Genomic DNA, 72,089 nt, shown 5'->3' on the forward strand with positions numbered 1-72,089 from the left:
TGAAACCTCAAAGAGATTTGAAGAAGTTTCTAAGCTCACTGCACTCCTCCTTAGTCATGTCTTACAGGACACACTGCCAGTGGAGCCCCTTACCACAATCACCCTCCAGAGATGGGATAAAGGAGCTCTGAAGGAAATACAGTATGTCCTCTCTGGGAAGTAGTCAATGAGGATGTGGGAACTATGAGGGTCCATGCTCATTTTACTACTTAGCAGAGTATAAGAAATATTTGGGAAAATTTTCTAACGACACCTCCAAGTCTCTGGAGGAATTAAAAAACCTGGTCCTCACTTATAAGTTCACTGGGGAGACATCCAAGTTATTCTCTCCTCCTGCTGCACTCCTGAGGAGAAATGAAGGATTTGGATAGAAGCCCAAGGGCATGCAGGCAAGGTGCATAGAGAACAGCAGGGACAAACACAAACAGGGGAGACTAGTGAAGTCTATAAAAAATATACTAATGTAGGAAGGACAAATCATGGTAAAAGCTTACTTTATAAGCCAATTAGTTTCTGACATAAGCTTTTGAAACCTCCAAAAGATGTTCTCAGGACACCAAACACCTATAAATGACCTTAATAACTGAGACAAGGCTTCAGAGGAGAAAGCAAGGAGAGACCAGAATAAGGCATGGCTCATAGCTTTGGCTATGAACAATAACCAGCCACCTCAGGGCCACTCAGGGAAGAAGCCACTGGGAACCTGTCATCGATGTAGAGAGTTGGGGCGCTAGCCAGCAGGAGTGCCCCCAAAGAACAAAAGAGCCCTGAAGATGGAGAGAACCTCCAGGGCCTTGTCCACAAAGTGTGAAGGCAGGACACTGGACCTGAGAATGCATCGATTCCCCAAAGGGGAGCAAATCCTCTCCAAAACTACTGTTGGCCACCTCCAATGAGGGTTGCAGGGACCCAGGGCTGATAACTCCCCTGTGAATCTTGCTAAAGAGTATTGAAATCACGGAGCCCAAGTGTCTCTAGATGTAGTGGGAAAGATCATTAATTTTTAAATTCAGAAGCCACATATTCTGTCTTGACCTCTCACTCAGGCCTCTCTCCTATAAAACCTGTCCCATAGTGGGAATAGATGGGATGTTTTGTGCTCTAGCCTTTACACCACTTCTCCCCTAATGAACAGTCCTAACTTCTGTTGGATTGTGCTAGTGCAGGACCTAACCCTCCTGCATTTGGAGTCCAGCTCCTTCCTTCAGTATGTAGATGATTTATTAATATGCAGTCCTACAAGAGAAACCTCCATCAGAGACTGTATTGCTACCATTAATTTCCTAGACAAACAAGTTACTGGCTCAAACTGCCATATAAAAAGTTCTTTACCTTGGGTTTGCCCTCACCCCAGGGGAGCACTCTTTGTCATCTAAAACAATCCAGTCTATACTTTCAATGCCACCCACTGAGATGTAAACCCAAACCGAAACATAAAAAGCTAAGCATTAAAGGAAAGCAAGGAAGTGGTAAATAGAAAAATTTTTAGTGTTTCAGAATTCATTAAGTACATTCTGACAAGTTTTATTCTGATGATAATTGTATATTGTGAGATGTTTGCTTGGAGAGAGTTTCCAAAATTATTTTGGTAACTTAAGTATGAAGGATTTAAAGAGTATGCTTTTTTATTAAAAGGAAAAAAGTGTAGTTTTGTCCTAAGAGCCAATGGGTGGCTGTTATAGAATGAGGAAAATGTAAGACAAAACCTGAATGGGTATGGAAGGTTTAGAAAGTTAGTGGAGAGAGAAATTGTGGTCAAGGTTAAAAAAACTTTAGTGGGTCTATAATATACTAATGCAAAAATAAACCTTAGTTTTCTGTTAAAGTGACAAAGTATTTTTAAAATTATTATTCCATCTTCAGTACAGAGTTTTCCTTAAGTAGTAGTGCAAAAAGCAAAAAGTCTATAGCTTGGCAAAATACCTTCTTATGTCTGTTGATATTAGCATAACCTTAGTTGTTCAAAACAAAACTTCTAAGTCTTTCTTAACTTTGATTAAAATATATATATATATATATATATATATATATATATATATATATATATATATATTCAACTGGACCTTTAACACTTAAGGTCAACCCTAAAATATATATATATATCTTTTATTCCAAACAGTTGCAAAATCGTATTCTTTTGCCTCATAAAAATTAAGTGCTAAAATAGTTACATTCACTTAATATATTTGAAGTTGCATACAAAATGTTCAGTGTTATAATTCAATTTCCCTGTTGATTGCACTGTTTCACGCTAATGCTTCTCTAAAAGTCTTTGCACTAAATTACAAATCAGAAATTCATCTTCAGCAAAAAGAGACGAAAGAAAACCAGGGTGGGTGCAAGGGTAATTCAGTGGTAGAATACTCACCTGCCATGTGGGAGACCCTGCTTTGATTTCTGGCCATGTACTTACCCAAAAAGCAAACAAACAAAACAAACAAACAGAAAAACCAAACAAATAAAAATTCAACAAACGGTGCTGCAGTAATGGGATACTCACAAGGAAAAAGAATGAAATATGACCCCCACAATACAGCATACCAAAAAAAAAAGAAAGCCAGCAAGTATATAAATTGTGTTCTATCTATTAACTAATATAACCCTAGTTATGCTTTTTTAGAAAATAAACCTCTGTTAAAAGTATTTTGCAAATGCATTCCATCTTCAAGTAACTCTAGCCTCACATGGAATATTCTTCCACTGTCTTCAGTTAACTGAAGTAATTAAATAATACCTGTCCATCACCAATGTCCCGCAAAACGGCAGCTGCCTAATTCTAATACTCTCTATAACTATTCTTTCTCTGTTCTATATGTTATCGCTATTGTCAGCATACATCTAAATAGGACCCGCCTATCTGTGACATCTGTTCAGAACAGCTCAATCTGGATAATTCTTAAAAGTGGCATCCTGGGCACCAAAACTTCTGATTCAACTGCACACCAGCACATAGGATGGCTGCCCACATGAAAGTGTGCCTGGGGCATCATTACATGACAAAATAAATGAACGGGGTTGGGGGGACGTGCAAAGCATCTCTAAGCAAGCCAGAGCATACTTCCCCCAAATGCTTTTTTTTCCCTCATTTCTCAACATTGCAAGCTGTAAACCTGTTACTTCCCATTCCCACACTCAGGGACTTATGCAGAAGAGGTGGCAGAAAGATTGTATGAGTGTTGGGATGTGGCAGATTGTAACATAATAATGTTTTTGCATTTTTCAATGTCCCCCAACACTTCCTACACTGTCAGCAATTATGCATATTCCTCCATGTGCTTACTCAGCTGTATAAATATGTCAAAAATTTATCCCTCAACCTCCCTTTGAGATTAAAAGGATTGAACTCCTTTAGGGCGAGATTGAGGCAGGATAAAATAGGATAACTGTAAGTCCCTGGTTTCTTGTTCAGCTTGAAAGAGTTAACAGACAACTCCAAGTCCCTTGTTTCTTATGTAGCTCTGAAGGAACTAATACAGAGATGTAAACTTCAGCTGCAAACTTCCTGGGACAAAAAAATTTCCCTAAAATCCCCAAATCTCCCCAAACCAATGAAACTTCCCCAAACCATAAAAGCTTGTAAAATTCTAGGCCCAAAACAAACTCTTAGTTAATAGTAGGAAGTATAGGGTCATAAAGATTATTAAACTTTTGCCCAAAAACAAATTTCAGGTATGTGACAACAAACCATGAATTTTGCTAGCTATCTCCTCCTATAACAAAGAAGACACTTGTATTCAAAGGTTACTATGGAAACCTGCTACCAACAAAACTTTCCTATAAAGCAAGCTAGCCCACTTCACTCAGCATGTGTCCCTCCCTTGGGCATGCCCACATTAACCTCTCTAACATGTATTCTGTCTTTTTAATAAACTTCTCTTTTAATAAACTTTAGCACTTATGCTTTAAAAAAAAAGGTGACACCCACAATTGAATGAATCAATCTCCATGGAAAAGATTTGCAACTACAATTTTCAATCAGGATTAAAGGATTTATCTCTTCTGGGGTACACAACACTTTCAAACCAACACATTCACCCTGTGGACCCCAAAAAGACATGTTTTTTCCACACACAAAGTGCATTCATTCCATTGCAATATGACAAAGCCTTAAACCATTTCAGTAATAATAGAAAAACAATACAAAGTCAAAAATAATACAAAAATCTCATCAAGTTCAAATACAGACATGGTCTATTCTAAGACAAATTTCTTCTCTAGCTGTTAACCTGTGAAACTCAGCAACAAGTTATCTGCTTGCAATATACAAAAGAGGAACAGTCATAGAATACATGTTCCCATTGACATAGAGAGAAAAAGACAGGTAAGAAGGGGTGTCTGTACAAGAACAGTTCTGAAAACTGGCAGGGAAAATGCCATTGGATTTCAAGTCTGAGAGTCATTTATCATTGGGGCTTTAGAAAGTGGCAGTCCTACTTTTTCCAAGGGCTTATGCATCAGCCCTGCTCTCAGCAAGTGTTGGAATGAGGATTGTAACACTGGGGAACATTGGAAGGACCACCTTTTTCTTGGCTACACCCTCTCCAAGCATCAGGGCAGCATCTGGGCTCTCTGCCATCTGCAGGGCACATGCTCAACACTTCCAGAACAATGGGGCAATTCCCAGGCTCTCCCCAATCCCTGGTCTATGTGATCCACTCTCTCTGAGGCCCAGGGCACAGAAACTCTTCCTGAACATTGAGGCAAAAGGCCCACCCTCTGATCCTGGGGCAAACTCACCCTTCCCATATAGATGAGTGGGTCTGCTCTCCTGGCCTCCTGGCCTGAGATTTCTGGGTTTAAGACCTTAGCGTCCATGGATCTGCCTTTGAAGTAATTTTTCCTTCAAGCTATCTGGTTTGTATCCCTTTTAACCCAGACTTGCAGTGGAATACTCACCCTTCCCATACAGATGAGTGGGTCTGCTCTCCTGGCCTCCTAGCCTCCTGGCCTCCTGGCCTCCTGGCCTGAGATTTCTGGGCTTAAGACCTTAGCTTCCACGGATATGCCTTTGAAGTAATTTTTCCTTCAAGCTATCCTGTTTGTGTCCCTTTTAATCCAGACTTGCAGTGGAAAACTCACCCTTCCCATATAGATGAATGGGTCTGCTCTCCTGGCCTCCTGGCCTCCTGGCCTCCTGGCCTGAGATTTCTGGGCTTGAGACCTTAGCTTCTATGGATCTGTCTTTGAAGTAATTTTTCCTTCAATCTATCCTGTTTGTATCCCTTTTAACCTAGACTTGCAGTGGTTCTGGTCACACAGATCTCACCAAAAAATTGTCAATTTTCCATGTAGCACACAGGGATCATAGCCATCAGACAATAGGACTTTCCACAGATCCTTTCTAGATAACTCAATTTTCAATCCTGGCTTTTTCTGCAATGGTTGTCTGTTTCTGTGTTTAGTTAAATCCTCATTTGGGTCACTAACTGCTGGGATCTCCCTTTCTGGAAGCCCAGAATTTTCCACTCCATCAATTTCTGCTTTCTTTGTACTCAAGAGTTCAGTTCTCCACTTATCTTTTTCTTCCCACATTTTACTGTAAGCTGCAAGGAGCAACCAGGCTGCATTTTCCACATTTAATTTGGAGATTTCCTCAGTTAAGTATCTGGGGTCATTGCCTTTAAATTCTGACTTCCATCTAACATCAGAACACAATTTTCCCAAATTCTCTGCCACTTTAAAACGTGGGTTGCCTTTCTTCCAGTTTGCAATGACGCATTCATCAATTTTGTCTAAAGCCTTGTTGGAGGTATCTTTAGACTCCACATTTCTACCAACTGTCTGTTCAAAGCATTCTAGGCCTTCTCCATTAAGATTCTCACAACTCTTTCAAAATCTTCCCCTTATCCATTTAAAAAGTTATTCCAACATGTTTGACATTTGCAAACCACAACACCCCATTTCTCTGGTACCAAAATCTTTGTTAATTTGTTAAATGCTGCCAGAACACAATATACCAGAAATAAAATGGCTGTTAAAAAGAGAATTTATCGGCGGGCCGCGGTGGCTCAGCGGGCAAGAGTGCTTGCCTGCTATGCCGGAGGACCCCGGTTCGATTCCCGGCCCCAGCCCATGTAAGAAACAAACAAACAAACAAAATATAATAAAACAAGAAAATGTTTAAAAGATGTTTCCCTCTCTTCCTTCCTTCCATCCTTCCTTCCTTCTCTCTGTCTTTCCTTCCCTTCCTCCCTCTCTCTTTTAAAAAAAAAAAAAAAAAAAAAAAGAGAATTTATCAAATTACAGTTCAAGAGTTCTAAGGCCATAAAAATGTCCAAACTATAGCATCCAGAAAAAGATACCTTGACTCAAGAAAGGTTAATGTCTGTCACATGGGAAAGTACATAACTGGTGTCTCCTGGTCCTTGTTCCCAGTTACATTGTTTCCAGCTACTGATGCCAGTGGTTTCCTCTCTAAGCATCTGTGGGTCCTCACTTAGCTCCTCTGGGATACAACTCTGGATTCTTTCTTGCTTTGCATGTCAGGGAAGGGAACCTGGCAATGTCTACTTGGCTCTGCATCTCCAAATATATGTGTCTAAGTGTCTGCTCTCTCTATCAGCACTTCAAGCATCATCAAATCTTCATGTCTCTGTTGGTGCTGAAACAACTGTGTTTTGTTTTCTCAAAGTGTACCCCTTTTAAAGGACTCTAGTAAACTAATTAGGACCCAACTTGAAAGGGTGGAGTCTACCTCCATCTAATAAAAGACCATACCAACAATAGTGCATGCCATGTGTGCATGGAAGTAATCTAATCAAAAGGTCACAGCAACAATTGCATGGTTCAATCTCTGTGTAAACAAATCTAATAAAAATTTTCCACCCTACAATATTGAACCAGGACTAAATAGCATATGTTTTCTGGGGTGCACAACACTTTCAAACCAGCACAGCCATGAAATGGGTTGAATTAAACAATGGAAATTTCTTAGCTTACAGTTTGAGGCTAAAAGAAATTCTATATCAAGGTAGCATCAAGGTGATGCTTTCTCCCTGAATACTGGTGATCTAGGGCTGGCTGTTGATGATCCCTGGCTTCTCTGTTGCATTACAAGGCATTTGATGGCATCTTCTAATCTCTCTGCATTCTTCCAATTTCCATTTATTTCAGTTTCTGGCTGCTTCCTGTGGCTTTTTCTCTCTTTGTCTAAGTTTCCTTCTCTCATAAAGGACCCCAGTAGTAGAAATAAGACCCATCCTGAATGAAGTGTGTCACACCTTAACTGAAGTTGCTATTAAAAGGTCCTGCTTACAATGGGTCCACACCCAAAAGAACAGATTAAATTTAAGAATATGTTTTACCAGTGTACATACAGCTTCAAACTACCACAGTACACATCACATTTTTTTCTACAGATTTCTTGTTTAAATCACCAAGTTAAGAGTACTAGTTTTTATTGATTATTTTCCCTCCAATATTACAATCTTTGTCTGCCTCCCTCATTAGAATATCTTATTCATTTAATTTCTAAAATACTATAGGTGGAATCATTTTTACTTTTGTAGTTTTGCATAGGGCTGGGTTTTTTTTGTATGGGCAGGAGGCACCAGGAACTGAACCCGGGTCTTCAGCATGGCAGGTGAGAACTCTGTCTGTTGTAGAGTATTCATTTTAAAAATATGTACAATAGCTCTATGTATTAGTTTAACATTTTTTCTAATATCTCTAATGTTACTATATGCCACAGAAGATGACATGTCCTCTAAGTTTAAAGAATATATGTATATACATATATATATTTGAGCAGAATATACTCTGTCTCCATGAACTACCTTTCTAGAATTTGAATTTGCAGAGAGAGTAGTGTTCAATTCAATTAAGGAAAGACCAAAGAGAAGATTAAATGTTAAAAATCTATTCTATTACCTTTGGTCATACTGAATTGAAACACAAATATTACATTTGCAATTTCTATATCACAGTGGTATTGATTTCTGTGAGGAGTCAGTGAGGGTAAGTTAAGGGATAAAATAAAAGGAGTATTTTTCTATTGTGCATGACACATTTTTAAGCATTATCATCCCAGCTTTGATGTTACTGTTAGAAATAAATCTTGAGGCCTCAAGTGTTCCACCATGGACACAGAGCCATCTTCCAAGGATAAAGGTTATTCAAAAGTAGCATGGTGAATCAAGTCAGTTTAAGAGCAGTGTATGTGAAACATGCAGTTACCTTTAAAACTTCTGTTAAGAATGATATAAGACTGTAGAAGAACAAAGAATCTGAACTTCCTAGTAAGCCATTAATGAAAAGGCTCCAAGAAGGCCCATCATGTATGTAAAGATGGTTGTCTTAGGTTCCCAGTTGCTATGGCCAAGGTTGTACAATGTATTGGTTCAACAGTAGGAATTTATTGGCTTCAGTTTCAGAGGCTAGAAGGTTTGATTTTTCTCAGGGTCAGTTGCACTCTGGCTCTCCAATAATCCATTGGGTTCCTTGGCTTTTTCACATGATGATATCATCTCCTTTCTCTTCCTGGTTTTTGCTGACTTCAGGCTTCCAGTTCTTTTCCATGATTTTCTTTTTTTAAAAGGCCTTCAGTAACAGATTTAAGACCCATCTTTATTCCTTTAACCACAACTTAACTAAAAATAGCATCTTCAAAAAGTCCTATTTACAATGGGTTCATATGCACAGGAATAAGAATAAGAAATTTTTTTTCTGCAGTACATAATTCAGCCTTCCACCATGTTCTTTCCTTGTGGTCAAAAATATTTTCCAGTAAAATTAGGGAAAAGTCTTTGTTATTGTTTGAGTTTGGGGACTAGATAAAATCCTAGTTTAAACATGTAAGAGAAATTAGATAAATCCAGGAATAATCTTTCAAGATATTACGTGATGAAAGAAATCCTTTCTTCATCTTTTCTGTGATTCCAGACAAAATAAGTTTATACTAATATCCAAATATACAACATTGACATCCCCCCATTTCTGTGCTCATGCAGTTCCCATTTTTAACTGCATTAGTCAAGGTTCTCTAGGAAAGAAGAACTGAGAGAAGAGATCTGTAAATATTATGATATTTTATAAAAATTGTCTCATGTGGTTGTGGGAATGCACTAGTCCAAATTCTATCAAGCAGTTTTCAAATTGGGAACTTCAATGAAGGTCCTTAATGAACTCTCCAAAAGAAGCTGGCTGGCTGAAGTAGAGATGGAAATTATCTACTCTGATGACTGAAATTGTCACTTCTCCTTTCAAAGTCTGCAATTGATTGGATGAGATGTTTTATCATTTTTGAAGGCAATCTGTTCAGTTGATTGAAATATACTCAGCCATAGATGCAATCAATTTACTGATGCTTTAAGTCCATAAAATATGCTCATGGTTACAATCAGGCCAGTGTTTCCTTCACCAAACAACTGGACATATCACCTGGCCAAAGTGACACAAGAATCTACCCATCACAATTCACCCCTTCTTAACTTGGCTGCCATAAACGTTACCTTAAATCTAATTAAAAAAACATGTCATATTTTTTTTTTGCTTAAAAATACTGAACTGTCCTGTGTACGACTGGAAATTCATGAAACCTCTCGAAAATAGGGTGAAAGCCTGTGGGTGATATTCACACATGAACTTGATATCCTATAATTTAAATACCAAGAATGAAACTAATACAACTGATGTCATATGATAAGAAGATAAGAAAGGAAAGAAAACAAAAATAGTTTTTTCTTGCATATATACAAACATACTCCTAATAAAACAACGAAGGAATATTCATAACCATTACAGTCCTCATTTCTGTAACTTCTGTAATAGTTCATATTTATCACTACCTTCTTCCACTATCCATTCCGTATTCCCTTTAACCTCAGCAAGCACTTCAGATGGCATGGTTCTTTGCCTTGTGGGGTTATCTAACCTTAATTACTGAAAATTCTGTGCCAATGGTAGTCCTGCCTGATTGGGCTGTTGCAGTTTTCCATTGACTTTAATTAAATGGTGTGTGGTAGTACTAAGGATACCCTAAGGAACTTCCTGTACTCTAGGCAAACTCTTCTTTGCCTTCATTGTGTAGTTGCAGTCCTATTTCCCCCTGATATTCTGGATCAATTACCCCAGTCCATGCAGAACCCCCCTTCTTTGCCTGTTGACTAAGAGTCATGAGGAGCCCAAAGTGGACAGGTTTCAGTCTTAAATTCCAGTTCAATAGAATCATTGTTGCATCTCCCAGTGGAAACACTCATTCCTTTGGAACTAAGACCTCTAGAACAGTAGAACTTATGGTTGCAGGAACAGGTATCAAACTTTTTTATTTAGTGGATCTCTGGGGCTAATAGTGAGTGGGACCACTCCCATTTCCACCCCTTGATTCCTGGAACCATGAATTCTGCCTCAGGAAGAAAGAGCACCATAGAGTGGATGCTGATTTAGAGTACGCAATACATCATGGAGAACATTGCTGCAGCACTGCAAGGTATTGCCACATGCTAGGAGTTGTAACTGAGCCTACAAAAGGCCACTCACCATTTTTTCAATCATGCTGCTTCAAGATGATGGGGAACATGGTAAGTCCAGTGAATTCCATGAGCACATGTCCATTCCCACATTTCATTTGCTGTAAAGTGGGTCCCTTGATCAGAAGCAATGCTGTATGGAATACCAAGATAGTGATAAGGCATTCTGTAATTCAATGGATGGTAGTTTGGGCAAAAGCAAAGCATTCAGGGAAGGCAAACTTGGAAACCCAGATCTGGAGTATGTGCTTATTTCATTTAGAATAAAATGGTCATCTTCCATAATAGACGTGGGCCAGTGTAATCATCCTGTCATCCAGTGTCAGGATGATCACCTCAGAGAATTGTCTCATATTGTGCACTGGGTATTGGTCTCTGATTCTGCAAGATTGCACACTCAGAATGGCTATAGCCAGGTTGGCCTTGGAGAGTGGAAATCCATGTTGCTAAGCCCATTTATTACCTCCATCCCTACAATCATGGCCAAATTGTTCATGTTGGGCAATGACAGGAGTGCCAAGGGAAAGAGGGCAAATAGCATCCACAGTACTGGTCATCTTATACATTTAATTATTAAAATATTCCTCTGCTGAAATCACCTTCTGGTGAGCATTCATATGTGACAGACTTATCCTCATGTTTGTTGTCCAGTCATAAAGGTCTATCCACATACCTCTTCCCTAGACCTGTTTGTCACCAATTTTCCAATCATATTCTTTCCAAATACCTTACTATTCAGCCAAACCATTGGTAACAGCCCATAGATATGTTCACAAACACACTCTGGCCATTTCTCCTTCCAGGAAAAATGAACAACTAGGTATTCTACTTGAAGTTCTGCTCACTAGCAGGATTTACTTTAACCACTCTCCTTCAGGGACATCCAAGTAAGAGACTGTAGTGCTGCAACTGTCCACCTTTTGGTGATACCTGCATACCATGTCAAACCATTGGTAAACTTGCCTGAAGTTTCCTCTTCCTCAGTCAACTGATTTTCAGGAACTCCCCAAAGGGCCATAGCTATGGACTAGGAAAGATAATGTAATGTGGCAGGAATGGGTTTCATGGGAATATGGGCCATTTCCTCATGTAACTGATTGTGCCTTCAGGACTCACTTGTTCCATCTGTCTCTTTCTTAAAAAAAATATTTTTATTGAGAAATCTTCACACACATACAGTTCATCATGGTATACAATAGATGGATCACAATATCATTACATAGTTGTGTATTCATCACCATGATCATTTTTAGAACATTTGCATTACTCCAGAAAAAGAAAAGAAAGAAAAAAGAACAAGCTCATATCTCCTGTACCCCTTACCTCTCCTTCTCATTCACTGCTAGTATTTCAATCTACCCAATTTTTTATCTTTACCCCTATTATTTATTTATTATCCTTATGTTTTTTACTCATCTGTCCATACCCTGGATAAAAGGAGCATCAGACACAAGGTTTTCACAATCATGTGGTCACATTGTAAAAGCTATTTAGTTATACAATCATCTTCAGGAATGAAAACTACTGGAACACAGTTGAGCCCTATCTCTTATATATCACTTCCATTTTATGATAAAGTGCTGCTGTACATGCCCAAATTTATGACTTGGCAGGCTAGACAACACCCAGCTAATATTATGAAACTTGGTGGCCTGTGGTTAAGCATTCAGTCTATACTATGGTCTAGTAGCAGGCCAAAAAAGTGTTTCCTAAAAGGAGAGTAGTTATCTTCAGAGGACGGCAGAGCTTACTCCAAAGTCCTAAATGTCTGCATCATTATTTTCCTATAGGGCCTACCAAATCCTCCAGATAACATCTCTATTTTCCATGGATGCTTCCAGCATCATTTATTTGTTGGATCATTTGGCTGAGCAGCTTGCACAGAAGCCTGGATCTGTCACAAATCCAAATGAGGAAAATTTTGTCTCCAAAATCCAAAGTAGCACACCCAAATGAGGAATATTTTGTCTCCAATATCCAAAGAGGCCAACTATGCATTGTGACACTTTCTTTTGGTTGTTAAGAGGGCCAGACACAATAACTTATCCTTCACTGGAGAAGGGATATCTCTCTTCTGTGCCCCACACCATTGGACACCTAGAAATTTCGCTGAGATTGATGGCCTCTGTATTTTTGTTGGATTTATCTTCTACCTTCTGACATACAAATGGCTTACTAATAAGTCTAGAGCAGTTGCTACTTATTACTCACTACATCAAATCAACATATCATCAATATAATAGACCAGTGTTATTTCTTTTGGGGGGGAGAGATGCAAGGATCCTGTACACTAGATTATGACATATACCACTGAGGCAGGACAGTGAAGGTGTATTGCTGGTCTTGCCAGCTGAAAAAAACTGTTTCAGGTGGTCTTTACAAAGAGCAACTGAGAGAAAAGCATTTGCTAGATCAATAGCTGCATACCTGGTACCAGAGTATCTGTTGATTTTCTCCAGTAATGATATCTCCTCTGGAACAGCCACAGCAGTTGGAGTTACTATCTGGTCAAGTTTAGGATAATGCATTGTCATCCTTCAAGAACCATCTACTTTCTGCACAGGCCAAATAGGAGAGTTGAATGGGGATATGGTGGAAATCACCATCCCTGCATCCTTTAAGTTTTTGATGGTGGCACTAATCTCTACAATCCCTCCAGTAAGCTGACATTGCTTTTGTTTTAGTATTTTGCTAGGTAAGGCAGTTCTAGTGGCTTCCCCTTGGCCTTTCCTACCATAATAACCCCCACTCCTCAAGTCAGGGAATCAATATGAAGATTCAATCATTCAAATTATGCATTCTGGAAGTGTGAAAATAACCACTGAATGTGTCCCAGGACCCACTGGACCCACTGTGAGACAGACCTGAGCTAACATTTCATTGATTATCTGAATTTCATAAGCCCCTATTGTGACTAGTATACAAGGTTGACTTTTTGGGTCTCCTGGAATTAATGTACTTCTGAGCCAGTGTTTAAAAATCCACAAAATGTCTGATCATTTCCTCATTCCAATGCACAATTACCCTGGTAAAAGATCATAGGTTTCTTTGAGGAAGACTGGGAGGAGGATTTACAGTAAAAATTTTTGGCAGTGTAACAGGATCATTTCATTAGGGGACATATCCCTCCCTTCATCCAAGGCACTCTGGGTCTGTAAACAGTCTCAAGACTGGGAATTGATAAAAAGGCCATGACTCTCTGTTTTTATAATTCAAGTTAAACTTTTATTCACTTCACCTAGAACTCCTCTGCTTAAACAGATCAACTATGGGTTTAGTAGACTGCCCATCAATTTTACTTGTAAGTACTCCATCATCTACAAGCCAATGCCATAGGTCTCTGCAAGTCAGACAAATTTGATTGCTGCTTTGTGTTTGCTGTCCATTATTATAGCCACATCCATCTTGTCTTTAGCAATTAAGTGCTGCCACTTGGCTTCTGCCAACCTGAGATCTAATCATCCACATTTTGTTTAAGAATCCCAGTTCAGTGATAGCAACTCCTACAGTAATTTCTGACCTGCACAGAAGAGTGACCACAGAGCTCTTCCAAGTTCATGAGTTAGTTTAACAAATTTATTCTTCACAGTCTTGCTAAAAGGTATGTCCTCTGGATAGTCCTTTGATGGGTAAACATGTCTTACACAAACCCAGTATAATATTCCAATCTGTCTAAATCTTTAGATCCCCTCATCTACATTATACCAGAGAAGTTCTGACATTTTGGCATCAGGCAATATAGAATGACTTTTAGTCCATATTTCAGTCAACCTCCCAAACAAACTGTTAGAGCCTTTTCTAGTCCCTCAAGCTACAACATTGAATCCAGAATCTCTTCCTAATGGGCCCATATCAGTATATTCAGCCTTATCCAGCTTTATATTCCTTCCACCCACCATTATCCTGTACGCTTATTATATATTCTCACACATATTTCCATTGCTTTTGCTATATAAATTGGAAAACCCATGCAGTTCTTTTAACACCTCTCATGGTTCATGCTTTGTACCTTATCTTTTGGGGCCTGTAGAGCTTCAGTCTAGTTATAGGTCTGAAAGTAAAGAGTGGTGGTGGAGGTGGGTGATGAGAAGATTTAGAAGTGTTTTGGAAGCCAATTATCTCAGGGAATTCCACTGCAGTTTCATCGGGTGAAAGCACATCCATCTCTTCAGACAGAAAGTGAGGGCTCTTTGATCAGGAGGTAGTCACAAGTTTATCATGCACAACAAGGGTTAATCTCTTCAGGTGGAGGTTGGATGGCAGATTCCTGAGGGCAGACTGGAGGCTTGGTGGCTGGTTCTCATGGCTACTGTTACAGATTAATCTGACAAAGACTCAGCAAGAATCTAGGGTTTCAATGTCCCCACCTCTGTTTTTATCAAACCATATGTTCCCATTCCAATTTGCAGGATCCCATTCCTTTCCAATCAATGCCCTCACCTTAAGAGCAGACAACATGACCTACATAAGCCCCTATTCTGACTGGTGTACAACATTGACTTTTTGGGTCTCCTGAAATAAATATACTTTAATTTAGTCTACATTGTAATTCCACTCACACACTAAGACTATAGGCGTGGTTTTCAGAAATCTCAAGTGTGTGGCTACACAAGATAAATTTTTTTTCAGGGCACACATAAACACCTTTCATGTCCTTCATGCAGCTCTTAAGTTGAAAATTTGAAGCTTTCAGCTCATTCCTTTATTTTGTTACTATATCTGGCATATTTAAGAGCAACCAGTATATACCATTATATCTTACTTCACAAAACTGTTAAGGTGTCACAAGCACTCTTACTTAGGGCCTTACCTCTTATAAGCATTCATGTAGCCCTATTCAGTGGTGATATTTTGCATATCTCTATTGTCAACTCATACCATAGAATATCAGTGCCATCTTGACTATTGGAAATAGAGTCATTGGTGCTTTTGAATCTAATCAGATTAGAGAACTAATTCCAAAAATCCCAGAAACAACTCAGAAATGTCATCCTTAAGGTTCCGTTTCTCAAGAATCACCCCTGTTACCAAAGCTATATTAATCAGAGTTTACTAGGTAAACACAAATAATAGATGATATCTTTAAATATGACATTTTTATAAGAATTGTCTCCCTGAACTCTGGGTATGAACAAGTCCAAATTCCATAGGAAAGGCTGCAAGTTAGGGACTCTGATGAAGAACCTCAATGAATTCTCTTCTGAAGGTGGAAATCATCAGTTCTCCTTTTAAGGCCTTCAAATGATTGGATATATCTTTCTTTGTTGAAGGCACTCTCCTCAGTTGATTGTAGATGTACTCAGTCCTAGGTGCAATCAATTTATTGATGATTTAAATCCATGAAATATACTCACAATAGCAATCAGGCTAGTGCTTCCTTCACCAAACAACTGGACACATCACCTTGCCAAGTTGACACGTGAACCTTACCATGACAATAACCGTATCAGAAATATTTTCTCCATCCTTTTTTGCTCATGCATTTGTTGCTCATATACCTTGACCCTTCGACATGACTTAATTCTTGCTGACCACTCATATTTACAGGTGACTTTTTCACTTATTTAATCTCTTGAGATACTAATCTGGAATATTCATTTACCTTAAACCTTATGCCTATTATGTGCAAACAAAATAAAATATTTATCTTTCCAATTATATTATTCATTTAATCATTTCAGATATTAAATATTAAATCTTTTGGGGTCCTCTAAGAGAGTGTGTTTTTCAAAATGTGAATTGTGCCCATTAGTGGATTATGAACTTACTTTAGTGGCTCATAACCAGAAATTTTCAAAACAATATTGACTCTACTATTATGGCTACTATAGAAACTTAAAGAATAAAATTAAAAAGTCATCCCAAATCCTATGCCCAGAAATGTTCATACTTAACATAAAACTCTGATATTCCAAACCTCAGTGTAAGTACTCTCTTTCATAAAATTGTTTCCAATAACTTTACTTATATTGCTACCTGTTTTTGTATGTGGTGCTTATACAGTAAGGGAATCTTATTCTCTGTGACCACCCTGGATTTGATATGGCTTAATATTGTAATCAAATCCCTGAAAAATGTTGCTTTGGCTTACTTCCCCATGGGAACTGAATATTAAAATTTGTCTATAATGAAAAATTCCAAGGATACATAAAAGTAGACAGAATAACACAGTGGATCTCTGTTACTTTGAACAAGAGTAAACAATTAATAAGTTTTTTTCATATTCAACTTATCTAATTGTTTGTTTGTGGACTTCACTGAAGTAATTTAAAGCAAATCCCAGACATATTGTCATTTTTACCTCTATATATTTCAGTATGCATCTGTAAAAATTATGGGCATTTTCTTAAATAACCACAGTACTATTCTAGTTTAAAATTGTTATGTACCTGAGTAAAGCCATGTTCTTTTTGTGTGTGACATTTTGATTAGATGGAGATGTGATTCCACACGTTCAAGATGGATCTTGATTAGTTTACTGGAGTCCTTAAATAAGCTAATACAGAGCTCAAGTCACAGTCAGTTTGGAGATGCTTGGAGACAGATAGAAGCTCAAAGAGGAGCCCCTGGAACCAGGAACTGAAAGGTGAAAAAAAAAAAAACCAGGATCAAAGAACCAGCAGACATTGCCATATTTCTTTTGCTGGAGAGATGCAAATATTCAAAAAAATGATCATGGTGATGAATACACAACTATGTGATGATATTGTGAGCCATTGTTATAGCCATGTCAAGAATGTTTGTATGTTTGTTCATTGTTTACAATAAAAATATTTAAAAAAGAAAGGTCACAAATCCATGAACTCAGTTTGCACCTTAGGAAACTAAAAAACAAAACAAAACAAAAACAAAAACAGAAAGATCACAAAAGTAAGCAGTAGAAAAGAGATAATGAAGTTCAGAGTGGACAACAATGGAAACAGAAAGCAACAGAAAACATTAATGAAAATCAAAGAAACAAATAGAAGGATCAGGAGAAAAAAAGTAGAAGACACAAATTTCCAATATCAGGAATTATAGAAGCAGCATGACCATAGATTTTGTAGATATCAGATATCAAAAATATAATAATATTATGAACAACTTTCTGCCAATGAATTTGAAAAGTTATATGAAATGGAAAAATTTCTTGAAAGATTGAAATGGCTAACATTTACTTAAGAAGAAACAGATAATTTGAATAATCCTTTATATATAGTAAACAAATTGGTTTTGTTGTTAAACTTCTTACCACAAAGAAAATGAATGGGGTTGGAAAAATTGGATATCCATATGTCAAAAATAAAATTTGATGCCTACATATATGTACATAAATTAAAATTATTCAAAAATTCTAAAAGAAAAGATAGAAAAATCTTTGTGAACTTGAGGCAAATATTTCTTAGATGCAGCACCAAAATTGCAATCAATAAATGAAAAATTGATAAATTGATTTAATCTCAATTAAGAACTTCTATTCTAAAAGGGTATGAAAAAACCCCAAGGAGATACTGCAACATATGTGTTTGAAAAGTTTAAAATGGAAAACTGATTATACTAAGTTGATCAGGATGTAGAGCAACTAGAACTCTCATACATTCTTGTTAAAATTGTACAACATCTTTGGAAAACATTTTGGCAGCTTCTTCTAAAACTTAGTCATATATCTACCATCTGTCCTAGTCATTCCTTTCCTAGGTATTTATCCAATAGAAATGGCAGCACACATCCATACAAAGACTTGAACATGCATACTCATAGAAGATTTATTTATAATAGCCAAAACTAAAAAACATTAAACAATGTCCACCAACAAGTGAATGATCAACAAATGGGGTAGAGCCACATGATAAAAACTACTCAGTAACAAAAAGGAATGAACTATTGAAAAAAAAATAAAACAGGATCAAAGGGCCAGCAGACATTGCCATGTCCCTTCCCATGTGACAGAGAAACCCCAGGTAAGAATCAGCCTTTCTTGGGTGAAAGTTTCCTCTTGTTGATGCCTTAATTTGGACATTTTCATGGCTTTAGAACTGTAAACTTAATAAATTCCCTTTATAAAAGCACTCCATTTCTGATATACTGCATTCTGGCAATATTAGCAAACTAAAATCAACCAGTTATCACATCTACTAAAATTAACACCAATTCTTTAATGTCCTAATACACAGTCTATAACTAACTTTCCTTAATGGTCTCAAATTTTTCTATGCAATTGATTTGATTGACTGATTGAATTTTCCCATAGAATCATCCATATCATTATTTTGGAAGTTTACTCTTTAAAGTTTCATTTAACTTTTCCATCTTCGTCCCTTATTATTTTATGTAAGTGGGAGCTAGTACTTGAGGGTGGATTGCTTCACAGGCTTGATTGCTTGATTTCTACCATTAGTATATAATTATAACCTTTTTCAAAATATCAAATAATATAACATAAAATGAAAGAAAGAATAAAGCATACTTTCTAGTAAAAAACTATATATATTTATGTATTATGCATGTAAATTTGAGGAAAAATGCATGGAAGAAACAGATTAGTAATAGGACACCTTTGCATATCTTCTCAACCTAAGAAAGGTTAAGTGGATATAAAATACTTAAGGATATAATAAACAATTAATAATGTATATCTGTGGTGGTTTGGAGCTATGTACCTTAGAAAAATAAGTTCTTAAATTTAAGCCATTCCTGTAAATAGGAGTGTTTGATGAGATTACTTCAATTAAAGTGTGACCCAACTCAATCCATATGGGTTCTAATCCTATTACTGGAGTACTTTACAACACAGTGATATTCAGGCAGATAGAGAGAAAGCCACAGAAGGAGCAGAGAGAGGCTGAACATCAGTGGAACCCAGAAAAGAAGGGGAGGTCAGGACCAAGGATTACTGGCAGCCAGCCCCAGAAGACCAATCTTTAAGAAGAAAGCATAACCTTGGTGATGCCTTAATTTAGACTTCTAGCCTCAAAACCATAAGTCAATAAATTCCCATTGTTTAAGCCAACCCATTGCATGGTATTTGCTTGAGCAGCCAAGAATGCTAAAACAATATTCCATTGCAAACTCTGAATCTGTATAATAATAATAGAGAATATGTTTTCTTCAAGTGTACTCTACTCATTAAAATTCACTACATTTTAAGCCACAAAAAACTTTAATGAAATCCAAGAATACAATAATACAAAAATATTCACTGATAATGGTGCAATAAAACTATAAATTAATAATAAAATTAAAAAAATCTTCCACCCCAATTTTTTAAATCCCAAAAATCCTTAAAACAAATCCTGACTCAAATGGAAAATACAGACCAAAGTTTGTAGAATTCTTGAAAATTACAGTAGTGAAAATATGATCTATCAGATTCTGTAGATAAAGTTAAAGAACTTATCAGAAGAAATTTTGTAGCTTTAAATATTTATGTAAAATTGATATATGTTTTCATCTGCTAACTGCTTCAACAATTGCAACCTTAGTTTAGTAAATTGGTTGCCAGGGCTGGAACTTGATCTTATTTAAATTTTTTGGTGTTTTGTTCATTGTGAGCTTTTATGCATTCATTTTAATTTTTAAAATTATTACATTAAATATGATCTATGTTGATTAGTGAGTTTGTGGCGCCTTCTTAAATTTTTTGCCATGAGTGCCTAATTTTCATCACCCTAATCCCACCACAATCTGGCTTCAGAAATCATCACTTCTTTTCACAATACTGTTGAGAATGGGCATCCCCCACCACTCTAAAATCAGTGAATCCCTCAACTGTACCACAGAAGCTATCAGAAATTCTGCCTTGACTGAGTGGCTGGAGGGTTTGGAGATGGAAGTGGAGGCAGATGGGAGCAGTCACAACCAAGAATAGCACAGACTCTTATTTTTCTTACCTGAAATCCATCTGTTCTTCAAGCACAAATTCTTTTCAGACTATTTAATTCCTTTCATTAAATTCCAGAGCTCTTAAACAGTTATTGTTTTTTCAATAGCTATAGATAATAATATGTGCTATGACAATAACAGTTGCATTTTTGTTTTTTAAATTTATTTATTAATTAAAAAAATTAGTAAACCAAATAAAACATCAACATATATAATCAGTAATTCACAATATCATCACTTAGCTGCATATTCATCATTTCTTAGAACATTTGCATTAATTCAGAAAAAGAAATAATAGTGGGAACAAATGCTAAAATAAATTTAGTTTGAAATAGTTGCATTTTTGATAAAGCTCATGTCCTCATTTGGCTAAAGGCCAAAATCCAGCCTTAGGTTAGTATATTTTATACTTCTTATGTCAACAAAAAGATTTCCAAGAATTAAAGGGAAGTAACAACAATAATCAAAGACAAAAAATATCCAGACCTTTTTAGAGAAGACTTCTCAAATACTTATTCCTCATTTGGGGGTAGAGAGTATGCTAATTTTGTTTTCAATGTTTCTTTTGGCTTTTTAACATTTACTATGAAGGCATTGTGTTGGTTTGGAGCTGTATGTACCCTCAGAAAAGTAGATTTTTAAACTCAATCCACTCCTGTGGGTCTGAACACATTGTAAGTAGGACCATTTGATGAAGTTAACGTTCAGTTAAGGGGGATCCCATCTCAGTCAAGATAGGTCTTAGTCATATTAATGGAGGGCTTCATAAGCAGAATGAATTTCACACAGAAAGAAAACCACAGGAAGTAAGAAAGGTAAAAGTCAATGAAACCTGGAAGAGAAGGGAGAGGCCAGAAGAGGCTGCCATGTGAATTGCCATGTAAGAGAGGAGCCCAGGACCAAGGATCACTGGCAGCCAACTTCATAATGCTAGCCTTTGGAAAAAAACATTGTCTTGATAATGCCTTGATTTGGACTTTTCTTAACCTCAAAACAGAGACCTAATAAATTCCCATTGTTTAAACTAATTTATTGCATGATATTTTCTTAAGCAATCAAGGAAAACTAAATCAGATATAAAAGTTGTTTCCTTCCATCTCCCTTCCTTTCCATTTAGGGTTTGTGTATTTGTTTTCATGTGTGTGTGTGTGCTTTAATCTGCTTTTTTTGATTGTCCTAATGATGGTCTTATCTTTAACTTTATGCAACATATATTAAGCCTTATCTTCTCTTAACAAATTTCAATAGTTCCTGTTGACTTCCTCTTATAAAAGGTGAGAAAGTCAACAGTTACATGTCTTCACACTTTTTCTTTCCTGTTCATCTTCCATTTTGTTATATTATTTTTACTTTTCTTGTTGATTTTATATGACTTTAAATAATATGCTAGAATTCATATTTTTATAAATCAGATTTGATCATTTGTATTGGTTTTGTTAAAAATATGATATCATCTTCCTACTCTTCATCATTCCATTTTCCCATCCATCCATTTTGTAGTTATATTATTATTTAATATTTGGCAAGCTTTATAATATTAACATTCTGAAACATAGTTACAACTGTTGCTTAACCATACTTGCATTCGTAAATGGGTTTAATGTTCATTGTCTCTCATTTTATGTGATGTCACTGTTGATCTTTGCTTGAATTTTATTGTTGGTTAGATTTTTCAAGATGTAACATGGGCTACATATTCATTAGTTCTTAAGTGCTTGGGAATATCTCTCTGTTAGCTTTCAATAAAATATCTTTTGTCATACTTCCTTACTCTCAGAAATTTGTGGATTGCTCAATTGTTCTTTTGGCATTAAATGCATTAAATAGTTGCTTTGCCCATGCTTAACTGGTTCAGTGTGGAGGTGGCAAGTATTTCCAGGGCAGATCCCTGGTCTGAGTTCCACAGGGAGCAGAGTAACCTTTACACACGTACTTGGAGTGTGTATGTCTGGCCCAATCTGTCCTGTGTGCTTCCAAGAAGTTGCCCTATGTATAGAAATCAGTGCAAAGAGCTCTCTTACTGAATGTTCTGGGAAAACAGTCAAGTCAATGCCAGGGCCAAGGGATTGCTGGCTGTAGCTGTTTCCATTTGCTAAAGCTGCCAGAATGCAATATACCAGACATGAGTTGACTTTTTTCAATGGGGATTTATTAGCTCACAAATTTGCAGTTCTAAGGCCATGAAAATGTCCAAACTAAAGCATCAAGAGAAATATACCATCTTTGAGGGAAAGTTGCTGACATCCAGGGCTCTTCTGTTACATGGGAAAGCACAAGGCTGGCATTTACTGGTCTTTCTCTTCTGGGTTCTGGTTGCTTTCAGCTTCTGAATCCAGTGGCTTTTTTCCCAAACTTTTGTGGGCCTTCTCTTAGTATCTCTGGGGTGTTTTTCTCTCTCTGAGCTCTCTTTCCAAACTCCTCTCATAAAACGTTAAGACCCACCTTAAATGGGGTGGGTCACATCTCAATTGAAATAACATAACCAAGAGTTCCAACCCATGCTAGATCTTTACCCACAAGAATGGATTAAAAGACCATGGCCTTTTATGGGTTACATAACAGCTCCAAACTATCACACTTCACCCTCTCGATACCTAAAAGACATGTTCTCTTTTTTCAAAGAGCAGACAGAAAATTTATTAGGTACACATGTGAGAAGACATGTGGGCACTCTTGCAAAGATAGAGGTAATAAAGGTGAGAGGCAATAAGCAATGTGAGGCCATTTGATTTTTTTTAACTTTTTTATTGTGTAGTATAACATATATACAAAGCAAAGAAATAAAAAAGCAATAGTTTTCAAAGCACTCTTCAACAAGTAGTTACAGGACAGATCCCAGAGTTTTTCGTGGGCTAACATATGATCCTCTCATATTTTTCCTTCTATCAGCTCCAGAATATAGGAGTTTAGAGGGGTTAAATATTTTTTTTATCATCACAATAGACTTTTTTTTTGTGAAAAGTAACATATATACAAAAAAAGCTATAAATTTCAAAGCACAGCACCACAATTAGTCGTAGAACATATTTCAGAGTTTGACATGGGATACAATTCCACAATTTTAGGTTTTTACTTCTAGCTGTTCTAAAATACTGGAGACTAAAAGAGATATCAATTTAATGATTCAGCATTCATATTCATTTGTTAAATCCTATATTCTCTAAATAACTCCACCATCATCTTTCATCTTTCCATCACTCTCTTTATGGGTGTTTGGCTATGGTAGTTCTAAATTTCTCATATTGGAAGGGTCCATCACTTATATGGGGTAGGAAGATGGAATTATCTGATGTTCTGGAGAGGCTGTGCTAGGTTTCAGGGCTTATCTGGACCAGGGACCCATTTGGAGGTTGTAAGCTTCTGAAAAGTTACTCTAGTGCATGAAACACTTGTGGAATCTTATATATTGCCTTGGCTGTTCTTTAGAATTGGCTGGAATAGTCCTGGATGAAGGCTGGCAGGTTATGATAGGTAGCAAGATCTAACTGAAGCTTGCATAAGAGTAACCTCTAGAGTAGCCCCTCAACTCTATTTGAACTCTCTCTGCCACTGATACTTCATTAGTTACACTTCTAGTCTCCCTTTTGGCCAAGATGGAATTATTGATCCCATGGTGTTACATCTGGATTCATCCAAGGGAGTCATCTCCCATATCACCAGGGAGACTTTCACCCCTGGACATCATGTCCCACATAGGGAGGAGGGCAATGATTTCATTTGCAGATTTGGATTAGAGAAAGTGAGAAAACATCTGAGCAACGAAAAGATCCTCCAGAAATAAACTTAGGCATGCCTATAGTTAGTCTAAGCTTCTCTGCTACCTACATAAGATTCACAAGAGTAAGCCTAATGATCAAGGGCATGGCATATTGATTTGGGTGTCCCTAAAGTTTGACACAATATCAGGGGTTCCCTGATGGTAAGGTTTATTAGTTACATATTCTTTCTCCCATCCCTCAGGGTTTTTGACAATACATTTGATTATCTGCTTAATATACTCTAGGGTGTATCCAGGCATTACATAATCTATACAAGATTAAAGGACCTCTTTCATGTTCTGTGCTCCCTGGGTTTCAATTGTTCAAATGAGTTATATAGAAATGTTGAATTAGATTATGCACTACAGAAAATTTCAGTTCCAGACCAAATAAACCTTTCTTCCATTGGTCTCAAAGAGTATGTGTGGTTCTAAAATATAGACACTGTCTTCTTTACCCCTTTGTTCTGAATTACTTTAAATGCAACCTGTTCAACTTCATTCTCATCTCTAAGTATCAGATTACATATACAACACAGCCTCTCAAAATCCATAAATAATAATCACCACTCCAGACTTAATCTGTCTGCTCTAAAAGCTTACAATCTAGGCCCCTGTTTTCTTATAAGGAATTTCTGAAGATGACAAAACCATGTTGTTCTTTATTTCTGGCTTATTTTGTCTCACCGAATCTCCCATATTTTCATTCAGATCCCTGCATGCCTCAAGACGTTCTTTTTTGCAGTCTCACAGCTCTCTTTCATAAGCAAGGACCATCGCTTGCCAATCTACTTCTCTGCTAGTGTATCCTTCAGCTACCTGCATTCATAATGCATCATGTATTGAGACCAAAGTCCACAGCCCATCAATGTTCTCAATTTTAGATAATTTCATTGTTTCCAAAAGAAAGAAAACCAATAAACACACGATTGCCAAATAGGAAATCTAAACAGTCTCTTAATTCTTGTCTTCCTCCCATTATTTACCTCTGCTGATGCTGCGGTAATGCTGATGGTTTCCTTTTGAACATAGCTCATAGCATGCAATAGCATTTACCCCCTCCCATACCCTGGACTTAAACATTCTTTGTACAAGAATCATGTCTTTGAAGTAATTCTTACAAGAACTAATTCATATTTCTAGTGTTAATCAGTGGGACAGGTAAGTCTATACAATCCCTTTCAATCTCCTTCATCTTCAATATGGTAATATTACTTATAGAACCACTAGAGAACCACCTTCATACCTATCTAATCCCTTACATTGGAGTTCAACCCCATTAGCTAATGACTCACCCATCTTTAGCTTCTATATTCCGTATTATAAGCCTCTGATTATACTTTTATGCTGCACATAAAAGTGGAATCATACAGTATCTATCCTTTTGTGTCTGGCTAATTTCACTCAGCATTATGTCCTCAAGGTTCATCCATCTTGTCAAGTGCTTCAGGATGTTATTTTTTCTTACTGCTGCACAGTATTCCTTCATAGGTATATACCAAATTTTGTTGATGCACTTGTCTGTTCATGGGCATTTGGTTTGTTCCCATCTTTTAGCAATTGTGAATAATGCTGCTATGAACATCAGAGTGCAAATGTTTGTTCGTGTCATTGCTTTCAGCTCTTCTGGGTATATACCAAATAGTGCTATTGTTGGGTCATAGGGCAACTCGATATTTAGTTTCCTAAGGAACCACCATTCTTCCATAGTGGCAGCACATTGTACATCCCCACCAGCAGTGCATAAGTGTCCAAGTTTCTCCATATCCCCTAAAACATTTATAGTTTTGTATTTGTTTAACAGAGTCATTCTTATAGATGTGAGATGATATCTCATTGCAGTCTTGATCTACATTTCCCTTATAGCCAATGAAAATGAGCATCACTTCATGTGCTTTTGAACCATCTCTATTTGCTCTTCAAAAAAATGCCTATTCATATCTTTAGCCCATTTTATAATTAGGTTGTTTGTTGTTTTGTAGTTGAGTTGTATGAATTCTTTGTATATACAGGAAATCAAAACTTTGTCCAATATGTGATTTCCAAATATTTTCTCTTATTGAGTTGGCTGCCTCTTCACCTTCTTGACAACATCTTTGGAGCTATGGAAGCATTTGATTTTCAGGAGTCCCCATTTATCTATTTTTTCTTTTGTTGCTTGTGCTTTAGGTCTAAAGTTTAGGAAGCTACCTCCTATTACTAGGTTTTGAAGATATTTTCCTACATTTTCTTCTAGAAGCTTTATGGTGTTAGCTGTTATATTTAGGTGTTTGATCCACTTTGAGTTAATTTTTGTGTAGGTTGTAAGATAGGGGTCCTCTTTCATTCTTTTGCCTATTGATATCCAGTTTTTCCCACCCAAATTATTGAAAAGACTATTTTATCCCAGTTCAGAGGATTTGGGGGTCTTGTCAAAGATTAGTTACCATAGATTTGGTGGTCTATTTCTGCACCCTCGATTCAATTCTTTTGGTAAATGCTTCTATCTTTGTGCCAGCACCACGTTGCTTTAAACCATTGTGGCTTTGTAATCATTTTTAAAGTCAGGGAGTGTTAATCCTCCCACTTCATTCTTTTTTAGGATGCTTTTAGCTATTTGAGCTCTTTCCCTTCCAGATGAATTTAGTAATTATCTTTCCCAAATCTTCAAAGTAGGTTGTTGGAATTTTGATAGGTACTGTGTTGACTTTGTAGATCAGTTTATGGAAAATTGACATCTTAACTGTATTCAGCCTTTCTATCCATGAGCAAGGAATGTCTTTCCACCTATTTAGATCTTTGATTTCTTTTAGCAATGTTATGTAGTTTCCTGTGTATGAGTTCTTTATGTCCCTATTTAAGTTCATTCTTAAGTACTTGATTCTTTTAGTTGCTATTTTGAATGGATTTTTTTCCTTAACTGATTCCTCAGTTAGCTCATTGCTTGTGTATGGAAATCTTACTGATATATTTACATTAATTTTTTTCCTGCCACTTGTTGAATTTGTTTATTAGCTCAAGTAACTTTGCTGTAGATTTCCCAGGATCTTCCAAGTATAGTGTCATATCATCTGCAAATAATGAGAGTTTTACTTCTTCTTTTTTAATTTGGATAACTTTTATTTCTTTCTCCTGCCTTATTGTTCTAGCTAGGAATTCTAGCACAATGTTGAATAATAGTGGTGACAGTGGGCATCCCTGTCTCATTCCTGATCTTAGGGGGAAAGCTTTCAGTCTCTCTCTATTGTGTATGATTCTGGCTATCGGTTTCTCATATATTCCCTTTATCATATTGAGGCAGTTATGTTTGTGTCCTATCTTTTCTTTGTTTTTTTTATTTTTTTGCATGGGCAGGCACCAGGAATCGAACCTGGGTCTCCAGCAAAGCAGGCAAGAACTCTGCCACTGAAATATCATTGCCTGCCCTGATTCCTATCTTTTGGAGTATTTTTTTTTTTTACCAGAAAAGGATACTAACTTTTGTTGAATGCTTTTTCAGCATCAATCGAGATGATCATGTGATTTTTCTCTTTCTATTTGTTAATGTGCTGTATTACATTAATTGCTTTTCTTGCATTGAACATCCTTGCATTCACAGTATAAACCCCACTTGGTGATGGTGTATAATTCTTTTAATGTGTTGTTGAATTCGATTTGCTAATATTTTATTGAGAATTTTTGCATCTATGTCATTAGGGAAATTGGCCTGTAGTTTTCCTTTTTCATACCATTTTTACCTGCTTTTGGTATTAAAATGATATTAACTTCATAAAATGAGTTAGGTAGAGTTCCTTTTTCTTCAGTTTCTTGGAAAAGTTTGAGCAGGATTGGTGTCAGTTCTTTTTGGAGTGTTTGATTAAATTCACCTGTGAAGTCATCTGGCCATGGGATTTTCTTTGTAGGAAGATTTTGATGACTGATTGAATCTCTTTACTGGTGATTGGTTTGTTGAGATCTTCTATTTCTTCCTGAGTCTGTTGAAGCTTTTTGGTGTATCTCCAGGAATTTGTCCATTTCATTGAAGTTGTCTAGTTTGTTGGCATATAGTTGTTCATAGTATCCTCATAGGATTTCTTTTATTTCTTCAGGGTTTATGATAACACACACTTTCTCATTTCTGATTTTTTGTATTTGCATCCTCTCTCTTTTTTTCAGTCTTGCTAGTGCCCCATCAATTTTAGTGATTTTCTCAAAGAACCAACTTTTGGTTTTATTCATTCTTTCTGTTGTTCTTTTGTTCTCTCATTCATTTATTTCTGATTTAATGTTTGTTATTTCTCTTCTATTTGCTTTGGGGTTAGTTTGCTGTTCTTTCTCAGTTCCTCCAGGTGTTCTGTTAAGTCCTCGATTTTTGCTCTTTCTTGTTTTTTAATATAGGCATTTAGAGCAATAAATTTCCCGCCAGCACAGCCTTTTCCACATCCCATAAGTTCTGATAACTTGGATGCTCATCTTCATTTATCTCCAGATAGTTACTGATTTTTTTAGCAATTTCTTCTTTGACCTACTGGTTGTTTAAGAGTGTATTATTTAATCTCCATATATTTGAGAATGTTTTCATTGTTTGATGGTTATTGAGATCCAGCTTCATCCTATGGTGATTAGAGAAAGTGCTTCAAATAATTTCAATGTTTTTCAATTTATAAAGATCTGCTTCATGCTCCACCATACGTCTTATCCTGGAGAATGTTCCATGAGCACTTAAGAAGAGAATGTACATCCTTGAGCTTCGGGATGCAATGAGCTATATATGTCTGTTAGGTCTAATTCATTTATCAGGTTATTTAAGTTCTCTGTTTCCTTCTTGACCTTCTATCTGGTTGTTCTAGCTATAGAGGAGAGTGCTGTATTGAAGTCTCCTATTATTATTGTTGAAACATCTATCACTCCCTTCAATTCTTCTAATGTGTGTCTCATGTACTTTGAAGCTTCTTGACTGGTAGATAAACAATGCAATATCTTCTTGGTGAATACCACTTTAATTAGTATATATTGCCCTTCTTTGCCTCTTTTGATGTCATTACATTTTAAGTCTATTTTTTTCTGATATTAGTATGGGTACTCCTGCTTTCTTTTGGTTACAACTTGCATGGTAAATCTTTTTTCCATCCTTTCACTTTGAATCTATTTGTATCCTTGTTTCTAAGATGAGTTTCTTGTAAGCAGCATATTGCTGGATTATGTTTCTTAATCCATTCTGCCAATCTGTAACTTTTAATTGGTAAATTTAGCCTGTTAACATTCAAAGTTATTACTGAAAAGGTGTTTCTTGAATCCACCATTTTATCTTTTTTATTTTATTTTTCAGATCTATATATTCCTTTCCTTCTTTTTATTTGTATTCTTTAAATTACCCTTAGTGGTACTCTCCAATTCTGTGCCCTCCTCCAGATCTCCTTCTCCTTTTTTTTTTTTTTTTCCAGCTGGCAGAACTCCTTTTAGTATTTCTTGTAGGGCTCTTCCCTTTTTGAGAAATTCTTTCAGAATTATTTGTCTGTGAAAACTTTAATCCCTCCCTCAGTTTTGAAGGACAATTTGGTTGGGTACAGAATTCTTGACTGGAAGCCTTTCTCTTTCAGGATCTTGAATATACCATAAAACTGCCTTCTTGCCTCCAGGGTGCTAGTTGAGTAGTCTATACTCAGTCTTGTTTGGTTTCCCTTGTATGCAGTAGATTGTTTTTCTCTTGCCACTTTCAGGATTTTCTGCTTCTCTTCAGTATTTGACAGACTGATTTAGTATGTGTCTTGGGGAATGCCTATTTGGATTTATTCTATTTGGAGTTTGTTGGGCTTCTTTGAGTTTCATATTTATGTCCTTTATTATGGTTGGAAAGTTTCCTGCCATTATATCCTCAACTACTCATCCTAGCCCTTTACTCCTCTGTTCTCCTTCTAGGGTACCAGTGATTCTTATATTTATGTGCTTTGTTTTATCTATAATTTCCCTGAGATCCAGTTCAAGTTTTCATGTCTTTTGCCATTTGGTGTTTTGAGTCTTTGAAGTCAGTTATCCAGTCTTCTATATCACTTATTCTTTCATCTCTTTATTCAAATCTGGTGTTGTCTGCCTCTAGTATGTTTTTCATTTGGTCAACAGTCTTTAATTTCTGTGATATCTGTTATTTTTCTATTTATTCTTTCAAATTTCTCTTTATGCTCTTCTTTTGTCTTCTTGATCTCCTTATATCATGCACTATCCCACTTATTTTATTAAATAGAGCTGTATCAACAACTTTGATGAGTTGTTCCAATGTCTATGTCTCCTCTGGAGTTTTAATTTGGTCATTAGACAGGGTTATATCTGTCTGCATTGCTATATGCTCAGTTATCTTCCACTGTCATTGTGGCATGTAAATATCTTGATTGATTTAGTTTCAGAGTTAATTTATTTCAGTAGTCTAAAGCCTTGTGTTTGCAGGATGGTTGTATAGCAGGGTGCAGGGTACCCGGTGGGGCACTCAGTGTGGTGATTTGTTTCAAGGCAGGTATAGGCATAGGTTGAGGATGTTATGCTGATGCTTGTGAACGTGGGCATGCAGTGTCCTTGGAGGATGTAGCTGTGTGGGTGCACCGGTCATGGGTTGTTCACTGGTCTAAGGCCCGGGGCCCTTTTTGCACATGCAGAGATATGTGGCATTATGCCTTTGTGGATTGGGGACAGATATGATCTGGCTGCACAGGTCAGCACTTTCTCACTGCTGGTGTGGCTGAGGGCTGTGTGAATGCATGGTCTAAAGATTGCTGTAAACTGAGGTTCTCAGAGCTGAATGACATGATTGAGGCCCTGTGCACATGTGTGGATTTAAGAGAGCCATAAACTGATGCACAGATTTCAGGGGGTTGGGGTGAGGCTGTGCGAAGTGGTGCCCTGGGTATGGAGGTTAGTGCCCACAGCCTTTATGCAATAGCAACAGCCTGCAGGGAACAGGGAGGGGGAAGTAGTGCTTGGGAGGGGTGCAGGAGGGGTGGATTGGGTTGTGGGGCAGAACATGCGCTGGGGGCTGCTGTGCTGGCAGCACCTGGTGTGTGGGGAATATGAGCAGGTGATGGGGTTCAGGTACATTAGGTGTGGGGTTAGTCACTGATCTTGGGGCTGTGCTCATGAGGGTAGTGCACACAAGGAATGTGACCTGGTTTAGTTCCTAGTCCCTGGCTCCCATCCATGTACTCCCACAGCCTCGTTCCTCTGTGCCAGGGTCCAGCTTTCTGCCTCTCAATTCCTCAGCCTCTGCAATCAGGGTTGCCTCATATGGGGCAGATGGCTCTCCCAGGTCAGCTGCCCTCTGGAATTGCCACCTCAGTTGCCCTCCTGTCCCTTCTCTAACTTTTCTGTGAAGCAGGGCTACTATTGAGCTACTCTATTTGGCCATCTTCCCAGGAGTCCCTGCCTATTTGCTTTTATAGATTTATTTTACTTACTCACCCTTCCCCTTTCTTGTTTGGGGCTTTTTCTTCCCCTCTTTTCTCTCCATGGTGGTGTCTGGTGGTAGATACTGCATTTGGGTCAGTTGACTCCACCCTTCTCCATAGATGATGGGGGCCATTTGGTGCCTCAGGTTCTGTTTATTGCTGTTCTTCTCAGAGACATTGTTCTCCTCAAGGCCTGACTGTTTTATGGAGGTTGCCCTTTGCTTAGCCAGCCACCACCCTAATTCTAACCCTGCCTATTTCCCCCTCAGAGACTTCTACCTCCCCTTAATTTTAAGGGAATTTGGGCTGATGGCCCATCTTCTGTAATTGTTTCAAGCTGTCAGTGAGTCATCAGTTTTAATTCCCTATAGAAGTCTCTGTCTATATATATATATATTTTTTGTTTTTTTTTAATTAAAAAAAGAATTAACAAAACAGTTAGAAATCATTCCAATCTACATGTACAATCAGTAATTCTCAATAACATCACATAGTTGCATATTCATCATTTCTTAGTACATTTGCATCGATTTAGAAAAAGAAATAAAAAGACAACAGAATAAGAATTAAAACAATAATAGAAAGAAAAAAAACAAAAACAAAAACAAAAACAAAAAACCTATACCTCACATGCAGCTTCATTCGGTGTTTTAACATAATTGCATTACAATTGGGTAGTATTGTGCTGTCCATTTCTGAGTTTTTATATCCAGTCCCGTTGTACAGTCTGTATCCCTTCAGCTCCAATTATCCCTTCTCTTTTTTTTTTTAATTAACGGAAAAAAAGAAATTAACCCAACATTTAGAGATCATACCATTCTACATATGCAATCATTAATTCTTAACATCATCACATAGATGCATGATCATCATTTCTTAGTACATATGCATTGGTTTAGAAGAACTAGCAACATAACCGAAAAAGATATAGAATGTTAATATAGAGAAAAAAATAAAAGTAATAATAGTAAAATCAAAACAAAACAAAACAAAACAAAAACCTATAGCTCAGATGCAGCTTCATTCAGTGTTTTAACATGATTACTTTACAATTAGGTATTATTGTGCTGTCCATTTTTGAGTTTTTGTATCTAGTCCTGTTACACCGTTTGTATCCCTTCAACTCCAATTGACCATTATCTTACCCTGTTTCTACCTCCTGCTGGACTCTGTTATCAAGGACATATTCCAAATTTATTCTCGAATGTCTGTTCACAACAGTGGGACCATACAGTATTTGTCCTTTAGTTTTTGTCTAGACTCACTCAGCATAATGTTCTCTAGGTCCATCCATGTTATTACATGCTTCATAAGTTTATCCTGCCTTAAAGATGCATAGTATTCCATCGTATGTATATACCACAGTTTGTTTAGCCACTCTTCTGTTGATGGAGATTTCGGCTGTTTCCATCTCTTTGCAATTGTAAATAACGCTGCTATAAACATTGGTGTGCAAATGTCCGTTTCTGTCTTTGCTCTTAAGTCCTTTGAGTCTATTCCCAGCAATGGTATTGCTGGGTCGTATGGCAATTCTATATTCAGCTTTTTGAGGAACCGCCAAACTGCCTTCCACAGTGGTTGCACCATTTGACATTCCCACCAACAGTGGATAAGTATGCCTCTTTCTCTGCATCCTCTCCAGCACTTGTCATTTTCTGTTTTGTTGATAATGGCCATTCTGGTGGGTGTGAGATGATATCTCATTGTGGTTTTGATTTGCATTTCTCTAATGGCCAGGGACATTGAGCATCTCTTCATGTGCCTTTTGGCCATTTGTATTTCCTCTTCTGATAGGTGTCTGTTCAAGTCTTTTTCCCATTTTGTAATTGGGTTGGCTGTCTTTTTGTTGTTGAGATGAACAATCTCTTTATAGATTCTGGATACTAGACCTTTATCTGATATATCATTTCCAAATATTGTCTCCCATTGTGAAGGCTGTCTTTCTACTTTCTTGATGAAGTTCTTTGATGCACAAAAGTGTTTAATTTTGAGGAGTTCCCATTTATTTATTTCCTTCTTCAGTGTTCTTGCTTTAGGTTTAAGGTCCATAAAACCGCCTCCAGTTGTAAGATCCATAAGATATCTCCCAACATTTTCCTCTAACTGTTTTATGGTCTTAGACCTAATGTTTAGATCTTTGATCCATTTTCAGTTAACTTTTGTATAGGGTGTGAGAGATGGGTCTTCTTTCATTCTTTTGCATATGGATATCCAGTTCTCTAGGCACCATTTATTGAAGAGACTGCTCTGTCCCAGGTGAGTTGGCTTGACTGCCTTATCAAAGATCAAATGTCCATAGATGAGAGGGTCTATATCTGAGCACTCTATTCGATTCCATTGGTCGATATATCTATCTTTATGCCAATACCATGCTGTTTTGACCACTGTGGCTTCATAATATGCCTTAAAGTCAGGCAGCGCGAGACCTCCAGCTTCGTTTTTTTTCCTCAAGATGCTTTTAGCAATTCGGGGCACCCTGCCCTTCCAGATAAATTTGCTTATTGGTTTTTCTATTTCTGAAAAATAAGTTGTTGGGATTTTGATTGGTATTGCATTGAATCTGTAAATCAATTTAGGTAGGATTGACATCTTAACTATATTTAGTCTTCCAATCCATGAACACGGTATGCCCTTCCATCTGTTTAGGTCTTCTGTGATTTCTTTTAGCAGTTTTTTGTAGTTTTCTTTATATAGGTTTTTTGTCTCTTTAGTTAAATTTATTCCTAGGTATTTTATTCTTTTAGTTGCAATTGTAAATGGGATTCGTTTCTTGATTTCCCCCTCAGCTTGTTCATTACTAGTGTATAGAAATGCTACAGATTTTTGAATGTTGATCTTGTAACCTGCTACTTTGCTGTACTCATTTATTAGCTCTAGTAGTTTTGTTGTGGATTTTTCCGGGTTTTCGACGTATAGTATCATATCATCTGTAAACAGTGATAGTTTTACTTCTTCCTTTCCAATTTTGATGCCTTGTATTTCTTTTTCTTGTCTAATTGCTCTGGCTAGAACCTCCAACACAATGTTGAATAATAGTGGTGATAGTGGACATCCTTGTCTTGTTCCTGATCTTAGGGGGAAAGTTTTCAATTTTTCCCCATTGAGGATGATATTAGCTGTGGGTTTTTCATATATTCCCTCTATCATTTTAAGGAAGTTCCCTTGTATTCCTATCTTTTGAAGTGTTTTCAACAGGAAAGGATGTTGAATCTTGTCGAATGCCTTCTCTGCATCAATTGAGATGATCATGTGATTTTTCTGCTTTGATTTGTTGATATGGTGTATTACATTAATTGATTTTCTTATGTCGAACCATCCTTGCATACCTAGGATGAATCCTACTTGGTCATGATGTATAATTCTTTTAATGTGTTGTTGGATATGATTTGCTAGAATTTTATTGAGGATTTTTGCATCTGTTTTCATTAGAGAGATTGGTCTGTAGTTTTCTTTTTTTATAATATCTTTGCCTGGTTTTGGTATGAGGGTGATGTTGGCTTCATAGAATGAATTAGGCAGTTTTCCCTCCACTTCGATTTTTTTGAAGAGTTTGAAGAGAATTGGTACTAATTCTTTCTGGAACGTTTGGTAGAATTCACATGTGAAGCCATCTGGTCCTGGACTTTTCTTTTTAGGAAGCTTTTGAATGACTAATTCAATTTCTTTACTTGTGATTGGTTTGTTGAGGTCATCTATGTCTTCTTGAGTCAAAGTTGGTTGTTCATGTCTTTCCAGGAACCCGTCCATTTCCTCTAAATTGTTGTATTTATTAGTGTAAAATTGTTCATAGTATCCTGTTATTACCTCCTTTATTTCTGTGAGCTCAGTAGTTATGTCTCCTCTTCCATTTCTGATCTTATTTATTTGCATCCTCTCTCTTCTTCTTTTTGTCAATCTTGATAGGGGCCCATCAATCTTATTGATTTTCTCATAGAACCAACTTCTGGTCTTATTGATTTTCTCTACTGTTTTCATATTTTCAATTTCATTTATTTCTGCTCTGATCTTTGTTATTTCTTTCCTTTTGCTTGCTTTGGGATTAGTTTGCTGTTCTTTCTCCAGTTCTTCCAATTGAACAGTTAATTCCTGCATTTTTGCCTTTTCTTCTTTTCTGATATAGGCATTTAGGGCAATAAATTTCCCTCTCAGCACTGCCTTTGCTGCGTCCCATAAGTTTTGATATGTTGTGTTTTCATTTTCATTTGCCTTGAGGTATTTACTAATTTCTCTTACAATTTCTTCTTTGACCCACTCGTTGTTTAAGAGTGTGTTGTTGAGCCTCCAGGTATTTGTGAATTTTCTGGCATTCCGCCTATTATTGATTTCCAACTTCATTCCTTTATGATCCGAGAAAGTGTTGTGTATGATTTCAATCTTTTTAAATTTGTTAAGACTTGCTTTGTGACCCAGCATATGGTCTATCTTTGAGAATGATCCATGAGCACTTGAGAAAAAGGTGTATCCTGCTGTTGTGGGATGTAATGTCCTATAAATGTCTGTTAAGTCTAGCTCCTTTATAGTAATATTCAGATTCTCTATTTCTTTATTGATCCTCTGTCTAGATGTTCTGTCCATTGATGAGAGTGGGGAATTGAAGTCTCCAACTATTATGGTATTTGTGTCTATTTCCCTTTTCAGTGTTTGCAGTGAATTCCTCACATATTTTGGGGCATTCTGGTTCGGTGCATAAATATTTATGATTGTTATGTCTTCTTGTTTAATTGTTCCTTTTATTAGTATATAGTGTCCTTCTTTGTCTCTTTTAACTGTTTTACATTTGAAGTCTAACTTGTTGGATATTAGTATAGCCACTACTGCTATTTTCTGGTTGTTATTTGCATGAAATATCTTTTCCCAACCTTTCACTTTCAACCTATGTTCATCTTTGGGTCTAAGATGTGTTTCCTGTAGACAGCATATAGAAGGATCCTGTTTTTTAATCCATTCTGCCAATCTATGTCTTTTGATTGGGGAATTCAGTCCATGAACATTTAGTGTTATTACTGTTTGGATAATATTTTCCTCTGCCATTTTGCCTTTTGTATTATATATATCATATCTGACTTTCCTTCTTTCTACACTCTTCTCCATACCTCTCTCTTCTGTCTTTTTGGTTCTGACTCTAGTGCTCCCTTTAGTGTTTCTTGCAGAGCTGGTCTCTTGGTCACAAATTCTCTCAGTGACTTTTTGTCTGAGAATGTTTTAATTTCTCCCTCATTTTTGAAGGACAATTTTGCTGGATATAGGAGTCTTGGTTGGCAGTTTTTCTCTTTTAGTAATTTAAATATATCATCCCACTGTCTTCTAGCTTCCATGGTTTCTGCTGAGAAATCTACACATAGTCTTATTGGGTTTCCCTTGTATGTGATGGATTGTTTTTCTCTTGCTGCTTTCAAGATCCTCTCTTTCTCTTTGACCTCTGACATTCTAACTAGTAAGTGTCTTGGAGAACGCCTATTTGGGTCTAATCTCTTTGGGGTACGCTGTACTTCTTGGATCTGTAATTTTAGGTCTTTCATAAGAGTTGGGAAATTTTCAGTGAAAATTTCTTCCATTAGTTTTTCTCCTCCTTTTCCCTTCTCTTCTCCTTCTGGGACACCCACAATACGTATATTTGTGCAGTTCATATTGTCCTTGAGTTCCCTGATCCCCTGTTCAAATTTTTCCATTCTTTTCCCGATAGTTTCTGTTTGTTTTTGGAATTCAGATGTTCCATCCTCCAAATCACTAATTCTATCTTCTGTCTCTTTGAATCTATCATTGTAGGTATCCATTGTTTTTTCTATCTTTTCTACTTTGTCCTTCACTTCCATAAGTTCTGTGATTTGTTTTTTCAGTTTTTCTATTTCTTCTTTATGTTCAGCCCATGTCTTCTTCATGTCCTCCCTCAATTTATCGATTTCGTTTTTGAAGAGGTTTTCCATTTCTGTTCGTATATTTAGCATTAGTTGTCTCAGCTCCTGTATCTCATTTGAACTATTGGTTTGTTCCTTTGACTGGGCCATATTTTCAATTATTTGAGCGTGATCCATTATCTTCTGTTGGCGTCTGCACATTTAGACAGATTTCCCTGGGTATTGGATCCAAAAGTTTGGAAGATTTTCCTGTGAAATCTCTGGGTTCTGTTTTTCTTATCCTGCCCAGTAGGTGGCGCTCGTGGCACACGTTTGTCTGCTGGTCCCACCAGTAAAAGTTGCTGTGGGACCTTAAACTTTGGAAAACTCTTGCCGTCCGGGGGGGGGGGGTTCGCTAGCCGAATTGGCTTGAGCCGGCCCGGGGTCCGAACGCAGGGAGGGTTGCTGGTCGCCGCAGCCCGGGAAAGAGCCCGTCCGAATTTCCTAGTTGGCCCGGGGCGACAAGCGTGGCGGGAGGGCGCCAGCGGCAGCGGCCCGCCCGGGAGAGTGCACGTTCCCCGGGAGTCACGGGTTTGGAAGGGGCCTCCCCCACCCGTCACCGTTCTCCACAGCCTGGGGATTTCCGATCCAATTCTCTCAGTTGGTCCGGGGGGCTGCGCGTGGTGTGGGCGCCAGCCGGCTTGGTTTCAGGGGACCGCCTCTCCAATTCTCCCAGCCGGCCCGGGAAGGGGGAAGGGAGTAACTCCGGCCGCTTGCCACCCCGCCCGGTGAGGCCCGCGCGCCTCGGCGATCTCACCCGAGCTGCTTCTCTCAGCCAGCCAGCCGTTCCAGGATGGGGTACGCTGTCTTTTTTATCTCTGTTGTGGCTTTGGGCGCTTTCTGTATCGTTTCTACTCCCTAGTAGCTGTCCTGGAGAAGAAACTAAGATCCGCGCATCTTACTAAGCCGCCATCTTCCAGGAAGTGTCTAAAACTCTCTGTCTACATATTGATAGTGGCTGGTTGAGCATGGGAAATAGTAGCACAGCCTTTGTAAAGGAGAATTTGTGAGAGGTGTCTAATCTGGAAGAAACAAACTTGGTAAGAAGTTTAAAAATGCAAGGAGTGATCAATAGCAAGAGGACAGAAGTGAGTGGACCTAGGAGAGGCATTAGCCAAGAGAGTCTGGAGAAGAGAGAAGGAAATGACTATCCTTGAGGTCTAAGAGAGAATCTTATTTGGGTGACTCATTTCTGCTTAACTGGAGAATAAGATGATGCATGAGGCAAGTTAAAGGGTGCAGAAATGTGGCTTAGAAGGGGCTTGATTTATCAGGCTGTAGCTTTGCCTGCCATGTTGGTCTGGTTATTTCCTCAAAAGTTGTTAGTATTATTTTGTGATAGCCAGGTCAATGAATTACAGCTATTTCTGTTAGCAAGAGCATGACATTTAAGAAGTTTAATATTTCATGGGGGTTTTTAATTAAGAGAAAGCCTCACTCTTTTTACACTATAGCATAAGCATGCAGAACCAGGAAGGCATAGCTTTTTCCTTTTCCTTAGGTCTAGAGCTCAGGCGAGGGCAACTTGTTTTACTTTTTCATCTAAAGTTCTAGAGGGCAGGGCTTTGGTTTCACTCCAGTTTGGCTATCACATATTTTGAGGGGTTTTTTGGTTGTTGTTGTTAATTAAGCTACTTTTAGAAAAAGAAATATTTTAAAAACTACAACAGAACTTTTGTTCTGTTTTACCCTTTCACATTTATTATGGTTATTTTAATTAACATGGAGACCATAATTTTTATACTTTCTGAATTATTTAGATTCAGTGTCAACTTGGCCAGGTGATGGTGCCCAGTTATTCTGTTGCTGTGAACTTAAACCATCAGCTTGTGAAATTCATCTATGGCTGATAACATCTGTGGCTGGCTAAGGGCAGTGCCTTCTGCAATGAGTAACATTTAAGTTAATTAGCTGGGGGCTTAAAAGAGGGAGGTCAGAAGAGAACTCAGCAGGGCTCAGCAGCCCAGTATATCTCAGCTCCATGCTCAGAGCCAACTCAGACCCAGATGTGTGGAGATGCAGTAAGGAGACTTAACTCAGGGAAAATGTTTGACACCAGAAGCCAGGAAAAATGGCCAGCAGTTGTATTTATATGCCTTCACAAATTAGTAAATTTGTAACTAAATAAAACCCCTTTATAAAAGCCAGTTCATCTCTGGTGTACTGCATTCTGGTAGTCTTAGCAAACTAAAATGCTTCCTTTGATGCTCCTTTAAAGTCCTTTTGTTGAAGATGAAGTTTTGACTTATAGCTGACCACCTGTGCTTTTTAGAGAAGCTTTACAGTAAAGTAGTGAAGCTGACAAGCAAATTTCATTGTTCCCATGATTTGTGATTTTTAACATTATGCAAATTAGCATTAAGATAGAACATTGTTAAGCTTTTAGGAATTTTAAACAATTTTTAAACATATGAATAATATTTTGTACATGCAAATTTAGCTAACAGAACATTTCTTTTAATTATTGTAATACTTTTAAAACATGTTTTAATGTAATATGTTAAATTATTTTAGCATGTCACGTTTACAAGATGAGAAAAGCTTTCCTTTAAGAGTGAGAAGACTTGTTTTCTGAAATAAAGGATGATAATGTTAATGTAAACATTAACAAGGCCATTATTCTCATATGATATAAACTTTTTATCTTTTAGACATAGTACTTAGATGGTTAAGAAAAATTTTTATAACCTTTCACTAAGTGAGTACACTAACAATATACATTATTTTTTTTTTTTTTTTTTTTTTTAAAGGAAAGACAGAGAGAAGGAAGGAAGGATAGAAGGAAGGAAGGAAGGAAGGAAGAAAGGGAAACATCTTTAAACATTTTCTTGTTTTATTGTATTTTGTTTTTCCGTTTTTTGTTACATGGGCTGGGGCCGGGAATCGAACCGAGGTCCTCCGGCATAGCAGGCAAGCACTTTGCCCGCTGAGCCACCGCGGCCCGCCCAATATACATTATTTTTAACAGAGAAAACTAAATTCCAATTTTGTATGCATATACAGTTTTACACAAATTTTTTAATAATATAAAAAGGCTTATTAAATTTTGGTTAACATTTGATACAATATGTAGAACTTAATTTTGCAATTTTTTTAATCATTTCTTGTAGTTAGTAGTGATTAAAACCTTACTTTCTTAAACTCTCCACAACTTCCACATCCATTCAGGGCTTGTGTCAGTAATAACTATAACAAATAAAATTTTCTTTTACATTAGAAATATGTTAGTTACAAAGTTAACACTTTGCTAGACTGTGCCTTGATGCAGTTGGAGTTCAGCAAATTCTGCTGCTAAGGCATTTTTAAAAATATGGGGATTATATTGAGAACCTTGAGGCAGCACTGCCTAAGTGAATACAGTAGGAATCTTAAGTTGTTGCCATTTAAAAGCAAATAGGTATTGAGGGTTATGATGAAGAGGGGTACAAAATCATGTGTTTTTTTTAAGAGCTAGGACTGAAAATTTGAATGCATTCAGTGCTACTCAGTGGGCACCCTGCAATACTTTTATTCGTACAAGCAGGTTTATTTGCTTAAGGACTTCTTTTGGAATGTTAAGAGGCCTGAGATCTAGTAGGAGCCTTGGAGGAAAACACAAGGTAAACAATAGCTGGGTCTACTAGTTGTAGGGTAACCCCCAAGGTGTGATAAAGATCCCTGCATAGAAAGGTGTGCCTCATTCATGGACAATGAGAAATTTATGGAACAATATAATGTCTCTAAGCTTATAAAGGAGAGGGGTAGTGAAGGCTTTAGTTTAGGCTTTACTGTCAATTCCCATAACTAGTCAAGTCCAAATGGAGGTAGGCTCAGAGAGGCAGTTTAGATAAACTTTCTATGCAGGGATCTTTATCACACCTTAGGGGTCACCCTACAACTAGTAAACCCAGCTATTGTTTTCCTCCAAGGCCCCTACTAAATCTCAGGCCTCTTAATATTCAAAAAGAAATCATTAAGCAGATAAACCTGTCTGTATGAAAAAAAGTACCTCAGAAAGGATCAGGTGTTAATTAAGAAATTAGTAATCTTACCTGTCTCATCAAGTGTCACCTGGGGTTCTTCTAAGTTGCTCAGATATGAAGCCAGAAGTGTCACACACTGTCTCAGGCACCCTCAGTCTTCTTCATTTGCCATGAGCAGGGCCTGAGGGGCTCTTCTGCCCCCTATATGGAGACAGTGCAGTTCCTGGGCCCAAAGTCCAATTTGTTGGCACCTGTGGTAAAGTCCTAATGGGTTCTAAGCTTGAAGGTTGACTTGAGATTTTTGGCACTTTCTGCCAGTGGCCCTCTGACCCACAGTTGAAGTAAGGCTTTTGAAGCTTTTAGCCACAATCTGGGTGAGTTTGAGAAGACAGAGTGCTGTTAACAGTGACCGCAATAAGCTGAGATTGTTCTCTGGTCTTTTGCTTACTGCTCTTTGCCCTTCTCCTCCTCTTCCACCTTGTTTTGATTGTTAAAGACAGAAAAGACAGTTTCTAATGAGTAATTACTGACAGTTTGCAGTCCCATGGAGAGCTTTTTCAGCTTTCTCTGAATGTTAGGAGCAGACTGGCTGATGAAATGGGTGCCCAGGAAAATTTGACCTGCCTGGGAATTCAGGCTTACATTAGTGATCTTTTGGGCTTTAGCTAGCCTCTCCTGGAACAGAGCTGGGTTTTCATATTTCTCCTGAGTAATCTCCTATAGCTTATTACAATTAACTGGCTTGATGGTACATTTTCTCATGCCTTTTAGCAAACAAGTTTTCTAATAGAAATTGAGACGTGGGAATAACACAAGTCACAAGTCCTTCTCAGGTTCTTGTTTTCATAGAGAGTGATACATTTCTGGGCATAGGGAATTTTTTAGTACTTTGCCTGCATTTTTTTTATAGATTGGAGGGTGGTATTACAATTAAGAGTCCTACTGGAGGGTATGTTTCCTTATTTTTAACTTATATTGACTATAGCATAATTAAAAGAGAAGTCTATATATGGTCACAAAGGGTTTTAATAGAATAAATGAGGATTATGGTGGGAGTCTATTTAAAAGAAGATTATTTAAAATATTTGCTCCTTCCATGAAGAAGAGTTATGAGGAAGAAGTTCCTAACAGTTCTCTTGGGCATAGCATAATTTGCAAGGGCCCTTTATGGGTTTGTTCTGATATAAGGCCATAAAAGCTGTCTGTAAGGTATTTCTTGCAACTTTACCTCCCCCTTACAAAGGAGATGTAATTGTAAAATAAGGTGATAGCTTACTGTCCCATTTGTAGGCCAACAATGGCTATCCTCCATGAAATATTGTGACTAAGCAGTATAAGACTGGGAACACTACCATTCTTTTTTTTGCATGAGCAGGCACCCAGAATTGAACCTGGGTCTCCAGCATAGCAGGTGAGAGTTCTGCCACTGAGCCACCATTGCACTGCCTACTACCAATTTTTAAGGATGAGAGAGAAAAGGGCAGATTTCCTTACTGGTTACTGGCATCCTAGGTCACTAGTCTGTGATTCCAAATGCTGATCTATTGATCCCATTGGACCAAGCTCTCTATCTCTTGGGATGCCTGGTGTGTTCAACAACTCAGGAAATGGATGGCCTGGCACCAACCCAATGCTGCTGAGCCAACCCACTCATCTTCTTGGGTATCTGTGCTTTTAACTTACTGCTTAGATTACTGCATAAGAGACTAAAATGAATTTGCCACAAACAAAGAAATTCTAGAGAGGGGATTTCCCAGTTGCCAGCTTCAGGTGTTGCTATGATTGAGCTAGAGGGAAAGAACATGTAGCAAAGAAATCAGGCTCTTTTTAAGAACATGGATTAGTATGCTTTTTTTCAGGCAATCAAAGGGGTCAAGGTATGGACATATTGTAAGACAAGGCCAGGAGTGAGATTTTACAATTCTTTACAGTATATATACATATATTTATGAGAAAGCACATTCACATGCACAGCACATTTTTCCCAGCATAGGATTTCTTCCTGCATTGTATGATACCCTCAAGAGGGCTAATAGTAGAACACATTGGGAATTGAGATGTAGCAATGGACAGAGATGGAAAAATCTGGAGAGAAAGAGTAAGGAGCTGGTCATTACAACAATTTCATGAACAAGTGTAAAGCCAAAGGGCCTGTGGGCATGGGATATTACTAACCTTTAGATACTGCTTATCTAATTAGAATATCAGGGGGTTATGGTTATCTTGCAAACCTCACTTCTGGCTTTCATGGGGAGATACTCTCATAGGAAAGTACCCAATTCCCATGGGCCTAAGCCAGAGGTGACTCCCTAGAACGTTAAAAACAATATTTTGTTTGATACAAGTATCCTTAGCTTAGAATCCTGTGTGATAAAAGATTGAATATGTTGAAAGGCATAGAAAAGTGGACAGAGAGAAAGGAGATTCTCTAGAGGTAGAGAAGAGTACATCTGTGGAGGAGGTGTTAAAAACAACAGATTCATCCAGAGTAAGGGTCTGGGTTCTCAGAGGGAGGAAAAGAGTGAGTGTGGGAAAGTATTGGAGAGTCAAGGATGGAGAGAGAGAGAGCGAAACAGTGATCTGATTTGGCTCTCATTGGACTTCTGATTGACATGGGGAGATGCCCCCAGTCAGGTCCCAAAGGGTAGTATCACCCACCACTCTGAGCCTCCTTGGATCTATACAGCATGGCAACAGATCTCCTGCCACTTCTGATGAGGAAGCCAGAGGCTCAGGGTGAACTGAGTGTATGTCCTGGGAGAGCCATATTTGAGCTCCTGGAAAACTAGAGAGAACAGTGAAAATTATTCCACCTTTTTGGGAGAACATGGAGTTGCATATGGACATAGAAGAGGATCACAATGAGCTGAGCAAGAAGAAAAACAAAAGCATGTGGTCAAGCCTCCCAGTACTCACCAGTCCAGATAGTCAGTGTTAGTCAGCATTCTCTAGAGAAACAGAACCAACAGGAGATATCTGTAAATATGAGATTTATAAAGGTGTCTCACTCAACAATGGGAATAGAAGAGTCCAAAATCCATAGGGCAGGTTGTGAAGTGGGCAGCTCTGATGAAGGATCTGGATGAACTGCACAGGAGAGACCTACTCACTGAAGAAATAGTGAAAGATTCTCTCTTCTTCTTTAAAAGCATTCAATTAATTGTATTATCTCATTTAAGGAAACATGCCTAAGTTGATTGCAGATGTAATCAACCACAGATGCAATCAACTGACTGATGACTTAATACACCAGCCTTCTGGTTTATCAGCTGGCCATGAAATATCCTTGCAGCAATGGTCAGGCCAGTACTTGCCTGACAAGACTACTGGGCAAAAACATTTGGCCCAAGTTGACACCAGTCTTAACCATCACAGTCAGAGAGAAGTGTTTCCTGATTGGCTCACCAAAACTTGTTGCTGGATTTCAGCTTCCAGGGTCTTGCCCATGCCATGGGAAAGAATTAAAGGGCACAATGCAACGTAGAATAATCAGGCAGAAAATGTATTAGGTACACATGTGTTCTAATTTGCCACCTGCCAGAATGCAATATACCAGAAGTGGAATGACTTTTAAAAAGGGGAATTTAATAACTTGTAAATTTGCAGTTCTAAGGCTGTGAAATTGTCCAAATTAAAGCAAGTCTATAGAAATGTCCAATCTAAGGCACCTAGGGAAAGATACCTTGGCTCAAGAAGGCTGATGATGTTCATCATTTCTCTCTCAGCTGGAAAGGCACATGGTAAACATGGCAGCATCTTCTGGCTTTCTCTCCATGCCTCTTGCTTCATGAAGCTCCCCAGGATGTGTTTTTCTTCTTCTTCTCCAAAGATCACTGGCTGGTGGACTCTCTGCTCCATGGTTCTATGGCATTCTCTTTGTTCTTAAAAGGAGCTCTCTCTCTAAAATGTCTCCTCTTTTCATAGAATTCTAGTAAACTATTCAAGACCCATGCAGAATGGGTGGAGACATGTCTCCACTTAATCAAGTTTAATACCTACAATTGAGTCACATCTCCATGGAGCTAACCTAATCAAGTTTCCAAACTATAATACTGAATAGGGATTAGAAGAAACCTTTGCTTTCACAAGGTTAATTAGGATTAAACCATGGCTTTTCTAGGGTACATAAACCAATTTAAACCAGCACAACATGTGAGAAGCCATGATGGCACTCTTCTAAAGACAGAGGAGAGAAAGATGAGACACTAGAGACATGTTCTTTCCATATGCAAAATGCATTCACTGCATCACAATATCACAAAAGTTTTAAAGCTTTTCAGTAACAATATTAAGTGCAAAGTCTTATCAATATCAGCTACAGGATGAGTCCTCTCCTAAGGTAAAATTCCCCTCTGTCTGGGGAGATATTTTCTAAACTTATTGTATGGTTAGGATCTGAAGGAGCACTTACACTAGTGAATCTGTAAAGTCTGGAAAAGGCACTTTCTTTTATTCCTTTTTTTGTTACATCCTGGCATTCAAGGAAAGCTCTGTCATAACCCTACCTGGATAGACACTTAAGTAACAGATGACTCAAGGTCTAAATTCCAGGCATAATACATTAAAATAGCACACATTAAAATCTCCAGGTTTCAACAAAAGATTAGAAAACATACAAAGAAACAGGCAACAATGACCCAGGCAAAAGAGAAGATTAAAGCATTAGAAACCATCGATGAACTGGATCAACCTTGGGCTATTCTGGACAGAGACTTAAAAAATGGTTGTAGGTTGCATGGGTGGTTCATTGGTAGAATGCTCATTTTTTCATGTGGGAGACTTGGGTTTACCTCCTGGAGCATGCATAAAAAAAAAATGGTTGCAAATATGCTCAAAGAGCTAATGGAAAACATAGACAAGGAACTAAAAGAAATAATGAAAATGATAGATGGACACATTCTATATCAACAGAGAGATGGAAATTATGAAAATTATCCAAACAGAGCTGAAAACCACAGTAATGAAACAAAAATTGCCCTAGAGGGGTTCAACAGCTAATTGGAAGTGGCAGAAAAAAAGAATCAGTTAACTGGCAGAAAAGACAATTGAAATCACTCAATACAAAGAGCAAAAATAAAGAATGAGGAAAATTGAACAGAGCCTGAGGAACCTGTGGCACATCATCAAGCATGCCGATATATGCATTGTGGGAGTCCCAGAAGAAGAAAAAGGGAAAGTGTCAGAGAGAATATTGAAAGAAGTAATGAATGAAAACTTCCCCAATTTAACCAAAGATATGAATATACACATCCAAGATACTCGACCAGCTCCAAACAGGATAAACCCAAATAAACCCAAACAGCACCATGCTACATTCAAACTTTTGAATGCTACAGATAAAGAGAGAATTCTGAAAGCCACAACAGAGAAGCAAAGTGTCACATACAAGGGAGACCCAATAAGTTTAAGTGCCAATTTTTCATTGGAAACCATGGAAGTTAAAAGGCAGTGGGAAGATATATATAAAGTGCAGAAGGCAAAAAATTGCCAACCAAGAATTCTGTATCTGGATTAACTGCTGTGCTGGTTTGAAAAGATTATGTACCCTAGAAAAGCCATGTTTTAATCCAGATACGTCTTGTGGAGACAGCCATTTCTTTTAAGAATTATTTCAACACTATAGATTGGAAACTTGGTTAGATTATCTCCACAGAGATTTGACTCACCCATTTGTGGGTAATAACTTTGATTAGATGGAGATGTGACTCCACCAATTCCACTTGGGTCTTGATTGCTTTTCTGGAATCCTTTAAATGAGTAAGTATTTTGGAGAGAGCCTCAGAGCCATGAGAACCACAAGAGCCCATGCAGCCAGAGACCTTTGGAGATAAAGAAAGAAAATGCCCTGGGGGATCTTCATGAAACAAGAAGCCTGGAGAGAAAGTTAGTAGACATCGCCATCTTTGCCATGCACCTCTCAAGTTGAGAGAGAAACCCTGAACTTCACCAGCCTTTCTTGAGTGAAGGTAACCTCTTGTTGGTCCCTTAATTTGAACGTTTTTATAGACTTGCTTTAATTGGGACATTTTCATGACCTTAGAACTGTAAAAACTTGCAACTTAATAAATTCCCCCATTGAAAAGCCATTCTGTTTCTGATATATTGCATTCCAGCAGCCAGCAAACTAGAATAACTGCCTTTCATAAATGAGAGAGGGATTAAAACTTTCCCAGATTAACAAAACCTGATGAAGTTCATTACTACCAGATAGGCCATAAAGAAAGACTAAAGGTTATTCTGCAGGTTGAAAGGAATGGACACCAGACAATTGAGGGAAGATATGTGAAAAAATAAAGATCTCCAATAAAGATAATGGCATGGATAAATTTAAATACCAGTACTATAGTATTTTTAATTTATAACTCCAATTTTTACATCCTACAGCATATAAAAGTCACATGCATAAAATTCAATGATAAATCAATGGTTTTGTGCTCATAATTTATAAACATGTAATTTGTGGCAAGAACTACATAAAAGTGAGGGGACAGAGGGTTATAGGAACATTGGTTTTATGTATGCTATTGAAGTTAATTTGATATCAAAGAAAATGAAATTATTATAGATTTATGATGTTAAATTAAAGCCCCATGGTAACCACAAAGAAAATATACCAGAATATGCAAATTTTACCAGGGGCAGGGGACAAGGGCAATGGGAAGTTAATGGAAAGTGAATGTTGGGTTTCTGTTTGGGGTGAAAGGAACATTTCAGTAATAAATGGTGGCGAAGGTACTGCGCCATTGCGAATGTGAATAATTCCCCTGAATGATATGTTTGGGAGGGGTTGGGACAAGAAGATTTATGTTGTATATATGTTTCCATGACTGAAAAAAAGAAACTAAAGAGATAATGACAATTAAATGCAATACATGGTATTGGATGGGATCTAAGAAAGGAGGAGAAAAGGCTCAAAAGGACATCATTGGAACATAAAAAGAATTAGAATATGGAATGTAAGCTTAATATCAATGTTAACATTCTCGAACTTGAGAATTGCACTTAAGGTGATTACTTAAGTGAATATACTTGTTCTTAGGAAATGCACATGGGAGGACGTGTTCAAGGGATATGTTGTGTAAACCTGATCTCAGATTTTCAGAAAATAGATAGGTAAATTGATAGATGATATAGATAGATAGATAGATAGATAGATAGATAGATAGATAGATAGATAGATAGATAGATAGACAGACAAATAGAATGATATGGCAAAGATGACAAGCTGTTGTAATTGCTGAATCTGGTATCTTGGGCATGGTATGTTGGAGTTCTCTGTATGAGGTTTCTATTATTTTTACAACTGTCTTGTAAATTTGAAGTTATTTTAAAATAAAAAGGTTGTTTGAAAATTGCTGTGATGATATTTGATGACAGTCTAATTTTTCTCCTTTTGTAGAAGGCTTGCTTATTCTACTGAGATGACTAAATGTTTTTCTTTATCCTTGAAATTCAGTATTTTTACCAGAATTGTTATTACAAATGCTAAGCATCAAAATATTGCATTTTCCCTGCAGTTTCAATTTTTCAATGTTTTCCTTCATCATGCAAAGTTCATTTTTTTCTATTACTAATTTTTAACTCTCTGTTCCCCTTAATGGATCTTATATTTCAAGAATGCTAATATCACTATATTGGAGTTTTGCTGCTTGCCTTCCTTAACTTTTTTCTTTCTTTTTTTTTTTTTTGCATGGTCAGGCATCAGGAATCAAACCTGGGTCTCCGGCATGGCAGGTGAGAATTCTGCCACTGAGCCACCCTCGCACTGCTCCCTTCTTAACTTTTTTTTTTTGACTTTTTTTCTCTCATTGTCAGAAGAATCAAACTATGATTTGAAATCACATCCATCTGTTTCCAAGCCTTCAATTTTCAGTACACAAATAGATTGGGGAATACTATTATTGGCCAAGGATATTGTTGAACAACCTACCATAAACAGAACAGATCCTCCTCCTCCAACAAAGAATTTTCCAGTCTCAAATGTCAACAGTGGCAAGGTTGAGAAACCCTGCACTATGTATATTGTCTCTATTAGTCTGTCAAGTTGATCAAGCTTTTCCACTCCAGTTCTAAATGCTTTGGAAGTTCTAAGCAACATTTTACTGTCTTTATATAAGATGAGTTGACTGTTGACATGGTAAGGAGGTCCACAGTTAGAAGATATGTCACTGTAAATGTAATAATCTCATCAGGCTTCTTAGAGACATGTCAAGGGAGCAGTCAGATTTTCAGGTGAGTTTCAATATTTTTAGAAGGCATAACTTAAATAACATATCGATTTTAATAAGTAAGTCCAGCATAATTTAAAGATGCCTTAACTCATTTTTGTTGCAATAAAAAATTTTCCAGGTGGGATCACAATTACTTAATCATATTTGGAAGCAGGGTTTTGCAGTTTTTACCATTAAGTAAAAATGGTGAAGCAAATTTTAACTTACTAAATGCATATTTGTCTTTCAAAATATGAGTCTGTGGGAAGGAAGTAATAAATAATTGGTGTTTGGTAATCAAAAGTTGGAGAATCAGATTCTTAAAGAAAATTTACAGTGGCCATTTCTCTTAAGCCTGGATAAATACATACTTCATTTTGAAAGGTAGATGCATACTTCAATGGCTTCCTGAGAGTGGTCATGGAGGATATGAAAGGAATATTGGATCTCTTTTGGTAAAGGTAATAAATACCTTGATAAAAAACCTCTTTGCTTCCCCTCTTTTGTTAATGGCAGCAAAACCCACAATGAAAACAGTAAAGTTGTAACATTTTATATAAATGATGTTTTAAGAATGATGTGTCCCTGTTCAAAAATATCTTCTCCAGTGATATCTGATAACTGAAACTTATAGAGTTCTTACATTAAATCTTCCCCTATCAATGTAGACAATTTTCAAATGCAAATAAACCTAGCTAGGGTCTCAAACTCAGCCAAGAAAAAAGTTTAGGGAACATTAACTACGTTCTCTGAGGCAAAAAAAAAGGGAAATAAGCAAGAAAAAAGATGGTAGAGCAGAGCACAACAATGTAAAGTATGCCCGCTAAGGAGACTCAGTCCTACTACCATTTTTTTTTCCCAGGAAAAAGAGAAAAGCAATGTAAGCCCATTTTAAGGAGACTAGGCCCTGTTAACTGGAGGTCCCTTTGATTTTCTGGGCAATGATAAAATGGGTATGCAATTTAGGGGTAAAAACTAAGGCACAAATAAATTGCTCTGTATAGTACAGGGAATAAGAATTTAAATAAGAAGAAGGGAAATGAGTCAGGAGGGATTCTAACACCAATGAGGAAAAGGGAGGGGCCAGAAAACTTTCTTCTAATATTTGTGGCACTGAGAGTACAGGTGCCATATGTCCGTATAGTTAAAAGTTATAAATCAAGCTAAATATTGGTAAAAATAAAATATGCTTAAACACACTGCTCTCCCTTAATTTTTTCCCTTCATTTCTTTAATATATTTATTGATCATCTTATATAACACACATTGATAAGAACTTGGGATTCGTTGGTAAATGTACAGACTCAGATCTTGTTTTCATATACTTTGTTAATGAAAAAAGAGGAGTTTGAACAAAGAGTTCACAAATAAATCACTAAATATTTACCACTCTTCATATCAATCCAGGCACAGAAAACTCTTCTTAACCAATTGTTTCAGGGTCCTTTCAGAAAAGTTACTTTCCCTCATGTATTTATGAACTGAGCTTGATGTCGTCAGATGTGTGTTTTGTAATTTTCCGCTCCTGGGTTCTTTTAGGGTGGAATTACTTTTTTTCTAACTTTTTTATTATCAACCCAGGCACAGAAAACTCTTCTTAACCAATTGTTTCAGGGTCCTTTCAGAAAAGTTACTTTCCCTCATGTATTTATGAACTGAGCTTGATGTCGTCAGATGTGTGTTTTGTAATTTTCCACTCCTGGGTTCTTTTAGGGTGGAATTACTTTTTTTTCTAACTTTTTTATTGTATAATAAGACATATATTCAAATCAAAGAGAAAAAAAAGCAACAGTTTTCAAAACACTGTTCAACAAGTAGTTACAGGGCAGATCCCTGAGTTTGTCATGAGCTACAATACCATTATCTCAGATTTTTCCTTCTAGGTGCTCCAGAATCTAGGAGGCTCAATTCATCACAATTGACTTTTTTTCCTTTTTTTTGTGAGAAATAACATGTACTTTCAAAGCAATAAATTTCAAAGCACAACACAACAGTGAGTTTTAGAACAGATTCTATGGTTTGGTATGGGTTACAGTTCCACAATTTTAGGTTTTTACTTCTAGCTGCGCTAAGATACTGGAAACTAAAAGAAGTATTAATATGATTCAGCAATCATATTCATTTGTTAAACCCTATCTTCTCTCTATTACTCCACCATCACCTTTGATCTTTCTATCCCACTCTTTAGGGGTATTTGGCCTATGACCATTCTAATTTTTTCATGTTGGAAGCAGCTACGTCCCTCAGCATTACATGTTTGCAAGTTAAGCTACTAAAATGTATTATTATTGTGCATGTCTAGTTGTTCTATTGATGAGTTAATATAATTAATTAATTAATTATATTAATTTCATGCTTGTTTCATGAAATTTATTTTTCTTGCCTTCATTAGAGCAAAATTGTTACGATTTTAAAATGCAATTTTATTGAGATATATTATATATTCATATACCGTATAATCATCCATATTGTACAATCAGTGTTTCAAAGTATCATCATATAGCTGTAGATTCATCATCATAATCGATTTTTGAACATTTCCAAAACTCCAAGAAATAAGAATAAAAGTAAAAATAAAGGTGAAGAAGAACACCCAAGACATCCCATACCCCTCCTCATGCCCATTATTTACTTATATTTTTGTTCATTTTTTCTTATTTATCTATCCATACACTGGATAAAGGGAGTGTCAGTCACAAGGTTTTTTTTCACAGTCACACAGTCACGCCATAAAATATATATAGTTATTCAGTCATCTTCAAGAATCAAGGCTATTGGATTATAGTTCAACACTTTCAGGTATTTCTCTCCAGCTACGCTATTACACACCAAACTGGAAGGGGATATCTATATATACTGCACAAGCATAACCCCCAGAATGACCTCTTGACTCTATTTGAAATCTCTCAGCCACTGAAATTTATTTTGTTTCATTTCTGTGGTCATGCCCCCATTGACCCCTGGGAGTCATATCCCACGTAAGGCAGAGGGCAGTGAGCTCATGGGCAGCATTGGCTTAGAGAGAAAGACCACATTGGAGCAACAAAGCAGGTTCTTGGGTGGTGACTCTTAGGCATAATCATAAGTAAGCTAAGCTTCTACTTTGCAGGACTAAGTTTCTTAAGAGCAAGCCTCAAAATGGAGGGCCTGGTCCATCAAATTGGCAGTCCCCAATGATTATGAGACTATCAGGTTTTCATCAGATGGGGAAACTTAATATTTCTACATTTTTCCCAGTCCCTCAGAGGGACTTTTCACACAATCTTCTGCCCAGATTACTCTGGGATGTATCAAGGCACCACACCAAATGATGTGTGCAAACCAACTATTCAAGGTTTCATGTAAATATGATGTTCAAACAGGCCAAACACACTAGTTGGATTAGATAGGATGTTATCAAAAACAAAATTTTGCACCCAACTAATATTTCTTCCCTTGGTCTCACACAGAAGTTGAAGTTTTAAAATGCAGTCAATATCACCTTTTACCCCTTATTCTGCTCTATCTTATTCTTACCCAGATCAATTTCATTCATGTATCTTTTCCAGTGTTTCAACAGTTGCTGTATAGGGTAATGCAGACTTTCATAACTGCAAACTCTAGCTCTGAGTCTCTTACATTTTTATAGTCAGTATTTTCTCATAATTTGTGAAAAGCATTTGCATTATACACACTAATTATTTAAATCAAGGATTAACAAACTAGCTGGCCACCTGTTTTTGTTAATAAAGTTTTATTGTAACGAAGACAACTCATTTGTGTGTGTATTGTCTATGCTGGCTTTTGAGCAACGATGGTAGAGTAGAGTCATTGCAATAGCAACCATATATCCAGCAGAACATAAAATATTTACTCTCTGGCTTTTTATAAAAAACTTTCTTTGTCAATCTCTGATATAAATGATTTCATATATATACATATAACAATATGCAAAGTATATAATATTTTAATATATTTTCACTCTCTAAATGAAAATATAAAATAAAAATAAAAATTTATTTCATATATATTTTCAAATAAGGTTGTTTGGGCTCAAAAATATTCAAAATTATGTATTAAATTACAGGCCAAACATAAATTATAATTCATGAATATCAAATTTTAAAATTAAAATGAAAATAGAGCTGAAAAATGTTAGACTTTTCACAATGTAATTAAAATAATTAAACACTTTTATAAAAATTGAAACTAGCAACAATTCTAGCATGCAATGATCATTTAGTTGGCAATGTAAAGAATTGGCATCATATTTCACACATATGTCTAGTTCTATATATAATCAAATTTGAGTAATATAAATTTTTTACTAGGGCAAAATTCCCTTCAGCTGGCACATTATAAATACCATACTAACTTCTGCTTACTTCCTAATTAGAATGAGAACACTAAGAGAAGTAAGAAAATTGAATCTCAGTATTACTGGAAAATATTTTGATAGCAAAAGTCTGTTTAATTCCTAGTTTCTGAGAAGAAGGGGTTGGAAAGAAAAACTTTTACTTATTTCATTCAAATCCTGTCAGAACTCAAAGGCAGTATCCATTTCTAATTTTGACAATGGCATAAATTGCAAACCTTCACAGCATTGAACTGTAATCACCCTTAGATTTGAGGATTTGGGGGGAGAGGTGGAAAAGCATGTTTTGAGGCCTACATGTTATTAGTCATAAAATGGACATTTGGCATAGCACATTGTGCTGTGAATGCATAGAGTACCAAATTCCAAGTAGCAATGGTGCCTGTGTATTCTTCCATGTTTTTTATGCAGGTATATTTGTCATGTTAGTGTCTTCTAATAGGGGTATTGGCATGAGCTCCATGGCATTTGCCCCTTTTGCACAGTTCTAAGCAAACATAGATGCTAAGTGTGGGAAATGCTGAAGAGGGAAATCCTAAGTAAGTGTTTGGAAAAAGAAAATTTCTTTGATGGATTAAAAATTGTTTACTTGAAGACATGTGATAAAAGTGCCCCAATCTATCTTCTTTTGAAAATATCAAGATAACACCATATTGCTTATTAATGATTTGTATATATCATTCTGCAAATTGCTTTTTTCAGTCAATATTGTTTTTTAACTTTATCCAGGTTGATGCATATGGTTTAACCAAAGCTCAATCACTTTACTGATGCATAATATTCTAAGGTATGAATATACCACAATTTATCCACTCCTCTATTCATGGACATTTATGTTTCCAACTTTTCACTATTAAAATTAATGCATGATAAACAGAGAGGAGTAAGGGAACTTAGTGGAATAAGAGCTCCATGAATCAGCCCCTCCACCAAAACAACAATTGCACTGAGAGTAATGGTCTGAGTCAATTAATTTTTAACTCCAGAGTCAATTGGAACACTGTGCAGTACCTAGGAAGGAGCAAGAGGAAGAGACTGGTAGATTGTGATATATACCATTGAGTTTTGTCTTACCTGAAGTGGCAACCATCTCCCTTCCCAGCCTTGTGGCAGGTAACAGTGGGAACTGGAGATTGGACAGTTGCAAGAACTTATGGGTGTCATGGTGGAATACAAAGACCAAGTCCTCCAAACTTTGAGGGTTTGTGGTGTGATAGATTTGGACAACTACTGAAGATTGCTGAGGGTCTTAGTGGAGGGCCACCACTGTTCCAACCTGCCTTGGGCAATGGCAGCAGAGAAATCTTAAAGAGAGAAATCTTCCTTGAACCTACAGAAAAGAATTGAGGGACTGCATTAACTGGGAAAGTGCTGAATCAAGAAAACACAGCTCTAGAAACCATAGAAGAAATTGCTTTTACATTTGCTGGCCCTTCTTCCATTTCCTCTATAATGCATGGTGGAGCCAGCTTGAGCCCCCATTGTGGGTCTCTGTCCCTTCTTCAAAAGGATCAGAGTGCACCCTGTATGAATACTAGGGACATGTATGTCAGTGACAAACTGTCAGATGAAAATTTGAGAGACTGAGCTAAAGAATGTGTCTTGGGCTTGCTCTCTCAGTTTGTCCTGAAGGCAGAGATGTGGCTTGAAGACTAGTTGGACAGTGTGAGAAACAATTTTTTTTAAATTTTTTTAATTATATAGCATAGCATATATACAAAGCAAAGAAATAAAAAAAATAGATTTCAAAGCGCTCTTCAACAAGTAGTTACAGGAAAGATCCCAAAGTTTCTCATGAGTTACCAGGTGATACTCTCATATTTTTCCTTTTAGCTCTCTAGAATATAGGAGTCTAGAGGGCTTAAATACTATTTCTCATCACAATTGGCATTTTTATTTCTTTTTTTTTGAAAAATAGCATATATACAAAAAAGCTATAAATTCCAAAGCACAGCACCACAAGTAGTTGTAGCACATGTTTCAGAGTTTGGCATGGGTTGCAATTTCACAATTTTAGGTTTTTACCTCTAGCTGTTCTAAAATACTGGAGACTAAAAGAGATATCAATTTAATGATTCAGCATTCATATTCATTTGTTAAATCCTATATTCTCTAAATAACTCCACCATCAATTTGATCTTTATTTGCCTCTCTTTAGGGGTATTTGGGCTATGGCAGTTCTAAACTTTTCATATTGGAAGGATCTGTCACTAATATGGGGTAGGGAGATGGAACTACCTGATGTTCTGGAGAGGCTGGGCTAAGTTTCAGAACTTAACGGGACCAGGGACCCATCTGGAGGTTTTAGTTTTCTGAAAAGTTACTCTAGTACATAGAAAACTTGTGAAATCTTATATATTGCCCTAGGTGTTCTTTAGCATTGGCTGGAATGATCCTGGTTCTGGCTTGTTAGGTTATAATAGGTAGCAAGGTCTAACTGAAGCTTGTGTAAGAGCAACCTCTAGAATAAACTCTTGACTCTATTTGAAATCTCTCTGCCACTGATACTTTATTAGTTACACTTCTTGTCCCCCTTTTGGTCATGATGGAATTGTTGATCCCATGGTCCCACATCTGGATTCATCCATGGGAGTCATCTCCCACATCACCAGGGAGACTTTCACCCCTGAATGTCATGTCCCACATAGAGGGAAGGACAATGATTTCACTTGCAGATTTAGATTAGAGAGAGTGAAGCCACATCTGAGCAGCAAAAAAGATCCTCCATAAGTAACACTTAGGCATGCCTATACTTAGTCTAAACTTCTCTGCTACCTAAGTAAGCTTCACAAGAGTAAACCTCATGATCAAGGGCATGGTCTACTGATTTAGGCATCCCTAAAGTTTGAAATGAGTATCAGGGGATTCCCTGATGGTAAGGTTTAATAGTTCCATTTTCTTTCTCCCATCCCTCAGGGGACTTTGCCAATCCTTTTTGGTTATCTGCTTAGTATACTCTAGGATGTATCCAGGCATTAAAATAACCTACACAGGATTAAGGGAACTCTTTCTTATTCTGTGCTCCCTGTGTTTCAATTGTTCAAATGAATTGTACAGATAGATTGAATTAGATTAGGCACTACAGAAAATTTCAATTCCAGACCAAATAAACCTTTCTTCAATTGGTCTCAATGAGTATGCGTGGTTTGAAAATATAGACACTGTCTTTTTCACCCCATCTTCTGAATTACTTAAACTCCAACCTGCTCATCTTTGTTCTTATATCTAAGTATCAGATTATATATATATATGTGTGTATGTGTGTGTGTGTGTGTATAAAAACCTCTCAAAATTCAGCAATAATAATCACCACTATGGATTTAAATGTAAGCTCTAAAAGCTTACAATCTAGTCCCCTGTTTTCTTATAAGTATTTTCTAAAGATGATCATACCATTCTTATTCTTTTGTTTCTGGCTTATTCTGTCTCACCAAATGTCCCACATGTTCATTCATATCGTTTCATGCCTCATGACTTTGTTCCTTTTTGTAGCAGCACAACCTTCATTCATAAGTATACACCACCATTCAGCAATTGACTTCTCTGTCCATGAGTCTTTCAGCTATCTGCATTCATCAGGCATCATGTACAGGGCCCAAAGTCCACAGTCTATCAACATTCTCAATTTTAGATAATTTCATTGTCCCCAAGAGGAAGAAAACCAATAAACACACCCTCACCAAGTAGGAAATTTAAACCTCCTCTTATCTCTTGTCTCTCCCCCCCCATTATTTACCTCTGCTGTTGCCATGGTAGTGCTGATGGTTTCCTTTTGAACATAGCTCATAGCATGCGATAGCAGTTTCCCCGTGGTACCCTGGACTTAAACACTTTTTGTAAAAGAATCAGATCTTTGAAACTATTCTTGGGAGAATTAATTCATATTTCCAGAGTTAATCAGTGGGGCACATAGGTCTTTACAACACTTTCAGTCTTGTTCATCTTCAATATGGTAATATTACTTATAGACCCATTAGAAAACCACCTTAATTCCTAACTATTCCCTTACATTGGAGTTCAATCTCATTAGCTAAGGGTTCACCCATCTCTAGCCCTTACGTACCTCTAAGTCCCCTGTATTCTGCAATATAAGGATTTGATTATACCTTTAGGCTGGTCATAAAAGTGAAATAATACAATATCTATCCTTTTGTGTATGGCTAATTTCACTCAGTATTGTGTCCAAAAGGTTCACCCATCTTGTCATGTGCTTCAGGATGTCATTTTGTCTTACTGTTGCATAATATTCCACTGCATGTGTATACTACATTGTGTTAATCCACTCATCTGCTGATAGGCATTTGGTTTGTTTCCATCTTTTAGCAATTGTGAATAATACTGCTATGAACATTGGTGTGCAGATGTCTGTTTGTGTTGCTGCTTTCAGCTCTTCTGGGTATATACCAAGTACTGCTATTGCTGGGTCAAAGGGCAACTCCATATTTAGTTTCCTAAAGAACTGCCAAACAGCCTTCCATAGTGGCTGCACCTTTATACATTCCCACTAGCAGTACATAAGTGTCCAAGTTTCTCCACATCCTCTCCAACATTTATAGTTTTGTATTTGTTTAGGAGCAGCCATTTTTATAGGTATGAGGTGGTATCTCATTGTAGTCCTAATTTGCATTTCCTCTATAGCCAATGAAAATGACCATCTCTTCATGTGCTTTTAAGCCATCTCTATTTGCTCTTCAGAAAAATGCCTTCTCATATCTTTAGCCCATTTTATAATTGGGTTGTTTCTTGTTTTGTAGTTAAGTTGTATAATTTCTTTGTATATAAAAGAAATAAAACTTCATCTGATATATGATTTCCAAATATTTTCTCCCACTGGTGGGCTGACTCTTCACCTTTTTGACAAAGTCTTTTGAGATGTAGAAGCTTTTGATTTTGAGGTGTTCCCATTTATCTACTTTTTCTTCTGTTGCTCATGCTTTGGGTGTTAAGTTTAAGAAGCTACCTCCTCTTACTAGGTTTTGAGGAGGTTTCCCTAAATTCTTTTCTAGAAGCTTTATGGTACTAGCTCTTATATTTTGGTGTTTGATCCACTTTGAGTTAATATTTGTGTAGGGTGTAAGACATGGGTCCTCTTTCATTCTTTTGGCTATTGGTATCCAGTACTTCCATACCCAGTAATTGAAAAGGCTATTTTATCCCAGTTCAGAGGATTTGGGGGTCTTGTTAAAAACCAGTTGACTACTGATTTGGTGGTCTGTTTGTACACCCTTGATTTTATTCCACTGGTCAATGCTTCTATTTTTGTGCCAGTACCATGCTGTTTTGACCACTGTGGCTTTATAATACATTTTAAAGTCAAGGAAGGTTAATCTTCCCACTTCATTCTTTTTTTTAAAGATGAATTTAGCTATGTGGGGGTCTCTTTAACTTTCAGATAAATTTGGTAATTGGTTTTTCCAAATCTACAAAATAGGTTGTTGGAATTCTGATTGGTACTGTGTTAAATTTCTAGATCAATTTGGGGAGAATGGACATCTTAACTATTTAGCCTTCCTATTCATGAGCAGGGAATGTCTTTCCACCTATTCAGAACTCCTTTGATTTCTTTTAGCAATGTTATGTAGTTTTCTGTGCACAAGTCCTTTATGTCCCTAGTTAAGTTCATTCCTAAGTACTTGATTCATTTAGTTGCTACTTTGAATGGAATTTTTTCCTTAACGGACTCCTCTGCTAACTATTGCTTGTATATAGAAATATTACTGATTTTATGCACATTAATTTTATATCCTGCCACCTTGCTGAATTTATTAGCTCAAGTAACTTTGCTGTAGATTTGTCAGAATCTTCCAAGTATAGTATCATATCATCTGCAAATAATGAGTTTTACTTCTTCCTTTCCAATTTGAATGCCTTTTATTTCTTTGTCCTGCCTGATTGCCCTAGCTAGAATTTCTAACACAATGTTAAATAATAGTGGTGACAGTGGTCATACTTGTCTTGTTCCTGATTTTAGGGGGAAAGCTTTCAGTCTCTCTCCATTGAGTATGATTCTGGTTTTCGGTTTTTCATATATTCCCTTTTTCATACTGAGGTAGTTACCCTTAATTCCTATCTTTTGGAGTGTTTTTATCAGAAAGAGATGCTGAATTTTGTCGAATGTTTTTTCAGCATCAATCGATATGATTATGTGATTTTTCCCTTTTGATTCTTTAATGTAGTGTATTTCATTAATTGATTTTCTTGTATTCAACCATACTTGCATTCCTGGTATAAACCCTACTTGGTCACGGTGTATAATTCTTCCAATGTGTTGTTGGATTCGATTTGGTAATATTTTATTGAGAATTTTGGCATCTACATTCATTAGGGAGATTGGCCTGTAGTTTTCCTTTCTTATAGCATCTTTATATGGTTTCGGTATTAAAAGTATATTAGCTTCATAAAATGAGTTAGCTAGAGTTCCTTTTTCCTCAATTTTTTTGGAAAAGTTTTAGCAGGATTGGCATTAGTTCTTTTTGGAATGTTTCATAAAATTCCTCCTGTGAAGCCATCTGGTCATGGGCTTTACTTTGTGGGAAGATTTTTGATAACTGATTGAATCTGTATACTGTCATTGGTTTCTTGAGATCTTCTATTTCTTACTGAATCAGTATATGTTGTTTGTGTGTCTCCAGGAATATGTCAATTTCATCTACATTGTCTAGTTTGTTGGTGTAGAGTTGTTCATCGTATCTTCTTATGAATACTTTTATCTCTTCAGGATCTGTGGTAATGCACCCCTTCTCATTTCTGATTTTGTTTATTTGCATCCTCTCCTTTCTTTCTTTGACAGTCTTGCTAGTGCCCCATCAATTTTATTGCTTTTCTCAAAGAACCAACTTTTGCAAATTGATTTCTTTTCTATCATTCTTTTGTTCTCCCATCCATTTATCTCTGCTTTAATCTTTGTTATTTCTCTTCGTGTATTTGATTTGGGGTTAGTTTGCAGTTCTTTCTCAAGTTCCTCCAGGTGTTCTGTCAAGTCCTCAATTTTTGTTCTTTCTTATTTTTTAATATAGGCATTTCGGGCAATACATTTCCCTCTCAGCACAGCCTTTTCCACATCCTAGATGTTCTGTTAAGTTGTATTCTCATTTTCATTCATCTCCAGATAGCTACTGATTTCTCTAGCAATTTCATCTTTGATCCACTAGTTATTTAAGAGGAAGTTATTTAATCTCCATATATGTGTGAATATTCCCATTTTTTGGTAGTTATTGACATCCAGCCTCATTTAATTGTGATCAGAGAAAGTGCTTTGAAAAATTTCAATGTTTTTAAATTTATGAAAACCTGTTTTATGCCCCAGTACATGATCTATCCTGGAGAATGTTCAATGAGCATTAGAGAAGAATGTATAACCTTGTGCTTTGGGGTGTAATTACCTATTTATGTCTGTTAGGTCTAATTCATTCATCAAATTATTTAACCTCTCTGTTTCCTTGTTGATCTTCTGTATAGTTGTTCTATCTATAGAAGAGAATGGTGTATTGAAGTCTCCTATCATTATTGTTGATACCTTTAATGCATCCTTCAGTCTCATCAATATCTGCCTCATGTACTTTGGTGCTCCTTGAGTGGGAGCATAAACATTTTTGATTGCTATATCTTCTTGGTTAATTCTCCTTTAATTATTTATAGTGTCCTTCTCTGTTTCTTATATGTTATCACATTTAAAGTCTATTTAGTCTTATATTAGTATAGCTACTCTTGCTTTTTTTGTTTCAACTTGTGTGGAAAATCTTTTTCCATTCTTACACTTTCAATCTATGTGTATCCTTGTGTGTAAGGTGAGTCTCTTGTAAGCAGCATATAGCTGGATCATGTTTCTTAATCTATTCTTCCAATCTCTATCTTTTAATTGGTAAGTATTCTAGTTTGCTAGCTGCCAAAGTGCAACATACCAGAAACGGAACGGCTTTTAAAAATGGTAATTTGAAAAGTTGCTAATTTACAGTTCTAAGGATGAGAAAATGTCCCAATTAAAACAAGTTTGTAGAAATGTCCAATGAAAGGCATCCGGGGAAAGATACCTTGGTCGAGAATGCCGATGAAGTTCAGGGTTTCTCTCTTAAGTGAGAAGGCACATGGTGAACACAGTCACAGTTTCTCTCTCAGCTGGAAGGGCACATGGTGAACACAGCATCATTTGCTAGCTTTCTCTCCTGGCTTCCTGTTTCATGAAGCTCTCCAGGAGGCATTTTTCTTTTTCATCTCCAAAGCCTTGGCTGGTAGACTCTCTGCTTCATGGTGCTGTAGCATTCTCTGCCCTCTCTGAATCTCCTTGCTTTCTCTCTTGTCGTTCTCTTTTATAGAAGTCAGGTAAACAAATGAAGACCCACCCGAACGGGTGGAGACATCGCTCCACCTAATCCAGTTTAGCAACCACTGTAGATTGAGTCACATCTCCAGGGAGATGATCTAATTACCGTTTCAAACATATAGTACTGAATAGGGATTAGAAGAAATGACGCTGCATTTGGTGTGGGGGGTGGGGCAGGTACATGCACTTGGTGCTGTTGGGGTTGCAGCACCTGTAGCTGGGAGTGGGTGATAGGGTGCAAGTGCGTGGCATGTGGGGTAAATTGCCAGTCATGGGGCTCTGCTGGTGAGGGTAGCATGCCCAAGGAACATGGCCTGGCTTACTTCCTAGTCCACAGCTCTTGCCGATTCACTCCTGTGGACTCCGTGCCTCCATGCCAGGGGCCAGCCTTCCTTTTGCCTCTCAGTTCCTTGGCCTCTGCAACCAGGACTGCCCCATGTAGTGCAGAAGGCTCTCCCAGGTCAGCCTCCCAAATCAGTGCCTCAGTCACTCTCTTGTCCCTTCTCTAACTTTTCCCTGGAGTAGGGGTATTCTCAAGCTACTCTATTCAGCCATCTTCCTGAAAGTCTGAAACAGTTCGTTTGAAACAACCTAGGCAAAGTACTACCTGCATTAAGTCACTCAATAGAGCACCTAGGAGGTCATTGTATACTGATAAAGAGGTCAATTGTAACAACCAGATGTAACATTTATAAGTATATATGCAACTAACACCAGAGACCCAAAACATATGAAGAAAACACTGACTGATTTGAAGGAGAAATATATGTTTCTATCTTAATTCTAGTAGACTTTCATAAACCACTTTTAAAAAATGGATAGAACATCTAAAACGAAGATCAATAATGAAACAGAAGATTTGAATAATACTCTAAACCATCTAGACCTAACAAACCTGTATAAAACATTTCCCCCAGCAACAGCAGAGTACACATTCATCTCCAGTGTGCATGGATTATTCTCTAAGAATGACCATATTTTAGGTAAAAAAAAATTCAATAAAATAAAAAATATTGAATTCATGCAATGTTTCTTCTCTGACAACTATGAAATTAAGCTAAAAATCCATAACAGAGGGAGAAATAGAAAATTCAAAAATTGTGGAAATTAACATACTCTTAAATCACTAATGGGTTAAAGAAAAAATCATGATGGAAATTAGGAAATATCTTGAGGCAAATGAAAATGAAAACACTACATACCAGTACTTATGGAATGCAGTGATGGCAGTGCTGAGAGGAAAATTTATAGCTGTAAATACATTAGAAAAGAAGAAATATCTCAAATAAAACACCTAACCTTACAACTGGAAGAACTAGATAAAGAAGAACAAATGAAAACCAAAGTAATCAGAGGGAAGCAAATAATAAAAAGTAGAGTGAAGATAAATACACTAGCAGGAGTAAAACACAGTAAATGAATAAAAAAAAGTTGGCTCTTTTAAAGATCAACAAAATCAACAATCTAATACATAGACTGACAAAGATAAAAAGAGAGATGGCACAAATAACTAAATCAGAATTGAAAAGGTGATTTTACTATTGGATCCCACAGAAAGAAAAAAGGGAGTATAAGAGGATGCTGTGAACATCTGCATGCCAATAAATTGCATAGTCTAGATGAAATGGACAATTTCCTAGATACAATCCTACACTGTAGGTACAAAGTACCTACACTGACTCAAAAAGAAATAGATCTCAACAAGTCAATAACTAGTAAAGAGACTGAATCATCGAGTCAGTAATAAAAATTCTTCCAAGACAGAAAATTTCAGCAACAGATGGATTCATAGGGGATTTTTTTTTAATTTTTAACCTTTTTTATTGTATAGTATAACATATATACAAAGCAGAGAAATAAAAAAGACAATAGTTTTCAAAGCACTGTTCAACAAGCACTTATAGGACAGGTCCAAGGGTTTGTCATGAGCAACCATATGTTCCTCTCAGATTTTTCATTCTAGCTGCTCCGGAATATAGGAGGGTAGAAGGTTTAAATTTTTTTATCACCACAATAGACATTTTCCTTCCTTTTTTGTGAAAAATAAATATATACAAAAAAGCTATACATTTCAAAGCACAGCACCACAATTAGTTGTAGAACATATTTCAGAGTTTGATATGGGTTACAATTTCACAATTTTAAGTTTTTACTTCTAGCTGTCCTAAAATCTGGAGACTAAAAGAGATATCATTTTAATGAGTCAGCATTCATATTCATTTATTAAATCTTATCTTCTCTGTATAACTCCACCATCACCTTTGATCTTTCTATCCCTCTCTTTTGAGGTGTTTGGGCTATGGCAATTCTAAATTTTTCATATTGGAAGGATCTGTCATTAATGTGGGGTAGGGAGATCAAACTATCTGATATTCTAGAGAGGCTATGCTAAGTTTCAGGACTTATCTGGACCAGGAACCCATCTGGAGGCCATAGGTTTCTAGAAAGTTACTCTAGTGCATTGAATCCTTGTGGAATTCTATATATTGCCCGAGGTGTTCTTTAGGATTAGCTGGGATGGTCCCTGTTTGGGGTTGGCAGGTTATGACAGGTAGCAAAGTCTAACTGAAACTTGTGTAAGAGCAACCTCCAGAGTAGCCTCTAGACTCTATTTGAACTCCCTTTGCCAATGACAGTTTATAAGTTACATTTCTATTCCCCCTTTTGGTAAGGATGGAATTATTGATCCCATGGTGCCAGGTCTGGATTCATCTCATAGGGGGATTTTACCAAACATTCTAGGACAATTAATACCAATCCTGTTTAAAATTTTCCAAAAAGTTGAAGAGGCTGGAGCACTCCCCAACTCGTTCTATGATGCTAGGATTGACTCATACCAAAGCCAGAAAAATGATAACCACAAGAAAAGAATATTTTAAACCAATATCTCTTATGAATAATGCTTCAAAAATCCTCAACAAAATATTAAGCAAACTGAAATCAACAGCACATTTACAGAATTTTAAACAATAATCAATTGGGATTTATCCCATACGCAAGGGCACTTCAGTATAAAAAAATCAATGAATGTAATACACTGTATTTACAGAGTAAATTAAATTTTTTAAAGAGTCATCTCAATTATTTCAGAAAATGCATTTTATAAAATCTAGCGCCCATTTTTGATAAAAATACTTAGACAACTAAGAATATAAGGAAACTACTTCCTTGTTTTAGTTTGTTAAATGGAAGGGCTTTTAAGGGGAATTTATTAAGTTGCAAGTTTACAGTTCTATGGCCAAGAAAATGTCTGAATTAAGGCATCCAGGGAAAAAATACCTTAATAAAGAAAAGCTGATGGACATAGAATGTCTCTGACATTTGCTAGCTAACTCTGCTTGTTGTATCATGGATCTTCTTGGAGGCATTTTCCTTCTTCACTTCCAAGGTCTCTGGCTGTGTGGATTCTGTTGGCTCTTTCCAAAATGGTTCCCTCTTAAAGTGGTCCAGTAAGCAAGATTACCGTGAGTGAATGAGAGCACATCTTCCTGAAAAGAATTTAATCAAAAGTTACCACCCACAATTGGGTGGTTCACATCTCCATGGAAACAATAAAAAAAATTCACACCTAGCAATATTGAAAGAGGGTTAAAGGACATGGCTTTTCTAGGTTACACAACGGATTCAAATCAGCACATTTCTCAGCATGATAAAGGGCATATTAAAAAACAACACAGTGAGGCAGGGCAAGATGGTGGCTTAGTGAGGTGTAGAATTTAGTTTGTCTTCCAGAGCAGCTAGTAAATAGTAAGGAACCATACAGAAGAACTTTTGGAGCTACATTAATGACCAGACACAGTGTATACCAGTCTGGACCAGCTGGACCAGCTGAGCCCCCCCACAGAACTGTAAATACTCAAAGTAGAAGACATGGAGTGCCATGGACATGGCAGGATGGTTACATGAGGGAAAAGGAAACAGACTTTACTAGCAGCAAGGATTTAGCTTAACCATGCTCCAATTGCCGAATTAATTAACAAATTCTGACTACTGAAAATGGGCCTTCAGCCACAGATAAACCTGGAATGAGCAATAAATGTACTAAGAGTTTTTGCCCCAGCAGAGAGTGGGTGGTGCTGATGGGGAAACAAGAAGCAGAGGCTTTTGAGTCAGACAGCACACAATAATGGAAAGAGCTGGACCCCAAGAAAAGTGGGCACATAGAGATGGTGGGGCCCAACTCAATGGAATGCCTCCTCAAGGAATTCGGGCTCCAGGGACTGGAAAACTGAAGCAATTAATGCCAACCTACAACTTAACTTCTCTTTCAACCATGCCCTCAGCAAGGAGAGTGTGCTAAAATTAAAGTCACCATATCACTTTATGGTGGTGGGAAGCCAAGCACCACATGCTAGGCAGGATAGGAAAAGCACAGAGTCTAGAGGCTTCATAGGAAAGTCTGACAACATGCTGCATCTCAAACACAGGTAAAACCGATGCATGAGATGCTTTACTCTTGAGAGGAGGCCAGTCTAGTCTGAAAATATATGACTGAGATCTGTAAAATCTGAGGAGATGCTCCTCAAAAGAAAAAGAAAAGCTCCATGTAGGCAGGGCAAAAAACAGAAAAACAAGAACTGAGGAATTTTGATCAGTTAAACAAAACCTATGCTAGAGGTCTAGAATAAGTTGAACTGAATAGAGATATGGAACAAAGCTATCCAGCCAGAAAATCCTAGGTAAAATACTGAAAACAACATCCAGAATAAACTAATTAACAAAATCAAATACCTAGATGCCAGCAGAAGACAATGAGTCATACTAGGAAAATTGAATATATGGCCCAGTCAAAGGAACAAACCAGCAATTCAAATGAGATACAGGTGTTGAAACAACTAATTCAGGATGTTTGCACAGACAAGGAAAATTTAATCAAAAATCAATTCAGTGAGTCAAGGGAGGACATAAAGAAGGCACTGGGTGAACAAAAATAAGAAACAGAAAGTTTGTAAAAACAAATCACAGATCTTATGAGAATGAAAGGCACAAAAGAAGATATATAAAAAACAATGGAAACCTGCAACAATAGATTTGAAGAAGCAGAAGAAAGGATTAATGAACTAGAGGACTGGACATATGACATACAAAGAAAATACAGGGAGAAGAATGGAAAAATATGTGCAGGGTCTCAGGGAATTGCATGACAGCATAAAGTGCATGAATATATGTGTTGTGGGTGTCCCAGAAGGAGAAGAGAAGGGAAAAGGAGAAGAAACACTAATGTAGGATATAATCACTGAAAATCTCCCATATCTTATGAAAGGCACAAAAGTACACATCCAAGAAGCGCAGCATACTTCAGAATAGATCCAAATAGACATACTCCAATAAGCTTACTAATCAGATTGTGAGATATCAAAGAGAATTAGAGACTTTTGAAAGCAGCAAAAGAAAAGCAACCCACCACATACATGGGAAACCAAATAAAACCATGTGTGGATTTCTCAGCAGAAACCATGCAAATGACAAGGCAATGGAATGACATATTTAAGATTCTAAAAGAGAAAAACTGTTCTTCAAGAAAGGAGGCAGAGACTAAAATATTTTCAGACATACAATCACTGAGAAAATTTGTAAGCAAGAGACTAGCTTTGCAAGAAATACTAATGGGAGCACTACAGACATATAGGAAAATGCAAGAGAGAGTGGTCTGGAAAAGAGTGTAGAAATGAAAACTTTTTACAGTAGAGGTAAAAAGAAAAAAAACTTGATATGACATATAAAATCCAAAAGCAAAATGGTAGAAGAAAGTGCTGCCTTTACAGTAGTTACACTAAATATTTATGGATTAAATTCCCCAATCAAATGACATAGAGTGGCAGAATGGATTAAAAAGCAGAACCCATCTATATGTTGTCTACAGAAGACACATTTTAGACCCAAGGACAAAAATAGGTTGAAAGTGAAAGGTTAGGAAAAGATATTTCATACAAACAACAATCAGAGAGCAGTAGCAGCTATAGTAATATCTGAAAAATTGGACTTCAAATGTAAAACAAAGAAGGACCCTATGTATTAATAAAGGACCAATACAACAAGAAGGCACAACAATCATTAGTATTTATGCACTGAGCCAGAGTGCTCCAAAATACATGAGGCAAACACTGACAGCACTGAATGGAGAAATAGACATCTTTACCATGATAGTTCAAAAGTTCAATTACTGGCTCTCATCAATGGATAAGACATTTACACAGAGGATAAAGAAACAAATAATTTGAATTGGTAGACTAGATTTAACAGACATTTACAGAACATTGCACCCCATAACAGCAGTATACACATTTTTCTAGTGTCCATGGATCATTCTTAAGGATAGACCATATGCTGGGTCACAAAGGAAGATTCAATCAATTTAAAAAGATTGAAATAATACAATTATTTCTTGGGTCATATGGGAATGATATCAAAAGATCAAAGCAGAAAAAGCACCTGATCATCTTGATTGATGCAGATATTGGAAATCAATAACTGGCAAAGGGTCAGAAAGTTCACAAATATATGGAGGCTAAACAACACACTGTAACATAACCTGTGGGTTAATGAAGAAATTACAAAAGAATTCAGTAAATATCCCGATGCAATTGAAAATGAAAACACAATATATCAGAATTTATGGGGTACAGCAAAGTCAGTGCTAAAAGAGAAATTTATTGCCTTAAATGCTTATATTAAAAAAGAAGAAAGAGCAAAAATAGAGGAATTAATTGTTCACTTGGAAACTGTAGAGAAAGAACAGCAAACTAACCTCAAAACAAACAAAAATGAAGAAATAACGAAGATTAGAACAGAAACAAATGAAACTGAGAACATGAAAACAATCAAGAAAATCAACAAATCCAGAATTTGGTTCTTTGAGAAAAATCAATAAAATCGATGGACACTTAGCTAAGTTGACAAACAGAAAAAGAGAGGACGCAAATGAATAAAATCAGAAATGGAAGAGGAAACATAACCACTGACCCTGCAGAAACAAAAGAGGTAATGAGAGGATACTATAAGCAAGTATATGCTAATAAAATAGACAATGTAGATGAAATGGACAACTTCCTAGAAAGGCATGAACAACTAACATTGACTCGAGAAGAAATAGATGACCTCAACGAAACAATCACCAGTAAAGAGATTGAATCAGTCATCAAGAAGCTCCCCAAAAAGAAAAGTCCAGGACCAGATGGCTTCACGTGTGAATTCTACAAGGCATTCAAGAAGGATTAGTATTAATACCACTCAAACTCTTCAAAAAATTGAAGAGGTGGGAAGGCTATCTAACTCATCCTATGAAACCAACACCACCCTCATAACAAAGCCAGACAAAAGATACTACAAGAAAAGAAAATTACAGACCAATCTCTTTAATCAATATAGATGCAAAAATCCCCAACAAAACACTTGCAAATCGAATCCAGCAGCACATTAAAAGAATTATACACCATGACCAACCGGGATTTGTTCCAAGTATGCAAGGGTGGTGCAACACAAGAAAATCCATTAATATAATGCAAAATATCAAAAGATCAAAGAGGAAAAAACACCTGATCATCTTGATTGATGTAGAAAAGGCATTCAAAAAACTCAACATCCTTTCTTGATGAAAACACTTCAAAAGAGAGGAATAGAAGAGAACTTCCTCAACATGATAAAGGGAATATGTGAAAAACCCACAGCTAGCATCATCCTCATTGGGGAAAAACTGAAAACTTTCCCCTAAGATCAGGAACAAGACAAGGATGTCCACTTTCACCATTGTTGGCCAACATTGTGCTAGAAGTTCAAGCCAGAGCAATTAGACAAGAAAAGAAATAAAAGCATCCAAATTGGAAACGAAGAAGTAAAACTCTCACTGTGTGCAGATGATATAATACTATATGCAAAAAATATCAAAAAATCCACAGCAAAACTACTACAGCAAATAAATGAGTACAGCAAAGTGGCAGGGTACAAGATCAACATCCCAAACTCAGCAGTGTGTCTATACACTAGCAATGAGCAGTCTGAGGGGGAAATCAAGAAAAAAATTCCATTTACAATAGCAACCAAGTGAAGAAAATATTTAGGATTAAATTTAGCCAAGTATGCAAAAGACCTATACACAAGAAATTGTTAAAAGAACTCAGGGAAGACCTAAATAAATGGAAGAGCATACCATGTTAATTAATTGGAAGACTAAATATAGTTAAGATGAAATTCTACCCAAATTGATTTATAGATTCCATGCAATACCAATCAACATTTGAAAATTAGAAAAACCAGTCATTAAATTTATTTGGGACAGTGGGGTGCCCCAAATAGCTAAAAGTACCTTGAGAAAGAAAAATGAAGTGGGAGTTTTCGCAATACTTAACTTTAAAACACATTATGAAGGTACAATGGTCAAAGCAGCATGATACTGGCATAAAGATAGTTATACTGACCAATGGAATTGAATAGAATGTTCAGATGTAGACCTTTTCATCTATGGACAATTGATCTTTGATAAAGCAGACAAGCCAATTAACCTGGGAGAGAGCAGCCTCTTCAATAAATGGTGCATGGACAACTGCATATCCATACACAAAAGAATGGAAGAGGATCTATGTCTCACATCCTATAAAAAAACTAACTCAAAATGTATCAAAGATCAAAACCATGGAGCTAAGACCATAGAACGTTTATAAGAAAATGTAGGGAAACGTCTTATAAAACTTGTAATAGGAGGCAGTTTCCTAGATCTTATGCCCAAAGCATGAGCATTGAAGAAAGAAATGGATAAATGGAAACTCCTCAAAATTAAACACTTTTGTGCATTAAAAACTTTGTCAAGAAACTAAAAAGGCAGCCTATGCAATGCAAGAAAATACTTGGAAACTACATATCAGATAAGGGTTTAGCATTCAGAATATATAAAGGGATTCTTCAGCTCAACAACAAAAAGGACAAACAGCCCAATTAAAAATGGACAAAAGACATGAACAGACACTTCTCAGAAGAGGAAATACAAATGAGTAAAAGGCACATGAGAAGATATCTTCATTGGCTATTAAGGAAATGTAAATCAAAACCACAATGAAATATCATCTCACACTCCCTAGAATAACCATTATAGAAAAAAAAACAGAAAATGACAAATTTTGGAGAGGATGTGGAGAAAGAGGCATACTTATCCACTGTTATGGAAATGTAAAATGGTACAACCACTCTGGAAGGCAGTTTGGCAATTCCTCAGGAAGCTAAGTATAGAATTGTTGTATGATTCAGCAATCCCATTACTAGGCATATATTCAGATGGCATGAGGATGAGGACAGAAATGGACATTTGCTCGCCAATGCTTACAGCAGCAATATTTCAATTACCAAGAGGTGGAAACAGTGCAAATGTCCATCAATGAATGAGTGGCTAAACAAGCTGTAGTAGGTGCATACAATGGAATATTGCAGAGCTATAAGACAGAATAAATCATGAAGCATGTAACAATATGGATGGACCTTGAGGACATCATACTGACTGAAATTAGCCAGAAACAAAAGGACAAACGCTGTATTGTTTCAGTAATGTGAACTAACATTAATGAGTGAACTTTGAGAATTGAATTTAAGAACACAGGTTATCAGGAGTTGGAAACAGGGTAGAGATTGGAAAATTGGTGCTGAAGGGATATGATTGTGCAACAGGACTCATTGTTAAAATTCAGAAATGGATAGCACAATGCTACCTTATTTTAGCACAATAATATACGTACATTGAATGAAGGTGAATGTGAGTATGATAGAGAGAGAAGGGTTGGGGGAATGTATGAAACAAGAAAAAAAGAAGATAAAGACTGAGATGGTATAATTTAGGAATACCAAGAGTGGACAATGATGGTGATTAAATGTACAAATTAAAAACTGGTTT

This window comes from Tamandua tetradactyla, chromosome X (assembly GCF_023851605.1).
Source record: "Tamandua tetradactyla isolate mTamTet1 chromosome X, mTamTet1.pri, whole genome shotgun sequence".
NCBI classification, from domain to species: Eukaryota; Metazoa; Chordata; class Mammalia; order Pilosa; family Myrmecophagidae; genus Tamandua; species Tamandua tetradactyla.